Source organism: Diadema antillarum, unplaced genomic scaffold (assembly GCF_040938485.1).
Source record: "Diadema antillarum isolate AM-2024a unplaced genomic scaffold, OU_Dant_1.0 seq00000515_RagTag, whole genome shotgun sequence".
NCBI lineage: Eukaryota > Metazoa > Echinodermata > Echinoidea > Diadematoida > Diadematidae > Diadema > Diadema antillarum.
The window spans coordinates 1,438-73,526 of NW_027271469.1; the positions used below are offsets into that span (position 1 = coordinate 1,438).

At 36.9% G+C, this 72,089-nt stretch overlaps 1 protein-coding gene and 1 long non-coding RNA gene across 2 annotated transcripts; one reads left to right on the forward strand and one right to left on the reverse strand.

Moving 5' to 3' along the window:
* Positions 1-9,560: 9,560 nt before the first annotated feature.
* LOC139734239 (uncharacterized) lies at positions 9,561-11,686 on the forward strand. Its single transcript, XR_011711150.1, has 3 exons — positions 9,561-10,303; positions 10,765-10,909; positions 11,614-11,686. It is a non-coding gene; the product is annotated as an uncharacterized lncRNA (long non-coding RNA).
* Positions 11,687-26,281: 14,595 nt separating this feature from the next.
* LOC139734238 (patched domain-containing protein 3-like) lies at positions 26,282-31,859 on the reverse strand. The gene is made up of 3 exons (XM_071645037.1): positions 30,866-31,859; positions 28,581-30,230; positions 26,282-26,454 (listed from the first exon to the last, which is right to left on the reverse strand). Exons 1-3 carry the CDS (start codon positions 31,857-31,859, stop codon positions 26,282-26,284), a joined length of 2,817 nt encoding a protein of 938 aa, XP_071501138.1.
* Between the last annotated feature and the right edge of the window lie 40,230 nt (positions 31,860-72,089).

A 72,089-nucleotide genomic window follows, 5' to 3' on the forward strand; every position in this document is an offset into this window, starting at 1 on the left:
AAGATGGCACAGTCAAAGGAAACCCTGTTGGTAGTGCCCAAAGTTACCCAAGTCAATCATATTATTATCCCCACGACCATTAATTTACAAAACATGCATCAACCAACACGATTTCCGTTGTTCTAAGCGTACAAGATCTTATTCTAAAGTCATTTCGCCGTCTAGCAAAGATTTTTTTTTTTATTTCCATGAAATACAATTGCAATTGACAGCGAAGACATTTTTCTACAATGTGTATATCTTTAAAAAGTGGTGCACAGTCAAAGCGCTCGCATGCAGGGAGGTATCCGAATTTATCCCCATACCCTCATGGCCCGGTACAAAACATTATATTTATACACACGTGAATACAGCTGTTTGAAGCGGGGGAAAAAAAAAAAAACTCTGTGCATAACGTCCTATTCATTTCATTTCCATTAAAATTCAGTGGAAGTTCTAGAAGAATTGTTGTTCTACAATATCTATAAGGTGAAAATGGTTCACATACGAAGACAACCTCGTGGAGGGTGCCCACAATTACCCCACCCAAAGACAGTCTAAGACATGCAATAATCATGTACCAGCGCAAATACGTGAATATGTTCTATGGGTACATGCATTTAAACAGTCCTTCTGATCCTGTAGCAAAGAAACTTTTATTTAATGAAATTCAATGAAGTCAACAGACGATATATTGCTTTGCAATTTTTACTTACACTGACATAGTTAAAGTTGTTATCATTCGAAGGGAGCCTACTATATGGGAAGTGCACACATTAATTGCCTCTATACGTCATGACCTTTGTAACGCAAATATCAATTATTATCAATTATAGTATATACAGTCGTTCCAAAAGTGCATGTCTCAAAAAAAAAAAAGGTCGTTCCTTGAGTTTTAGAACTATCACTTGAGTTTTGTGATTATGTATAATTATCGTATGGTGCTGTAATCATTGTACATTCTTCTCATTAGACATAATTTTACGCACCTCATTTTCTGTTACAAAGAAAGTGATGTCTATCTGTTCTAGTCGAAAAATGAAATAAAAATTGAATTGAATTCTGTTGAATTGGATTCCTGCCATATCAAGACACTTTTTTTTTCTATAAAAATTGCCGGGGTAGAGATAAAGTAACAACACTGATCCACAATATCTATGCAGTCCAAAGGTTTCACTTGCAGAGACCACCTTGTGATGGGAGGTGCTCAAAATAATCCTAAAGGCAATGAAAAACATGCAGTATACAACCGCGAAAAATGTTCCATGGTTACATGCCTTTGAACAGCTCTTCCGCCTGTGTAGCACATACGCTTTTATTTTCGTAAACTGCAATTAAAGTGATATAGGAGACGTTGCTTTACAATATCTATTTTGTCAAACCCTTGGGAAGTGCCCAGATCACCCCTGCCCTCACCGTCGTGGTCCCAAAACAGATTAACAAAACATACATTATATGCCAAAGCAAACTCACTTGTACATGCATGTAAAGTCGTTTTGCCGAGTGGTAAATAAAGACACTTTACTTTTCATGATTTTTAAATGGTATAGAGACACTGCTTTACAATCACCGTATAGTCAAAGGGGTGCACATTCAAAGGCAACCGAGTGGGATTCGTTCAAAACCATCCAACCCCCAGGGCAATATAGGAAGCATGCACTAGCATATAGCACAAATATGTTTCAATTTACCATGCCTTCACATTGTCATTACGGTTGTACAGCAATTGCCCTTTTGTTTGTACGAAATACAATATAATTACAAAAAGAAAAAAATGCTCTACATTAACTATATTGTCAAAAGGGTCAACATTCAAAAGCAATCCCCTGGGAAGTGTCCAAAATTACACCGCCGCTCAAGCCCCGTAATTACATTACACAGATACTATGGACGCAAATACCGACGTTCTTTTGTGCATGGTTTTAGAAGTAGTTCCAGCAATACAGCTACACACTTTTATATCAATGAATGTCGTGGAAATGATAGGAGAAGCATTGCTTCAAAATATCTATTTAGTGAGAGGATGTACAGTAAATGCCAATCCTGTGGGATGTGCCCCAAATCCCCCCCCCCCCCCCCCCCGATTCGACACCTTCAGTGCAGAGGCATGAAAATAAACCTCATGAAATATTGCAAATTTAGATAAAATTTGGGTGCTTCTGTTTACTTTTAGTTTTCGCCATCAGTTAATTACATAGTACTAGACTCTAACATTACAGATCTATTGTAATGAATACAAAATTATGTAGAGTCTACAGAACTAAGGTCTACACCAAAACTAGTATTATGTTACAGACAGTATCATTCCATCAAACTAATCTTGTAGTCTGTTACTTTCACACTCAGCAAAGTAACTATACAAATAACAATCTATTCATAGATGTTCTCTTTAAATATTAGTAAATTCAACTCAATTCAACACAGCACATCAACAAGTTCTGATTTCTTGTCATACCTAAATCCTAACACTTTTTTAAACATGTGAGACCGAAGTTCACTGAACATAAACTTATAGTGGAAAAGCTTCAATAAATAAAGTTTTTTTTTTTGTACTTTGCTTTCAGGCAAAAATAAATGTATGTTGCAGAATGGTTTTAAAAACAATAATATGACACAAAATGCAATCATATACATACCAGAGGTTTGATTTATGGCAGATTTCTTTGACTGATCCCGGTCTGATCCAAACAATAAATCTTCTCACCAAAACTTTTGTCCTATCACAAGCAAGCTTGCTTATTTCTCCACAATAGAGGGCGCGCATCATCATCCATCTGGAAATTCTTGACCAATTCTTGACAGGTGTCAATGTCAACTTTGGATGGCCGTAACTTTCTTGTTGTTTGAGCAATATCTACGAAATTTTCACATGTTATTATATACATATTTGGTATAATTTTGAAGAATATTCAAACAAATTGAATTTGTTTTGGTATGATTTACAGATAGAAGAGTTTTATGGTAAAAATGCATTTTTGCTAAAAAATTTGAATTCTGGCCTCAAAATTGATATGAAGATTGGTATAACCCCCTACATAATTGGTATCATCATATAGATAATTTAATTTTCTTTAATTTGAGACCAAAGTCATGATAATTGAACAATTTTATCAAAGGTTACATGTATTTTTATGAGATACTGACATTTTCACCATGCATTACCATGGAAACGGATTTTTGACCACTATGGGACACGCTTTGACCTGTCAACATTGCATTTTTTAAATCTACGCACAAAATTGGTCTAGATGAAGTAGATTTAAAAAAAAATGTATGTTTGGGGTGCATGGGAACCCCCCTTTCCGACTCAACTAAACTGAGTTAATCTTTAAATAAAGATACTAATGTTCTAGATATCGCTTGCGAGAAAGATCTATCTAATCAACTGGAAGGACATTCTATGGGTTTGGTTAACACACTTACCTTTGAAATGATGCGATTTGTAAGGCTTACTCAGGAAATCCGCAAGAGGATGTAATCGCTGCTTTGCTCCATCGCTCGTATTTATAGTCGGTGAAATAACCCTTGCTTCCCATGAGGAAAGCCAACCAAACCCGTTTCCTCTCTCTTATCAACAGGAGGAGGTTCATATTTCAGCAATAAACCAGCGCAATCATAAACAAAGTTACGATATTTTGACAGCAACCTGTCAAACTAATTTCGTGCCGTTACGTAATCATCGCTCAAGTGACTCTCAACAAGGCGCTCATCTGGGCATTCTGCGACTCAATATTGAACAGAAGTAATAATCCATATGAGGAATAGTAGCCTATGAGGCAGAGGAATGTTTTCCCTTACTTTCTTCAGTTGATATATGCAAATGAAAACAACAAAATAAGACTGGGGTCCATGTGTGGGCTAGGAAAAGGCGTCAAAATTTACGGGACACCGCAATAATAAAGGCATACTCTTCCGAACCACGATGGGTTTGTCATGGACACCACTGACCTTCTGAAGTTTACATCAAAGTAACTTGGCAAGTGTGAGATTTATAATTACAACATGCGACGTGTTTCAGGCAGCCCGTATAAAGGGGATGTGCCGGTTCAAGTTCGATGTTTAAGGTAGGATGAATAATTTAAATCATTCATCAACCACGATAGTCCAGTCAAAATAGGGTTTCACCCACCACTAATTGCAACAGTAGGAATTCCACTGCAGTGCATCTTGTTATGGGCTCCGAAACACCATACTAAAAGTCCCAAGAAATCCAGTGGGGCAAATCGGCTAAATTTGCATAATATGCAAATTAGCTCCCATAGTTATAAAGATGCAGTGTTTCCATGAAAACTAGACTTTTAGGATTCAGATTGGAACACCGAAAGTGTTGAAACCTATGTTTGTAATGTCAGTTAGTGCGATGCAAACATTTCCATGCACATTGTGTGGACCTCATTTGCATAATATGCAAATTAGCTCCCATAACGATAAAAAATACAATGTTTCCATGGAAATTAGGCTTCTAGGTTTCAGATTGGAACACGGAAAGTGTCGAAACCTATGTTAACAATGTCAGTTAGTGCGATGCAAACATTTCTATGTACATAGTCTGGGCTTCATTTGTATAATATGCAAATTAGCTCCCAAAATGATAAAAATACAGTGTTTCCATGAAAACTATGCTTCTAGATTTCAGATTGAAACACCGAAAGTGTTGAAACCTATGTTTACAATGTCAGTTAGTGCGATGTACACAATCAGACCCTCAATCAGACCCTCATTTGCATAATATGCAAATTAGCTCCCATAACGATTAAAATAGTGTTTCCAAGAAAACTATGCTACTAGGTTTCAGATTGGAACACCAAAAGTGTTGAAACCTCAGTTAGTGCGAATCAAATATTTCCATGTACATAATCTGGACCTCATTTGCATAATATGCAAATTAGCTCCCATAATGATAAAAATACAGTGTTTTCATGAAAACTACGCTTCTAGGTTTCAGATTGGAACACCGAAAGTGTTGAAACCTATGTTTACAATGTCAGTTAGTGCGCTGCAAATATTTCCATGTACATAATCTGGGCCTCGTTTGCATGATATGGAAAGGGTACCGAGCCAACGGAATATTCAAATGCTTCAAAGCGCCCGATATGAGCATATTAAGAGTGTTCAAATGTGATATTTCAGTTTCTCTTCACCAAAAATAAACTCTACAGCATTAGTAACCTAGCATGAATAATATTACGCAAATTACAATTTTGTCATCAGACAGATAATGATAGCTAATCCATCAATTACGTAGAATCAAAGTACGAAATTAAACAAGTGTCAACATCTATATCTGCAATTTTGTAATGAATGAACTCTATTTGGAGGGTGATTTATTCGAATCTTGATGATTCAGCTCTTGCATCCTTGAGGGTTTTGAGATATTGAAGATAGCACAGTCAAAGGAAACCCTGTGGGTAGTGACCAAAGTTACCCCTATCGATCATATTATCGACACGACCAATTACAGAACATGCATCAACCAACGCGATTTCGGTTGTTCTAAGCGTACATTTTTTTTTTTAAGTCGTTCGGCCGTCTAGCAAAGACTCTTTTATTTCCATGAAATAGAATTGGCACTGACAGCGGAGATATTTTTCTACAATGTGTATATCTTTTTGAATAAAAGGTGGTGCACAGTCAAAGCGACTCGCAGGGAGGTACCCAAATTTATCCCTATACCCTCACGGCCCGGTACAAAACATAATCATACGCACGTGAATACAGCTGTTTGAAGCGAAAAAAACTCTATAACGTCCTTTTTGTTTCATTTATCCATTAAAATTCAGTGAAAGTTATAGAAGAATCATTGTTTCACAATATCTATAAGGTAAAAATAGTTCACATACAGGGCAACCACGTGGAGGGTACCCAAAGTTACCCCTTCCAAAGGCAGTCTAAGACATGCAATGATCATGTACCGACGCAAATACATAATTATGTTCTATAAGTACATGCCTTTCAACAGTCCTTCTGGTCCTCTAGCAAAGAAACTTTTATTTAATGAAATTCAATGAGGTTAACAGAAGATATATTGCTCTGCAATTTTGACTTACACTGACATAGTTAAAGTGGTGACCATTCGAAGGGAGCCTCCTATATGGGAAGTGCCCACATTAATTGCCTCTATACATGACCTTATAACGCAAATACCAACGCAATCACAGTCGTTCAAAAAGTGCATGTCTCAAAAAGTTTTATGACTATCACTTGAGTTTTATGACTACGTATAAATATTTATAAGGTGCTATACAATCATTGTACATTCTTTTCATCCTACATAGTTTTACGCACCTCATTTTCTGTTCCAAAAAAGTGATGTCTATTGTCGAAAAATGAAATAAAAATTGAATTGAATAATTTATTGTATTGAATTTAATTCCTGCCATATCAAGACACTTTTATTTCTATAAAAATTGCCGGGGTAAAGATAAAATAACAACATTGATCTACAATATCTATACAGTACAAAGGGTTCACTTGCAGAGACCACCTTGTGAGAGGTGCTCAAAGTAACGGCAGTGAAAAACGTGGTACAATATACAACCGCGAAAAATGTTCCATGGGTACATGCCTCTGAAAAGTTCTTCCGCCTGTATAGCACAAACGCTTTTATTTTCGTTAAAATGCAATTAAGGTAATAGGGGACGTTGCTTTACAATATCTATTTTATCAAAAAGGTGGACATTCAAACGCAAGCCCTTGGGAAGTGCCCAGATACTCCTACCCTGACCGTCGTGGTCCCAAAACAGGTTAACAAAACATGCATTATATGCCAAATCAAACTCAGTTGAACATGCATATACACACACAACCTAAATGGGTCAATTCCTGGCCTGACTAGCATTAAACTAGTCGAGCACGGTTAGTAAAAATTGCTATACGAACATGATGATAGTAAAATGCGGCAATGCAGCTAGTAATGCTCTGCTGGATTAAATCAGGCCATGGTTTACTAACCCAAAGCTAGTCAATCAAGTCTGACTAGCATAAAATTGTATGCTGTACTAGTTTGCAGTGTATACGCCAAGAATTAGTCAAAGTGGAGGAACTAGTGTAAAGCTAGTCGAAGTGGAGAAACTATCATAAACTCGTTGATCTTACGAAAACAGCGCATGTTAGTAAAACTGAAGGAACTACCGTGAACTAGTAAGTCAAGCTGGCAGAACTAGGGTGAATTCCAGTGAATACATATTTGAATTCATTTGGTTAGGCCAATAGAAATTGAGAATTCCCCTGTCATGTGTTTACTTTAAGCCAATCACCAGCCGCAATTTCCCCTGGTTTGGGCGCGGGAAGGTTTACCTGAGCGACGCGTCTGTCGCCTGTGCGTGGACGTACTGTGTGCATGTGTATACGATGTGCTGTGCGTGTATTATATGCATAGGATTTACGTGCTTGTGCAATCGTGAGAATCAGAGCCTGGATGTAATGGACGTGAGAAAATTTCTGTCTTCAAATGGAGTGGGGCGGAGATATTATTCACATTTTTGAAGGTAAGCAAACCATAGATCGATCTAATTATAACTTGTTGAGTTTTTCCAGTATTATGGGCTACTACCTCTCCGTAAACGACCATCTAAGTTACCTTACGAATAACCCCGGGCCAGGGACGCTCCTTGTAACGTTAGTGTACACAGTTAGCTATGGGGCTGGTCGCAGTTACCTTACCATATAAAACACCTAACAGCTAGAATCCGAGGCCGAAACTCAATTGTTAGGTGTTGGAATCTAATACTACAGTAATGCTTTGAGTCTTTGTGCATGTTGGGATGGGGCTCGGCCTATTCGCGGACTATAAAGTCTTTAACTTTTTAACGTTAGAAACGCATTTTTCAAACAAAATAGAGTCTAGACCAGGTTATGATTTCCAAAATTAACAAAAATGAGTGACGAATGTAACCGTCATTGACATTGTACATCTGACATTGTAACTGTGTGAGGGGGCTACTTGTACTTTTGTAGGCACCTATAGAGCGAAGTTGAAAAAATGCCTCTCATGATACATCGATCATCAGGAGCTATCTTCTAATAGAGTTCTAAAAGTTCACGTTAACATTATGCGTTTCAGAAAATATTGGGACACACTAAACTCTGAGTCTAAATTCTCCAGAACGTTAGTCGTAGGCCTAACGTTAACTACTAACAGTGTAATGTTAGATCTTAGAGAAACTAATAGAACTAGACACGGTCTAGTCTACATGTACTTAAGTTGGGGTTCTACCGAGGTAGGGCTTACTCTAAGTCTAACTGTAAAAGTCTAACCGTTGGCGTTAGTCTAAACAAGTCTCACAACCGTTGGCGTTAATTGTAGGCCCTACTCATTTATTCTATTCCAACTAGAACAGCATTAACGCGAAATAGGCCTACTATTACTAACGGGTTAGGCCCAACTAGTATTAGTAGGTAGTCTAGAACTCCGGTTAGGTCCCCACTCACCCTTCACCGCTATAGCTGGGGACTTCTTTCAACCTCCATAGACTTTGCGCATTAGTGGAGACACACACGCAGAATGAGAGGGGACCGATATCACGATTTAGCCCTAGAACGTAGTAGAAGCAGAACCTAGACCACTGTTAAACGTCTAGGGCCTACATTGAACGGTTTTCCGGGATAAGCTATATCCTAGGGCCTAGGTCCGGTTCTCATTGCGGTATTATAGACCTAACGTTAGGCCTACAGTGCAGTGGTATGAACTCTACATGGACTACAAGCATAGCATCATGCACACAGAGATGATCACTGTAAAGTATGTAGAGGGAGACGTCTGGTCGAGTTTAGACCACGGTTAGAGATCGACGTATATAAAGCTGTGCTATAATTAACCCTATTTTAACTGGGGGGGGGGGGGGGGGGTCAAATTGACCCGCTTCTCGACATTTCACACCACGATTCCGCAACGCGCAAAGATTTTTGTTTAATTGATATAAATTAGATTATTTCAACTTTTAACCATTGAAATTAATCAATTCTAATGTAGATAAGCTTGAAAAAGTGCCTGCAACAAATTTTGGAAAAAAAACAAACAAACAATGGAAAACAAAAGATCGAAAAAACAGTAAAATACATGAAAAATTAACAAAACAATAAAAAAACAAAAGAAACTGATTTTGACTGCGCTATTTTTTTAAAAGAAAATTGTTTGATGTGTCTTGAGGAACTCTGACACAAAAATTTAGCAATCCTTCAGCCTTTTTGTTGGAGTTATATGTAAAAATATAATTTCATGCATAAATTTGCATAAGTAATTTATTCAAAAATATAAAATCAACATTTTTTTCTATTGTATGACCGTGTAATCTTGTAGTTGACATCCGGCTCTATTTTCAGGCAAAATTTTGTGGCGATCGCGCGATCGGCGGCCGAGATCTGAAGGGGGGTCAAATTGACCCCCCCCCCCCCCGTAAAAACTTGGTCTCCAATAGCTCAGTTGAAATAGGGTTAATGCAATAGACTAGAAGCGTCTAGAAACTCTACATTGCTATTGAGTCGACAGCCGAATCACTGACACTGTGTTGCCAGAAGGTGATCTCGATTGATACGGTAATTAAAACAAAAAATGGTGAAATTTGGTGATTTATATAATTGTGATGACCTATGTAGTAAAAAGGACTTTTATTTGCCACCACATTCGAGCATCCACACAGCTGGGAGAATACCATAGTGCTATTGCACTCCCACGTCATGTGTGGCAATCATCTACGTAAGAAATACGATGCATGCACTGTTAAGTGTTAGTCCACTGTGACATCACACTTCTAGCTGAAGATCAACGTGCTCACACATCATGGAGATCGATCCCCCTTTTAGCAGACGACAACGGGTACTATATTTGAACATTGTTTTTTATGAAAGTTACAGGTGACCTTAGGCATTGAAATTTGGCAGAGATCATCTTTGGGTCTTTCTAAATATGCTGATCGATGTAGCTAAAAAGTAATTTCTAGCTTTTCTATTGATGCACACTTAGTATTTGTGTGGACAAAACGGAACTGCATATTGTCTTGTGGAGATGAGTTCTAAATCCATTTCTGAACATTGTGTTTTCATGCTTTCCTCCAGATAAAAAGACGTAACATGACAGTTCTTCGGGAGTGATGGTGATTTAAAGGAACTCGGTATAGGGGTCATCATTTGGAGAACGAAGACAGATTGATAGCTGTACAGTCTCTGTCACACCACGAGGGTGCAGATCACCAGATTGAAGAAGTACATGTAACAGATGTGGCCAACGACTAGCCATTGAATGCAGGGTTGACGAATGCTGGAAACACCGGGCCAACATCAGCGAAGGAGCCTCTGAGATATGGACTTCCATTGCACTAACCCTGCTGTAAGTTATTCTGTTGTTTTCCACGATGATTAATGAAGGGAGTCTAGTTTGAAATTGATTCACATTTATTTTACATTCTAGAGTCTCAGTAATTACATAAGAGGCTACATTAAGAGACTGAAAGCTTTGTTGGTTTTGTTTTGTTTGAAGAAATGATTTTCAAGTATTAATTATTCTTCATGGAGCAGTTTTGGAGCTGTCCTTCTCTCTGAAAATGAAAGCCTTGAGAGGTTAGTACTCGTATTTAAGAAAAATGTGTACTTGCTGTATCGACAGAAGTGAAAACCATGTTATGGTCAGTCTTGAGTTGTGTAAGTAGAGCTGAACGTTGCTTATGGCAAATATGTACATATTAAATGATTTTGCACTTCAAGTTTATAATGTAAACTGGAGGGACCTATTATCCTCATGCCATAATTTGTATGATTTGTAAAACCTTTAGATTTTACTTATTTGCCCAGGAATTCAACACACACATCACTCCAAGGGGGAGGAGATACTTCAATAGCTGATGGAAGGAGTTCTGACTGCTCCAAGGAGACACCTGCTTATCCAGATCATCGTAGCATATTTCTTGTTGATAATGGAAGCAGAAAACTGTACAACGTAAGTTCAATTGTTTGAATACTGGTCTGGAAAACCAGTTTCCCATTGTCATGTCTTGTACTATACATTTCCATGCAATATAGCACCATCTAATTTGCCTGTTCACTTTTGTTTTTGTCTTCTCAAATATAGAGAATAACAGTCTAAAATGTGCCCCCCCCCCAAAAAAAAAAAAAAAAAAAAAAAATGAAGGGACCGGTAAGTATAACGTTGTAAATGAAGTGATGGTTATAGATTTAAAAATAAAGACTGATATACTTGTATGAAACATGTAAACAGAGTGTACCTACAAGACTCCGCGCTGACTTATTTTCTTGGTAGCCCCATTGGGCCACATGTAAATGATAATAGTCCTAATACTTATGATATAATTATAATAATGAATAAAAAAAAATGGAAATTGATTTGCCATAAAGTTCGATGGATAATCACATCTTGTATTTTTCTACTAACTGTGCACATCCACACTTAACCCATCTGCATGAAATTTTCATTTGTATTAACTGATATTTGGTGTAAGAAGCACATGAATAAATGTACTTGAAACAGCGGTACTGAATAGCAATAGAAATTAATGCCAAGAAAAAAAAACATGAAAATAGTTCAGCCCCTTAAAAGATTGAAATGAGGGTCAATTTTCTGATGTTATATATTTGCTTCGTAGAATATGATTAACATTCTTCTTGCTTCCTTTTTAAATTCAGATACCCAAGTAGTGAGCAAAAGACGCGTTGAAGCCAAGGCAGTTGCGATGCAGTACCCCACTTTGTGAGACACCACACAAGGTGCACAAGGATATGTAAGTTTATAAGTTTATGTGATCTACAACTTTTTAGCCCTCTTTAGCAGAAAGCTTAAGTGACATACATGGTATCTTATTCATCTAGCTTGCAAAAACTTGAACATTTTCAACTTTTCTCCAGAGATAGTGGACAGAATTCAACCATACTAGGAGTTGATCATCCTTGTTTAGTTAGGGGGCAAGGACCCAAAGTTGTTCAGGATATGGTCATGAGCCCCCCCCCCCCCCCCCCCCAAAAAAAAAAAAAAAAAAGAAAAGAAAAAAAAAGAAAATGGCCTTTACAGGGAAATTAATTGCATCTATGTCTTAATTAAATCATTGGGCAAATATACAAGCAATGTGGGGGCTTTTGATAATCTTTGATGTACATGTTCATAGATGTCTAATAAATTTTGTGTGCAGATTGGTCTGATTCCATGACTTAGGTTGGATGTACGTAAACTCCAACGTAACGTAATGTAACATAAGCTCCAACATGCCAGTTGCGCCGTTCATTTATTATAAACCTATTCTCGTTTTCTTCCATAAGAATGCCACTACATGTATTTCTACTGCTATCAGATCTTCATCAGTTATAGTCAACTCTGTGCCAAAGTGAAATTTGTTGAGACTCGAGAAAAAGCTTTGACCTACAATGCATTCTTATATTTCAGGAGTACCTGTATGACAAGGATCTCGGGATTCATTCAGTATCGTTTGGAGACCTTGAGGAGCTATGACACCACTCATCAACTCAGGCAGAGAGAGAGTAGTTGCAGCTCCCACCAAGCCCCTGACTGAACACAATTCCAACGTTAGATTAGAAGCCCAACGAGAAGAGACAGCTACCATCGGTGTATAGGCCTACGTACATATCCTTGCTTTTTCCTCTTTTGAGATACATTAAATGCTCCTCTGAAGTTGGAACTTACATTCTTGTTGAAGAGTCAGCCTCATCAGGCTCATCTGTAGTTGAACATGAAGCTGTTACCAGGACGTACTGCAGCACTTCAACACTAAAAGTAGAACAGGGCTCGTCGATGAAAAGAGTTTGTTTTGAAACTTCAAGCTGCCCTAAAAAAACAACCTTATTATAGGGAAGATTTTATTTTCCCAAACAACTGGCAGTATTCACCAAATATTGTGATGACACAAAACGATCCAAATTCTGTATGTTCATCCATGCTTCCTTCCATGTGTCCATCTGTTACAGTTTCAGTAACTTTTTTGAACTTCAATCGTAACCAAACTTGGATAATAGGTGCACTATGGTAACTTTCCCCTTATGACACACTTTGAAGTCACATGACAGGGTCAAAGCCTCAAAAGTAAAAAAAACAAGGTCATTTGAGGTATAATTGTTAGTTTATTTTGGTTAACTGTTTCAAATTTTGTCAATTAGTGCTAGTTGATATTTAATTTGAATATTAGATGATCAAATATCAGTAACACAATAAACTGCCTTTAGTCAGAAACTGGCTTTCTGGTGAAAAAAAAAAATTGATCTATTTTTAGGACAGAGACTGGTCGATCCATGTACTGTTTTCAAAATGTGGTCTTAACAATTGCTAGTGAAGTGGGTAATGTTCATTGTGTCTATTTTAAACTCAACTGAGCCAAAGGCTTGAGTGAGCTATTGCGATCGATCGCTTTTTGTTCGTCATGCGTCGTGCATAGACTTTTTCATCTTCTTCTCAAGAACTGGTGGGCGGATATCAACCAAACTTGGTGGGGATCATTCTTAGGGGGTAGGGACCAAAAGTTGTTCATGTGGAGCATGTGGCCCAGGGGGACAGCCCCAAGGGGAAAAAGGGGGTAATCTTTAAAAATCTTCTTCTCCAGACCCCCAAACAATGCAGTTAATATGTTATTTGTAGATCTATACATTTACCTATAAAGAATATAGTTTGTTCATGGAAAGACCCAAGTTTCGGTGGTGGGGGCCAAGGGGAAAAAAACACATGTCCATCTTCTTCAAACCGGAGTCCAGATTTCAGTCAAACTTGGTTGGGATCATCCTTAGTGGGTAGGGTCCCAAGGTTGTTCATGTTGAGCATGTGGTCGAGGGGGGGGGGGGGGGGGGGGGAGGGGCAAGGGAAGATGGGAGAAACTTTTGTGCTCCAGATCCAAAAGCATTATAGGCAAGATATGGTGTATGTGGATATCTTTATAGGTGAAGAATATACGTTCATGACAATGCCTCAATACCTATGATAACCTACTTGGAGCTCGGGGGGGGGGGGGGGGGGGGGGGGGGGGGGCAGAGGATAGGGCCCCCAAGAGAGGAAAAAAAAAATCTTGCTCTCCAGACCCGAAAGCATTACAGTCAAGATACGTTTTAAGTAGATACCTTAAAGATAAAGAATATTCATGAAATGTTGTTCATGACAATACCTCGGAAAACCCCTTTGGACAGACTGTTTTGTGTACTAACATCGGTCTTGTACTAGTCTGATTTCATACCTTGATACCACCTTCAGAAATGCATCCTTTCTGTACAAAATGGCATGATATAAAAAGAAAGTCAAAATCTCAAATTTTTAGAGAATTTGTTCCGTTTGTTGTATTTTTAGATCAGATTAATACATTACATGTACCTACATTTGTATTGGATGTCACATCACTGCAAGCCTCATTACATCTTATTCTTATGGACAGTAATGTGTTTGTGTGTGAAAGTTTATGAAATATACTCTGTAATAACGAAATTGTATAGGAACCACACACATTATCTCAATGAGTTATTACTATATGCCTATGTTATAATCATTTGTAAGAAAGCAACCAGAGTCAGATTTCTCTAATTAAATTCCAAAATACATGTACTGTACATTTAGTACACAATCCTTGGGAATGAATTTCTGCTTTAGTTTCAGACTTTGCCTTGCGGCTACTCCTTGACACAGATTTCGAGTTGTATAGCCACATATAATTTATAGTTCTTAATACACTGTACAATAAAACATGCGTTATGAAGCTGAAATAATGAGAAGGATGAGAAAGACTCAAATCAAGTTTGTAGCCCATATTATACCAAAATTATGAATTATAATAAATTTGCTCTCATAGTGTTAAGTTGACTTGGTCATATGATTAAAGCTTTTGTGACTTGATTTGAGATAATTATCATTGAGAAATTTATAATGCATTTGGAGTTGGATTATTATACCTGTCCTAGCTGTAAGAAAAAACCAAAATCAACTGCCTAGTTCCTAGTATAGCAAAGTTATTCACATAATTAAAAAAATCGCTCCCATAGACTTTATGTGTACCGTTTCTCTCCCCTCTCCCCCTCACCTCCCCCGCACCTTCATCGTTTTTTATGCCTCCGCCACGAAGTGGTGCCGGAGGCATTATGTTTTCGGGTTGTCCGTCCGTCCGTCCTTCCGTCCGTCCGTAATTAATTTTGTGGACAAGGTAACTATCAAAACCTGTTGAGGTATCCTAATGAAACTTGGCATGTATGTGTATTAGGGGGTGAAGTTGTGCCTATCAACTTTTGGGTGCACATGCTCAAGGTCAAAGGTCAAAAGGTCAAGGTCAAATACATAAAATTTCACTATTTCCACCATATCTATTGAATGCCTGAAGATATTTTCTTGAAACTTAGTGTATACATGTATTACCCAATTAAGATTCTCTGGTGAAAGTTTGGGTCATGAGGTCAAAGGTCAAAAGGTCAGGGTCAAATACATAAAATTTCACTATTTCCACCATATCTATTGAATGCCTGAAGATATTTTCTTGAAACTTAGTGTATACATGTATTACCCAATTAAGATTCTCTGGTGAAAGTTTGGGTCATGAGGTCAAAGGTCAAAAGGTCAGGGTCAAATACATAAAATTTCACTATTTCCACCATATCTATTGAATGCCTGAAGATATTTTCTTGAAACTTAGTGTATACATGTATTACCCAATTCAGATTCTCTGGTGAAAGTGTGGGTCGTGAGGTCAAAGGTCAAAAGGTCGAGTAAAAATATTAAAACTTCTTTTTTTCTCCGTACCTTGGAAAATTGTTCAAGGTATCTTCATGGAACATAGTACTATATACATGTACTGACTGGAAGTGATTATCTAGAGAATGTAGGGTTCATGGGGTCAAAGGCCAGGGGTCAAAGGTCAAGTGCAACACTTCAAAAGTTTACTATTTCCCTCATTTTTATGCAATGCCAGCAGGGTTATTTTTTTTAACACTTGGTGTATGCATGTGTAGCCTAATAGAAATTCTCTGGAAAGTTTTTTTTTTTCTTCTTTTTTTGCCTCAAAGGTCAAAAGGTCAAAGATCAAGTGAAAGTGCTGAACTAACTTTTTCCTCCATATCTCGGAAGTGGCTCAAGTTATCTTGAAACTTAGTACATATTATGCATGTTCTACCTGAAAGTGATTATCTTATGAATTTTAGGGTCAAGGGCCTGATGAAAATGGTAACAATTTACTATTCAATTCAGAAATTGCACTTTTTCTCCACACCTGTACCTTGAAAATTACTCAATGCCTAAATGTATGAATGGGTCAAAGTCAAGTTAAAGTCCTTAAATCCCTAGATACATGCTCTCCTATTCATCCAATTAAACCTAGGTCAAGGAAGGTGAACATTCAACACATTTGTGACAAACTTGTCATTTCAATATTTTGCCAATTTTGTGAAAATGTAATCACACATTATCCACATGTACTAACTAGACCTATTGGGAAAATCATGCATTATGGCGGAGGCATACCAGTCGCCAAAGCGACATTTCTAGTTTTATTCTATCACTTGCCGTGTCACAATTTCATGTGCTTAATGAGCTGATATAACAATGAATCACAACATTTTTTTTTTTTGGTCCACCCTTTTGGGTTGCAAGTTCACAACACATGGCCATTTACGGGTTCAATTTTATATAAATGTTGTATATAAGGAGATATGCAGTTGTAGAGCTCGACTCTTGATTTATTTCACGCTTCCCATTGTGCATTGAGTGTTTTTATGTAACCCTGTATATTCATAATATGTTTATTCAATGCTGCAATTCAATTTCTTTTCAATTATGTAAGATTCATTTGTGATATTCATGATGCCTACATTAATTTGCTGCATTCGTCGGATGAATAAAATTTGAGATTTTTAACCTGATATTATTGCTTTTGTTTTAATGTATTTTCGTCACAGTTACATTATCTGCATACATGTAATTTCATTTCAGATTCATCTCCGAGACCTTGACTAGCTTTCGCTTGTCACGCATGCTGCACTAGGTTTGGTGAAAGCTAGTCAAAAGGGCCAGACCAGCAATAAGCTAGTCTAGCTGTTTGTACTAGCTCTATGTTAGTGTAACTTGACACCATCTACACTAGTTTAAAGCTAGTCGTTTTCTAGTCAAGCAGCAATGACTAGCCTTACTCAGCATAGTCCAGCATCCATTACAAGTCTCATGCTAGTCCAGCAGTCATGACTAGCATGGAAATCCAAAGCTAGTAACTTAGTTCAGCAGACATGACTAGCTTTGTGCTAGTCCAGCACTCTTTGACTATCTTTTGCCTAACTAGTCTAGCAATCACTACTAACATGATGAGTAGTTTTATGATCATTACTAGCTTGATTTCCCTAGTCCAGCAGTGTTAACTAACATCATGACTAGCATTATGCAAGTCCAGAAGTCATTACTTGCCTTGGCTTACCAAGTCCAGTAGTCATTACTAACTTCACGGTAGTCCAATAAGCAAGTCAAGCTAGCATTACTAGAATAACACTAGTCCAGGGTGACACCATCTGGACTAGCTTCTTATTAGTCCTGCCTACCAATTTAGGTTGTGTGTGTAGAAAGTCGTTTTGCCGGGTGGTAAATAAGACACTTTACTTTTCATGATTTTTGAATGGTTAAATAGAGACACTACTTTACAATAATCATATAGTCAAAGGGATGCACATTCAAACGCAACAGAGTGGGATGTGTTAAAAGTCATTTAACCCCCAGGGCAATATAGGAAACATGCACTACCACATAGCACGAATATGTTCCAATATACCATGCCTTCATATAGTCGTTACGGTTGTACAGCAATTGCCCTTTTGTTTTCAAGAAATGCAATTTAATTACAAGAAGAAAAATTGCTCTACATTAACTATATTGTCAAAAGGGTGAACAATTATCCAAAGCAATCCCTTAAGAAGTCTTCCAAAATTACACCTCCGCTCAAGCCTCGTAATTACAACGCAAGGATACTATGAACGCAAATACCGACGTTCTTTCGTGCATGAAGTAGTTCCGGCAATACTGTTACAGTTACACACTTTTATGTCAGTGACTGTCGTGGAAATGATAGAAAAAGCATTGCTTCACAATATCTATGCAGTGAGAGGATGCACATTAAATGTCAATCCTGTGGGATGTGCCCCAAAGTACACCACCCTCGTGGCAATATAGAAAACATTGAATATCATTAACGCGAATACTATGTGTACCAAACGTACATGTTTTCAAATTTCGATCGCGCCGTACATTAAGGGCACTTTTGTTTTCAAAAATATGTTTTAGTTAATAGAGGAGACATCGCTCTACAATATCCATATTGTTAAAAGGGTGAACATCAAAAGACAATCCCTTGGGAATGGTCCAAAGTTACATCTACGCTCATGCCCCCTTAAGACAAAACACAGATATTAGCAACGCAAACACCATTGTTCTATAAAGCATGTATGGTTTTAAAAGTAGTCCCGGCAATACAGCAAATGCACTTTTTATCAATGAAAATTCATGGAAATGATAGAAGAGGCTTAACTTTACAAGATCCATACAGTGAAGAGGATGCACATTAGACGACAACCCTGTGGATGTGTCAAATAATATTCCACCATCACGGCAATATAGAAAACTTATTGTCATAACAACGGGAATATATATATGTTCCAAACGTACATGTTTCTAAAATTCCATCATGCCGTATATCGAAGGCACTTTTGTTTCCAAGAAATGCAACTAATTAATAGAGAAGACATTATTCTACAATAACTTTATTGTCAAGAGGATGAACATTCAAAAGTGATCCATTGGGAAGTGTCCAAATTTACACCTACGCTCACGTCCCCTTAGTGCAAAACACAGATATTAGCAACGCGTATACTGTTGTTCTAGCGTGAATGGTTGTAAAAGTAGTCCCGGCAATACAGCAAATACAATTTTCATCGATGACGAGTAATGGAAATGATAGAAGAGACTTAACTTTACAAGATCTATACAGTGAAGAGGGTGCGCATTAAACGGCAACCCTGTGGGATGTGCCAAAAAACAACCCACCCTCACAGCAATATAGAAAACATATAATATCATAATAATGCGAATATATATATGTTCTAAACGTACATGTTTTCGAAATTCGAAATGCCTTATAGCAAAGGCACTTTTGTTTCCAAAAAATGCAACTAATTAATAGAGGAAACATTGCTCTACAATAACTACATTGTCAAAGAGGTGAACAATCAAAGGTAATCTCTGGGGAGGTGTCTAAATGCACGCCTACGCACACCCCTTTATTACGAAATACAGATATTAGCAACCCAAATACATTTGTTCTAGCGTGAGCGGTTTTAAAAGCAGGTCCGGCAATGCAGAAAATACACTCTTATATAAATGAAAAGTCACGAAAATGATAGAAGAAGATTTGCTTTATAAGATGTACGCAATAAAGAGGGTGCTTATTGAAGGTCAATCCTGTGGCGTGTGCCCCCAAAGTGCCCTTTATTCACTTGGCAATATAGAAAACATATAATATCATATAACGCAAATATATATGTTCCAAACGTACATGCTATCAAAATTCGATCGTGCCTTATAGCAAGGGTACTTTTGTTTCCAAGAAATGCAATGTAATCAATGCAGGATACATTGCTTTACAATACTTATATAGTAAAAAGGGGAGCACATTAAAAGCGGCCCCTTGTGAGGCGCCCTAAGTTACCCCCTCAACCCCGCGTCCCCTTATGCAAAACGTGCGTTATGCCAACGTGAGTACTGTTGTTATGAATGTACTCTTACAGCTACCGCTAATTTGCATTTTATGTAAATTATTTTTGCATGACCAATTCGAAAAGGCATCCATCGTGTTCATTGACATACAAAATGTAAGTTTATACATTTAAATCTTTAAAATTGGATAACGGGAAGCTAAGATCTGTCAATTTTCTCTCATTACAGGTGCTAATTTGCATATTATGCAAATTTTACTATTTTGCCCCACTGGATTTTTTGGGACTTTTAGTATGGTGTTCAGGAGGCCTCAACGACTTGCACTGCAGTGAAATTCCTACTGTTGCAATTAGTGGTGGGTTACCCCCCTAAAAAGCGCTAGATTGACTGGACTACGAGGAAGGTTGTGGAGTTATTACAGTGTACGTCCTTGCCCAAGGGAACGCCTATCAATTCAAGACTGCACATGCTCACGTCTGTGGATGCCTGTCCGTCTCTGGCTTAATGGAAAGTGTGTGTGTGTGTGTGTGTGTGTGTGTGTGTGTGTGTGTGTGTGTGTATGTGTATGTGCTTGGACGAGTAAGAGGACAGTGGTACATTGTGGGAGTTCCATTTTGTGTTTCGCTTTATTTAGTCAGGCACTGTGGGGTAAAAATGACATTGAGGGAGTATTACTTGTCCATGGGGAAAAATAACGGGGTACTCCCACAAGAACCTTTTGTTGGAACGTAAGTTTGTTTGTGTGTTCCTGTGTTGAGTTGTGAGGTGTGGGTCGGTGTGGGTGCGCGTATGTCAATTGATATTACGTTCTTTAGAAGTAAGTTTTCACCAGCCATACGTCGCCAGGTAAATCCTTTGGAGAACAAAAAGGAATATGAATATTAATTATGTTGGTACTGTAATTGCTAAAAAAAAATATTTTACATACCAAATAAAATGTGACGGCGAGTTCACTGAGAAAACCAAAGGTTTGAGTTTAACGTAATTCTCTTATTAGAGCTGAATACATACATAAATGAAAACGACAATTCAAAATGTTTTAAGGGGAATTCTTAATCATGTTGCATAGTATGTAAACATTAAGACATAATCAGAGAGGGAGAACTGTTAGAATTAGGGAAATTATTAGAACCAAGTAAAAAATTATCTCAAGTTTAGAGAGCTAAATAAATTGTGAAAATCTAAGTAACATGTTAAGCAGCTCTCCATTTCATTTGTACACACACACACACACACACACACACATACACACAAAATGCAAATCTTAATTTTTCTCAAGCACCTTTACATCTTTCCTTGGTATAATGATGAGAGTAATATTGTGGTTTTTTTTTTTTACATGCTCTCCTCATCGGATAAGTTCTCTTTGTGCCAAAGTCTCTGAGAAAATAAAAATGAGTGAAATGGTGTGTACTAAACAACACCTTCGTCACACATAGTTTCCAATTTGCCTTTAATACTTTTTAACTTAATCAGTTCATACATTTTTCTCTTTTTAGGTAAGTCTTAGCTCTTTTTTTTTCTCTCAAAATTCATGCGGATCAACTTTGGTGATGTTTCTGTTTTATTCATAAAGCAACATATTGTCAGGATGGACTTTCTTTCTGATACGGTATATTTGATTAAAGTAGCAGACCAACTAGATAAATAGATTGAAATAATTAGTATGCTACTACATTAAATAAGCAAGGCAGACAGACAGAACCAAGCTAAATAATATGGACATACTTTATGTATTTATTACAATCTAGAAGCACTAATGAGATGTCTTTTATATCTAGACTTAAAGCACATGCATTCTTAGAAATTTACTCTAAAATATTCCAAAACATAAAGACATTACATAGAATAGAATATACCGTTTCATGCTAAGGCGACAAAATGGCTAAACAATGTTATCTTTACTTCCGAGTTTCAATAGCACAGTAATAAAGTAAGGATCTTAACAGAGAGAGAAACGGTTATTGTACATGTTATAGGAAGAGTTGCATTAGCTTATTTATATGCAATTACAGGTTTTTTATTTTGATTATATATTGTATTTTGAATGGAACGTTTCAGGAATAGAAAAAAAATATGAAGGTAAAAGAGCAGTGGAAAGATAGTCATTTTGCAACATTTGTTTTTAACCTTTCTTGTGAATCTGGATTACTTGGGTCAAAATTGGCTATTGGTGTATCTTGTATCGACATCCGAGTGTGTACCTTTCGTTCGGCGAGTTAGTACTCGGGCCTGCATCGTCAATTCTATCTGGGACAGCAACAGTGCCCGCGATAATCGTCGTGGTTTCGTAGACGACGGACTGACCGGATAAGTTCATCGTCACGGAGTTACACATCAGTATTATTACAAACCATCTAATTGTCCGTCGCAGGTGAGCTTGTAACTCGGCCTGCGGCAGCGGTGCGACCATCTTCCGCAGAGGGCGTGCTAGCGAATTCGATCACACTCATCTGCACCAGCTGGAGTCGACATTTTCCGTCGAGTGGGAAACTCTGTACAGAGACCGCGGTTATAGATTGCTTACTTTTGTCTTCTCTCTTCTCTGAGGTAATTATACGAGTAACAGTTAGTGTTAAGTTTCTTTTTCTGTTTGCATTATTCACATTTTACTGTAATATTTCAACTTTCAAGGTTTCAACATCATAACTACTAATTAATATTACAAACATGACCTGTTCATTGTTGACCTCTACTTACTTGAAGATAACATTGTTAAAATGAACCACCCCCCCGCCACACACACACACACACACACACACACACACACACACACACACACATACACATTTTGATTGGTGTCTTTACATTTCATGAGTTGAGAAATGAATCAAAAAATAAATTTTGTTTTTCTTTTCTTTTCTTTTTTTTTGGCATTAAAGGAAGCACAAAGGCACGTGTGTAGAGAGAGTGATGCTGTCTTAAGTGTTTGCGGTTGGAGGAATTAGTATTTCGATATCAAAATAAATAAAGAATGAAATGAAAGTAAAGTCTTTCTGCTCTATTACACACCTCATGCACACTATTCTTAAAGGTACCCTTCCACAGGGTGTTTTATTTATACACATATTCAGAAAGTGGCATTTAAAATATTTTTTTAGATACAAAACAGAATAATAATTCGGTTATCGACAAACAGTGGCCTTCTGCACTTGTACATATAATAACAAAATTTCTGTAACTTTTTTACAGCATATGATTCATATCATTCTTTTATTTTATTGGCAGAAACAACCCTGAAAACATATTGAATATAATGTATTTTTTTTTAAATATGCAAAAACACTTAATAAATAAAGCCATTTTTTTCGCAAAGTTCTTTTCTCTACTATTCATTTGACTTATACATTTTTCCATCTCAAAATTACATTTTATCTCAGATATAGGTGTTCGAATGACGGCACGACTTTTTTTTTTTATTTCGCTGAAAAAATGTTCTTCTTATAACATTCATCATATAGTTTAATGCACTGTTGTTGAGACCATAGAATCCGAATAACTTATGTTGGTTTGTAAATAAATACAATCTGTTTATCTATCTTTAAGAGTAACCATCGCTCAAACTTATTCCATATATTATTTGAATAAGGACATGAACAGAATATATGCATTATGGTTTCCTCACTGTCATTACAAAACGTACATTTTTTATCTGTTACAAAACCAAATTCTAAAAGAGCGTGAAGAATCTCAAATTTGAGAATCTCAAATTGAAACCACCTCATATCAATATCAATATTTGATTGAAAAGGGATTAAACAATATATAGACCATGTTTCATCATCAAGATCCAACATACTACTCCACTTGACAAAACTGTTACAATGTTTTGACGTGTGTCTTAACAGCGTTTGATAAATATCAGAACAACCTGTCTTATGTTTCAATATGACATTTAAACCATGAGGAATAAAAGGTTCTGTCATCTTCGACATGCATTTTTTTGTGTGCAAATGATTGGATAGAAGTACACAATTCACCGTGCTGACGAAGGTTGGTTTGTATACCAAACTTCGTCTGAAATTCAAAACATGAAAGAAATTTTCCATCATTATCTAACAAATCATTTATAAAACGTACACCTTTTTCAAGACTTAAGATATACAATGTTGTTATTCATTTTAATCACAGGATTATTCCAAAGAGGCTGGCTTGCCAAATTGTCATCTGTATTGATTTGTAAAGATTCTGAAAAAGCCTGAAGTACCTCTTTCCAAAAATCATTAAGCATTACATTGGCAAGTCTTTTGTAGTATAATGACCCCATAAATAAATGAAACGATACTGGTTGGGGCAAGAAAGAACAGAACATGTGGAACATGTAATTTTCAGTCTGCGGATCAAAAATAAACCTTCTGATCCAGGATAATTTAAGAGATTTGATTTCTATTTATTTTATCGGGTTTATTTTCCCATATAAACGAATAAAAACAACGATTTATATTAAAGGTTGGTTCAGGAAGTGACAACTGCAAATAATTTAATTTTGATCAATAATGATTTAATCAACTCTTCCTAAACAATAAGTGATCGTTTAGACCACGAGTTCATTATATTTGTAATATCTTTCATTTTTTCACAATAATTTTGTTCAACCATTTCATGTAATTTAACTGAAAATTCTATTCCCAATACATACGTCGCAATACATACGTTGGTACTAATTTTGAATAGAATGAAACTTGTGTAGCCGTGTAGAGCACGTGGTTCAAATAGGAGATTGCTACATAATCATCCGGAGTTACAGGAAATGATATTAAAGATTAAAGGGTGTGTACAGTTCTGGTCGAGGTGAGGATTTAGCTTTTAAGGTTTTGCGAGATATTCAGAAACCACTCTATGTGATGTCAACGAGCATGCAATTCTGAGGGGTAACAGAAGTTTATTTGATAATAATCGGCATTGAAATGGCTGAGATATCCAAAAACAAGGTGAAACAAAGAGATCCTAATAAAAGGCGTGACCTGTAGTCTTTTATTATTACTTTTTGGATATCTCAGCCATTTGACAACCAATTTTCATCAAATAAACGTTGAATCCGTCTTAAAATTACATGCTCTTTCATATTTCATAAGAGGTTTCTCATTATCTCACTTATTAATGTAAAAAACAAAAAACAAAACATGAATCCCCACCTCATCGAGTACTGTACAGCCCCTTTAAGTTTGATCTATTTGGTTTATTCACAAAATACAAAGACGTACATTACACACAAATATTTACAGAATAGTCTATACACATACCTTACACACAACCTATGAATAGTCTGTACATGGAATATGTCATTTCTGTGTATCGTCACTAGTTATTCAAAGCTTCTGCTGGGACGGCCAGTAGAAAATATTATAACTTATGCATCTACACTATATACATACATACTGTATACAACAAGAAAAAAATATTATGCTAGGGTTCAGTATATTTAAGAGATCAGGATGTTATAGAATTAGAGAAACATGCTCTTTGGTATATGTAACCACTCTACATATGATAATGGTTTTTTATTTTTTAATGTAAAAACATAGTACTATTCATGGTTATTGCTTGATTACACAGAGATAAATATCATATTGGTGGGATGCATTTTCAAGCTTAAGTCCATTATTAAGTCTAGCAAAATCCTGAGGTTTTCCAACCTACAGGACCAGGGCCCTGTTTTATGAAGAGGTATAACATGGCAGCCTGTGTGGTAAGGACATTATAATCGATTATATCTTTTGATAAAAACGGGGCCCAATACTATGTAGATTGTATAAAATCTGTGTAATGAAATGTAATTATGATAACGTTGACTTGTAACAACCTCGAATGTGGTCTGTGTAGACCTACATCAGCATAAGGATAAGTACATGCGCGTAAAAATACTGTGAATGATCCAGATAGGGCATATACATTGTATTCAACAAAAGCTTTTCAACAGATGGTAATAGCGCTGTATGTATACACAAGTGCAGCAGCAGCTGCACCAAAGCTACATACAGTGGAATTAATACCCTACATAATCATACAGTGATGACAGCGATCTTATAATTGTCCCATTCTACAGATACCTTAATTTCTGTAGAAATGCAAGTAATGCAGTTGAGAATTATACAGCGACATTTTGGATCCGCAAAAATTAGTTTTGTTCTAGTCGCCGCACGATCTCATTCTATTCCATATGTGACCTGCTCCACACACATACAAAAAGAAAAGTCGCTAGCCATAGATTTTAGTTACTGACAGATTCTGAAAGAACAGACTTTCAGCCGAAAAATGAAGTATTAGTCAATTCAAATGGACTGTCATTGAAAGGAAAACACATAATCGTGAAAACTGAAAATTGTTTACTAAGACAAGAGGCTCTAAAGTAGGTTTAATAAGTATTCATCGTGATTCATGGGTTAAATCTTACAAAGCCGTGCTATCTGCGCAATAGATGAGACAAAAAAAAAACCAACATAAACAGTGAAGGAATTACTAGATTAAACTGAAATCAATCATGCTCTATTAACACGTTCTATCCATGACAAACCGCAACTTTCAAAGATGTAGAGTCAGCCTTTCAAAAGATATTTGAGTTAAAAATGAAGAACGTGTAAAGGGTTCTTTAGAAAGATCATACAAACCACCCGACATACTGATCACTGCATTCGTGATCTAATCCAAAGTGTTGTCCACATGGCCCAAAGATGCTCTAAATGAATGACTTAATTGCTTGGGAGGGGAGTTTGCTGGAACGAGATGATCTGGATCCGCTTGAGTCCTTTCTTGATGCGAGTCAAAGGCGGGGTTGTCGTGCACTTGCGGGGAACGGTAGTTGATGCATATATCTTCAGATATCAAAAAGGAATAAGACAGTCACAAAAGATGATTAATGCACTTACCATTTTATGGTTGTAAATGCATTTGTAGTAAATATCTATACGAGCATAATTATCATATTGGGAAAAACGTAAGTATCAACTGAAAAGCATAGGAATCAAATCTTTTGTCCTTCCACAGGGCCGTCAATCATAATTGCACTTTAATAAACCAAAAATAAGATGAGAAAACAAACAGAAGACAAAGAGCAAAAGCAAAACAAAACGGAGAACAATAAAGGAGATTAATATATACAGTACGTGAATACACACAGGCACACACAGACACACACACACAGACACACACACACAGACACTTAACCCTATTCCCACGGGGGGGGGGGGGCATTTTGCCACCCCCCGACATTTCGCGTGATTATTCCGCAACGCGTGATGCTCTCGCCGCGACATTTTATGACTTTGTTCTTTCAAGTATCGCGTAACTCTTTAGACCACTTTGTTGCTCCCGGGCATACCGTATTGAAGCCACGTCCCTTTGGAAAAAAAAAAAAAAATCGTCGACCCAGAAATTGCTAAAAAACATGATTTTGTGTACAAATGTGACCCGCTATAACAAAAGGATCCGAAAGTCGGGGTAGGACAAGTTTCTGAAAATGGCAGGACATTATTCCCTACTCTTCTACTTTAATTTCATATATAGCACAACTCATAAAAGTACTCGTTTGCGGAGATATCGATGATTTTATTAGCGCATGTCAAGTTGTTGTGGAAATCAAAGTTTCGAGAAAGACGCCTTTAACATTTTCCTTTAGATGCTATCATGATCAAGGGGAGGCGAGACAGTTTTCACCGCCTTACAATAGAAGGCATACTCCTAGTGACCTCCACGATGTTCATTCGAGCTTAGCGCCAGCGGTCTACGCACAACCAATCAGTAATCATGATGCCACGTACTGACCAATAAGATCACTCCCTCGTTGCTAGTGGCGGAGTCTAGCTGCGGCGCTAAATCCAAATCTTCGGACACGTACGTTTCTGTCACGTTGAAAGTCGGGAAATCATGGCCCAGCAAAACGCTGATTTTTTGCCTTCCCTTTTATAATCATTTAGCTTCAAAATTTCGGCAGATGATAGACAAAACATTAAACTACAAAATTACGTCAAAACCAGAAATCCGATTGTTTTGACCAATTTTGATGATCTGACTTCAAACTCGATTTTCTCGGCTCAGCCGTCAGCGACTTTAGGATCCTTTTGTTGCAGTGGGTCACAAATCCAGTGTAAATTGTGTTTTTGCAATGAATTCATATGAAAATAAATATTTCTACTTTCAATGGCTGATAATATGACTTATTTCGGCCTGATTACGTTTTAAACAGTTTCTGAAACAAATTTTGTTGAAAAAAAACCCGAAAAAGTAAAAAAACAAACAAACAAAGAAATCAACAAGCAATAAAATACATATGAAATAATTATGAAGCCGAATTTTTGCTTCAATATTATTGTTGAGGATATTGAAAAGAAAATGTTCACCCAAAATTAGAAGTCTTGAAGCTTTATTTTTTTATTTATAGACAAAAAGAATATTTATGCATGAATTAACATAAATTAATTCATATAAAATACATGAATTAAAATGTGAAAAATCTAACTATACAGTGTTGTTGATTACATTACCCTCTATCCTAAAGCAAATTTTCGCGAGGATTGCGCGATCCATGACCGAGATCTGAACGTGGTTTCAAGTCCCTCAAAAAACCCGTTGGGATTATTGTTTAACAAACACACGTAGTTGTTTACTCTAATGTACACATTATATGGACAGCCTATAACATTGAAATTAGGGGTAATATAATTTCTTTGTTTATTTGATGGAAGTTAAAATAAATTTGATTCTTGAATCTTGAATCTTGAAACTATTTCAAAGTAGACTGTAAATAGCGTAGTAGGTCTATTTCATTTTTATAATGATTACGCTTCATCTAAGTAAGGGGAGATTTACTGCTATGCAAAAATGATGCGTATTTCGTGTGTATGGTTGATATATTATCATACGTAACATAGAAGAAATGTAGGAATTTTGTTATTTTACTTAGTTATATCCTTAAGAATTTGTTCTCTTTATGACAACTAACCGTGCAGAGCTATTTCCCCTTTGTTGTTATCTTGTTGACCGTCGTCTTCATTGGACCAACAGAAGCAGCAGCCAAATGACGACAGGAGGACTGGCAGAAAGACAAGGCTGTGGAGAATCCCAAAGAGCATCACCAGAAGCATCACCTTGAAGAAGGCTACAAATATGTAGCTGGTTGACCAGTTTAGGGCAATTATGGCGATGATTGTAGAAATGGCTCCTTGCAGGATGGGCATACCGAGAGAGTAGAGCGCCATCACGGCGTGCTGAGAGGCAATGGAGAGCCTTTCTTTGTGTTTGCCGTCGTACTCTTCTGGAGCAGACAGAAAGGAGTACGTGATGTGAGCGGAGAAATCGACGCTGAATCCTATGCAGAGGATGAGGTTGATCATGGAGATACTATCCAGACGTACGTCCCATAGGGACATGTAGCCAACGATGCCCACCTCAATGGACGCGATGCACAGGGCTACCACCACGGAGCAGATTAAATTGGGGATGAGGAAGAAAGCGACGACAAACATGGCGGCGACTGCGATAGAGAGATTTTGGATTGTGACAGGTCGGATCCTGGCATACTGCTCGTAGACGATGAAGAAGGGTGAGAATGTGGTCAAAGTTAAGTTGGCTTCGCTCGCCTTGCCTCGAACTTCACTCATCATCTGCACTTGCTGGTTTGTGGTGACCAAGCTATCTCCCGTGAGTATGAATCGGGATGACTCTATCACAGTGTCGGAACCTTCCTCGAAAATAATGTCTTGCCTGTATCTTGAGAAAGAGGGGTTGACGAGGAATTGGTTAACAAGTAGGCGATAGAACTCATCTGGGTCTGATCTTAAACTTGACGAAACATTTATGACATCAAGGAATTTAAGGAAGTCCCGAAGCCAAAATTCTGTAAACTCACATGAATGAATGTATTCGCTGCTTTCGAAATCTTTGACGAGAGTTTCTAAATCATCTTGAACTGTGACGTCACTGTAATTGAGGCTTTCTTGAACGACAACAGAAACAAAGGGCCCATACGTCGAAAAATCATCGGACTGACGTTCGAAGAAATCGTAAGCTGGTGACCCGGAACGGGCCAGTAGCTTCAACTCTAGGCCCTCGGAGACGTTAAAGCATCCATAGATTGCGCCGCCCAGATAGGTGCAGAAAGCAAGCAAGGTGAGGATCTTTACTGCGGGCTTCATCAGGAAAGGTCCGTAGTATTCTTTGAAGAACGTCATGAGACCGGTTTCACAAGTTTTCACCTCGTTTCTACTGCGGTCTTCCGCCGACAGTCCGCCTGCGCAAAAGAGCTTATATGCCGCTGAGGACTCTTCATCGCGCGGTTTCACTTTCATCAAAGTCCAAACGTGACGATTCGCCGCCTCCCTGCGACCGGTGACGGCCATCCAGGCTCCGAAGAAAGTGATCTGGAAAATGTAGTCGAAGATGACGGCGACGCCGGTATAGAGACAGAAGACGCGGACGGCTGGTAGAGGGTTGATCGACCCTATACCGAAGGCGAGAGCGTCGGTGATGCTGGTGATGGTGATGGAGACTGCCGCCTCGGAGAAGGCCTTCCCCATTCGCTCTTCTACACTTTCACATGGACTGGTCTTCCGCCAAGCAGCAATCATGATGAACATGTCATCAATCCCAATTCCTAGATAAATAAAAAAGTAGCATCATCTCGTAATTGTGTTCAATCAATCCTGCTCCTTACTATCCCACGTTATTGGTATTGCAAGAGGATGTCATCAATGATACTCTTGAATTGTGTATATCATTGCTTTCATGCTGAATGTCTTTTACACAAGGTAGTTCTTCCTTTTTTTTCCGACCACATGACTCTGACTGTCTTCATATTGGTGGCAAGGTTTCTTCGATGTACGTTTATTTCCCTTACCCTTTGACTAAAACAGTGGTTAAATGTAGGTGCTACTAATGTGCATGGGGAAGTACTGGACAGGACGCTGGTGTATTTGAAAAAGACATTCTGACCATAAACTAACTGTTGAAGCATTTTAAGGAACATTTCAAAGCTTATAGCATGAACCCAGCCCTAAGGCGTCTGAGGTGTATTCGGCAAAAATAACTCTGAACATGCAACCTAAGCACTCATTGATCTATCATTAGTTCGTAGAAATCTGCCTTAAACTAATACACATATCTAAGATTACTACATCTGGTACATTTCGGATATATTCTTCCCATATATAATTAAAAAGAGAGAAAACATAAAATCTTGATGTGGAAAATGGTATGGACTCATCGGTCACTGGATACTTCTACACTCACCAAGAATAAGAAATGGCATGGAGGACGTAACTATGTTGAAGTTGACCCCAGCGTAGGAAAGTAGTCCCAGAGAGGACGCCACGGCAAGAGACGCGGAGATTGTTCCCATGAAGCCAAGAAAAGGTTTGCTGAACACCCAATCAAACATCACACAAGACGTGATGGCGAAAGTGAAGAGTAACGTGTATGAGATGGAGAAGAGAGGAATGATGGACTTTGAGGAAAGGCTCACTTCACTGTCCAGGCTATGAGAGTGAATGAATGAGACAGATATTGCGTCGGACTCAAAGTTGTCTACAAAGCGCTCGAATTCAGTCTCCCACTCCATACCCTCCTCCTCAAGAAGAGGTGTGGTCTGCAGAATGTAATTCAGGGCGAAAAGTCCGGCTCTCAAGATTGTCGCGTTGTCTCTCAGCTCTACATCTCCAAAGGTAGTTCCAAGGAAGTAGCTCTCACCGTTCGACGCTTCGAAGAATGGGTAGGTCAAGTTCACGTGTTTCAGGTAACTCACGTTGCGGTCGAGGATCTCTAGTACTGGGTTATCCAGGCAGACACCCCGACTCATGGCGCAGAGAGACTCGTACGTGAGCGGTATACCATTGTTAGTGGAAACTGACACTGTCCGCAATTCGCTGTCGAAACGTAGTATCTCGGATAGCACGCCCTCCACCAGAACATCGCCTCCTGCTTTCGGCGCTATGATGATGTTTGCCGCGAGATCCTCCGTGCCGTTTCCCCGCGACGCCGTGTACTCATCGTAGTCGGTGGGAAAGTCATCGTATATGACTTCGGAGTCGTCATGGGCTTTGCTGCTGTCCGGTGTGAAGAGGAAGATGACATCGGCATCGACCTTCAGGAATATGATGCCGACAGACAAGGCTGCGGCAACGATGAGGGAGATGAGGATAATTGCATAAGGCCATCGAGAGACAAACTTTCCGTATCTTTCGAACAGCGAAGACAAGCCCCGATCGATACAGTCACATTTCACCATTGCTAGAACCTCCTTTGATCTGTATGGTGTATCGAAGCTTTTAATTTCTGTTAAATGAGTTTTCTTCGGTCAGATCAGTTTTCCATTAACCTTTTGTTTAAAAATGAATGTTTCTCCTTGTCACTTTCCTGTTTCAAGCTGAACCGGAGATCTGCACAATAAAGTTTTGAAACAAAATTTATGAGCAAATATACACACTAATTAGCACACACATACACTCACAGCATACCAACAGCAGTCACATATTTCAGTTATATCTACATGTATTATACATATATCAATCATGAATTTACTCTTTGATAGATGAATATACAGAGGTATGTATATTTACTACTGTAGGCGTTTTTTTTTTGCGTTAAAAAGTGCAAGTTAAGAGTATTTGACAGAACAAAAAAAAAATGCATATAACCTAAATGTTCCTTGAAATAATCAAAGGCCTGAAATTTTAAGTACATTCATACATTCATTCATGAATGCATAACGCTGCCTGTACCTTTCTTGTTGGTAGTTCTCATTATTGTATTGTTTTCTTTTCTTTCTATTTCTGGCTTCTTCATTACAAAAAGAAAAAAAGTCGTTGTTGTTGCTATTACCTGGCATAGTATTCAACCAGATGTATTATTTGCAATTAGAAAAATTACATCTCGAATAATCATCATATATTTTTTTTTTTCACGGATTTAAGCAGTCAGCAGTGAGCTTATGGTGTCCAGGCTTTTTGAATTTAAGTAGCCGAGAGAGATTTCACAGCTCTCTAGGGGAAAAACATGGATATCTAAGTTTCATAACTCTCTGGAAATGGGCAAATGTGAGGACACTTAACGTTGACGCTACATTCTTCATCAAAGTATATCAATGAATAATAGTGTCCTACTTCTCCAAGATATTTGACACCATTGACTACAACCTACATCTGCCTAAACTCTCCCACTATGGTATTAGAGGGACGGCCTTGGAGTGACTCAGGAATTACTTTACTAATCAATTATCTGTAATAATGACCACACATCTATTTTGCAAGATGCCAATAAATGTAGTGTATCTTGGAGATAAGCTTGCTTGGTCTTTTCTTTGTTCTCTTTTATCGATGAACACGCAGCATTCATCAAGTATACTTTTATGTTTGTTATCTGTCGGCGATTCGAATGTGTGCCTCTCTACGTCTGATCCCAATATACTAATTGATAACTTTAATATCAAATTAATGAAATCATTCCGCGGGCATTGACGGGTTCTACAGGAAAATAGCCCATGAGTTGTCAATTAACAACAACAACAACAACAACAATGCACCTTCTAAAAAAATATAGCGGTTAAGAATATCAAGCAGTCTTTATTTCTAGTATTATTCAAGACCATACAATGAACGGTAAAATTGAGTGTACGTGTATGTGTGTGGATCTTGAAGATTGAACATACATGTATTATTATTCATGTTAAATCTCAAAGCATCGGTTTCATAATTAAACATAACGTTAACCAAAGATTTTAAACGGAGAGTTAGGCAATGAGATCTAGGAAATAAGACGATTTGGATTAAAAAGACATAGGACGTGTCATACAATTCAGTAAAAAAAAAAAAAAATGTCTCTTCATACTTCTTGCCCATACTTGGAAGGAGAATAATGTTTTGAAATAGGACCTATCAATGATGTGGGGCGTCTGTTCATTTGAATGATAGGGCTTACGTGTTTGCTCACACTAAACGCTTGAGCGCATATTTTTTCTCGCTCAAAATAGTGTGATATCGTCATTGAAGCCATCAAATAGCATTTCATATCACAGAGTAGGGCTACTTAGAAAGAGACGAGCTATTCAAAGCGTTGTGGCTTTCACAGGTTCCCAATTGAAATGCTTCACAATGGGTGTGTTGCGATATACACCGCACAACTGCGTGCACGCCAACAGCAAGGCAACACCAGCATTACCAGGTCACTTCAGTGCAAATCATCATTTTAATTCCTACGCCAGAACGTGTTTATAAAACCAGTATCTTATAGTACATCATACAACTACACACCGAAACAAACACACATACAAAACCATTTAATTCATTATTTTTCATCATTATTATTCATTTTGGACACTGAACTAATTGGGATAGAGTTCCTGCTGAAACAAAGAGCGATGATGTAGTACACAATTTTCCAATTTGACAAACAGGTAGAGAGCTATTACTGTGATGCTATAACACAAAAGTGCACATTATTAATCATTGCGTATGTGTTTCTTTTTTTAAAATCTGGTAGCCTGCATGATAGCTGGTCATTTGTATCAACTCATCTGCTTCCAATTACCAATGATTACTTATTTCAGAATATGCTGTAGGATTATTGCATATGAAAATGCAACATGCTGGCAAAATCGCGTCATGCTGGCAGTAGAAGAGAGAACATTGGAGAACAATGAACAGAAAAAATATTATGCGTGCAGTCTTACCTTTTTAGTAGGTGTACACAGCAGATCTGCCAGCGACAATCTGTTACTTCGTCCGCTCAGGCTAGCGATGCACGTTTGCTTTACATCCGCCATCACAAAAAGCTCCACATCCCGTTGATACCTGAGCGCAGCATGATTTTCTCTTCCACGAACGCACGTCAACAACCGAGACTCACGGTGCCGCGTGACTAGATCGTCATTGATTAGTTGGCCAATCAGAATTCTGCGCCTCGACCCCTGACCCCTCCCTGTTCAGGCGAATGTTACATGTGTACTGCGCACTGCGTCGACCTCTAGTCAAATTTGACGAAAGTTGCTCTTTGATGATCGTCCTGACGACTAGCTTTCCAATGCTTTACAAAAGTTATACCAAGTTAAAAGAACAACTTTTGATTTGGTATTCAGTATTTAGTACGAAAGTAAACAGGAAATCAAACTGAACTTGTGAGAGTAATATCGTTTTAAATGTCTTATTTTATCAACAATGTGTTGCAGATTTTCCTCATGAATTAAACATATCTTTTCACAGATTCATTCCGTGCAAAGGCGTGATTTGATGAAGATTGGCTTATCAATCGGCGTTTTACTGTCATTGTGAATTCGTGGTTGTTTTAAGTGAAAATAAAATAAATGAGAACTTATAATATGACAGCAAGCATTGTTACTCTTACTTTTAACATTTCTGTCATCCAACATGACTTTACGTGATAATAAGTAATTTGTTTGATGTCATGCAACCAACAAGTATTTTGTTTACAATGTCTCTTCTGAGCTACAACATATAAAAATAACGGCAGAAACAACGGCAATAACAACATCAAATACTATTCCTGATATAAACTATCACTCCCGTGCGTGATATCACGCATTCACATACTTCATTGCCGATTGTCTAAATTGATGTGCAGACAAACAAACAAACAAACAAACAAGCAATAAAAGACAAACAAACAGAAGACCATGAGATCCCTAACCAACACTCATTTGAAATCGCTGTTTACTTTGGGCCGAATGCATATAAACGCTAGCAATTGCTTGTGCTAGCCTTTTACTCGAATCCGTATGCATAAAAACAAGCAATTGCATGCAAGCAGAAGCTTTTGCTAGCAAGCACAAGCAATTGCTTGCTGCCCGCAAGCAATTGCTTAGAGACCAAGCATTTACTTAAAAACGTATGCATAAAACATACCTTTTGCTTGTTCTTGCTAGCAATTGCTTACGATTTGCCAAGCTCTGTAAAATGAGCTTGAGCTTTTGCTTAACCGGAACGTTCCCTTTCAAGTATCATTTTCATATTTATGAAAGAAAGACCACACTTGTGAAGGAGTGGTATAAATCTACAAGAAATTACTCATAAGTAGTGTAAGAAACTTGTTCATTTCAACAACGGGAATGTCCAGTGGCTAGCATGCAAAATGTGATGAAAAACAGGTAGGATGTCTGACTTCGGTGGAGAACGAGGAGACCTCTCTCCACGTGCGATCTGGCAGATCCGGGCTGCTGTAAGCTGCAGTGATGGGAATCAGCCAGTAATACGTGTGTGTGTATAGATGTGTGTGTATGTGTCTGTGTGTCCATTTCATAGCTCTTTTGCTATGTCAGGAAATGTTTCCACACACACATGCCCTTTCAAATACTTGCTGCCACACTCGCCTTTGTTCTTGTGTTCGCACAGGCGTGACGTCCCTTTTGTTGAAAACGCAAGCAATTGCTTGTGCACGACAAGCAAAAGGTATTGGCATAAGCAAAAGATTATGCATATGGATTTAAGCAATTGCTTGAGCTAGACCTTTTGCTAGACGAGCTTGTGCTTTTGCTTGAAGCAATTGCTTACAAGCAATTGCTTGTTTTATGCATTCGGCCCATCGTTGTGAAAATTCATAATAGTGTATGTGTGAGAAAAAACAAACGGACAAAAGCACTGACAAGGACACACATTCAAAAAGATACATGCATATACACACCGTACACACACACATAAACAAACACTCACCCTCACACACACACACTCACGCACATACACACAAACACAAATAACAAACGATACCACAAAAATGATAATGGCCGCATGGAAGATCGATGCCTTGTCATCGATGTTGTTGTTCGTAGTTCGCAGTAGGGGGGCTTGACATTGTTTACTTTCAATTTTTCAGTTCCCCATCCAAGTTTCTGATAGTCTTTTTATATCCTAAACATAAAAAGATAAATGATCGGTCTGTGCTGTGTTTGCCACTGATATCTTTTTTCCCCTTATGTAAATATGGTTCCCCTCTAATGGTTTATTTTTTTTGAGACATAGTCGTATGTGAAACACCGCACCACATTTTGTACATGGCATAGTAATGTCTCTGCTGAACTTGATAGCGTGTATTATAAGACAAACACTCAGTCTGTTGATAGTTACTGTAGTGGTTGTCATATATAATCTATTATATAATGTTCCGAATAATTTGTCCTTTGACTTATTCTGTAAACCATGAGCTGACAAAAGGCGTGTTGTATAGAATTTAGTGCAGGAATATGAAAATAGACTAGCGCTAAACAAACACAAAAACAAAAACAAAAATGTTAACGATATATCGAGCCTGTATCTCAGGCTAATAGAAATAAGCATAAAAACACAAAATAACCATCTGCAATAAATTCTCCTTTTAGATGTAGATTCTTTCTTTCGATATACTTCTTCCTTCTACTTAATATCTTTTCTCGCTCTCTCTTCCTTCTTCTTTGTAGTCGATTAAGTTCTTCAAAGGGATGTTCTTGCATGAAAATTGTTGAATGTACGCGTTCCGGTTTACGACTTTCAAACTATTGCTCCTGTGAGTTAATGGTCCGTTGGCTTCGCGTAAAACAACCAAAGAAAACGTTAACAAATATAGGCATCATAGGATAATGGAATATGTTTGGAGTTAATTGTAAGTCCGTATGTAGATTCACGATCCACCGATAAAAGAATGTTTAAATGAATAGTCTTGCTTTAAAAAAAGAATCAAATTGTTTTTCATTTCATGTTGTTTTTCACAAGCGTATTAATAATGTCAGACCGACAAGAATGCTAATATGCAATACAACATTTATTAAAGAGATAGATAGATAGAGTTAGCAGAGAGAGAGAGATAGAACGAGAGGGAGAGATAGAGAAGAAATTGAGAGGAACTTTAGATATAGGTTCACCATAAATACATTGATCACATTTAATCCTTCAATCTGATTTGTGTTTCGCTAAAGCTTGACTTCTTTATTGTAGTCGGAAGATATTCTTCCTTCATAATGTTCATTTGACAGAATTATCCGTGCATAACGTGGAATCCATCTATCAAGTTATTCGTATTTTGAAGACATAATTTTGAACAAAACAGACACTTAAAATCTCAAACGAATTCCAGTGCTTTGATCAACTTTTGATTGTTAATTCAAGCATTACAAATGCCAGGATGGCCCTGAAGAGAGCAGGGTTAGGGGAAAACTGTTTTATTCATTCTATTGGTATAAAGTCACATACACACACACACACACACACACACACACACACACAAAACACCTTACCTGACCAGAAAACGACGACCCTTGCATAAACACACTATTTACATTGTATTTTCTTATTCGTCTTCTTTTTATTCCTTTGCGCTTTTGGGAAATAGAGTGGTATTTTTTTTTCAAAATATATACATGATGTCAAGTGGATAACGTCATCATTATCGTCACGCATCAAAATTGGTATTTACTCACTGTTCCTTTAAAAAAAGGATAAGAACTACTCAGGATTCTCTGAAATGAATAAAAACGCATGCTAATGCTGACGTATAAGTATTGATGAACAATGAAGCAGATAAAAAAGATGAATGTAAAACAAACAAACAAAATAATTATGGGATTTTCCTTCGAATATGAAACATAAATCTGCGCTATTTTGACTCCTTTTTTATTCCTTTGACTGGTGACCACATTCCGTATCAATTTCTGGGGGAGGGGATTTTTAGTTGTACTTTTTCTCGGATTTTAGTTGATCGCAATCTGTCGTTAAACGACAGTCGTTAAACGATATGGAGCAGAAAGATATAACAAGGTATACAATAGTAGTGATACAAAGAGCAAGTTCATACCTATTCAATGTCATACCTCAAAGAAACATCCTGCGCGGTTTACTTCTTTTTGTCCATTAACCGCACTGTACGGTTTATGTTCTTTCATTTATTTCAGTATTTTCCCCCGATTCAATGCGTGGGGCCCACAGAACTCTTACACATAGAAGAATCACACCCATTCACAACCCGCTGAGCTCGGTGTCGCCACCGCGCGCCCCGGATGTGACGCCTCAGTGCACACGCCGCCATGTTGCTTAGCGGAACCTTCGCAGCTCCTCGCGAGTACGGTAAATCAACTCACTATCGGACAGTATGACAGCCGCTATAGCCCTTGATATTTACTTGAACTTGTAAATTGTAAATTGTCCAGCGTTGACCACAGATTCATGTACTCATTTATGTTATTTATTTCACACTCTTCCCTGAAAGTTGTCTGTATTGAAACAGGTGTTTTTTCCCCTTTCGGATAGATCTATTTGACTTCGGAGACGTGATCTGCTTTGGTATAAAATAATCTAAGACGCGCGCCTGTCCTGGTCTGTGTCCTGCCATTTTTCTGATATCCCTCTCAACCGTATGTCTTGCATTTTTTCCCCTCCAATGATATTGTAAGAAGATGTGTGTTCGTGCTTTTGATTTTTCTCCCATTAAACAGGTCAAATTAAATTTCCAGTCAGTCCAGTTGTAAAAATCAATGATTTGTGGATATGATCATGTAATACATCTTCCCCATCTGACATATACTCGTTCAACATATTAGAAATTTTGAAGACAACATCACCTTAATTATATATATTCCTGCTGTTATCATTATCATTAGTAGTGTGTAGTACAATGTAGTTATCACTATTGCACATATTGGTATAGGAAGCAATAGGCCTAAAGGCATATATACACTGTATATCTGTATACATGAAATAAAACAGAAATCGAGTTCATGCTAATCACCGACAATTTATTTCACCACACCAATTTTTGAGCGATTTACAACAACACTTGAGAAAGAGTGAATCGCTCAAATATTTGTGTGCTGTAAATAAATTGTTGGTGATCAACATGAACTTGGTTCCTGTTTTACTTTCGATTTCATGATATTGCTGCACCAACATGTAGACTACCCGGTACTCAATATATATATATATATATATATATATATATATATATATATATATATATATTCACACACTCACACACACACACACATTACAAACATGAACTCCTTTCAAGATTGTCTTCCCACAAAAAAACAAGAAGTTAAGTTGGACAGAGTTAATTTTCCTGATTTTTTACAATTTATTTGACATTTATCAAGGTCAAAGTTGATTGCTGAGAATCAACCATAGTACAGTGATATACCATTTGCTTGAAGTACACGTACCATTATCATACCTAATACGGCGGCTATAATCACAGGCAGTACATGCGTCAGGAACATATTATGCAAATGATAGGCAAGACCACCAGTGTCGCAAATTTGTGACAACTATTGTAATCACAAAAGCAAATGCATATATACATCTATAATGGACATGCAATAGGGCAACAACATAAAATTCTGAATAATGAACACTGTCTGGCAAGATTATCCAAGGCAATACATCAATATAGTGCACAATTTCACTTGCCCTTGACAGCTTCAAGCGTGATTCAAAAAGAAAATCCTAATGAGTGTAAAAACGCACTATGGTATAGTATGAAAACATATTGTGTTGATCCGCATGCACTATGGCAATATAAATCTACGAATTATGGACACTGAAAAGAACACCAAAGGCATTCCTGGTAACAGTATTAAAGGCAATACATTTGTAAATGTAAGATTTCACTTGTACTTGTTAGCTCAGCATGATTCAAAATTAAATCCTTTAATAGTAATGAGTTTAACAAAAACTACCCCATACACTGTGTAGTATATGAAAACATAATTTGGTAGCAACATGTAAGCAAAACAAGTATCACAGATATATACAACAAATGTTGTATATCACGAAAGCAAATGCCTGTATAATCAACTATCATGCAATATAGCAACAACATAAAATCCATAAATAATGAACACTGTCGGGCAAGAATATCAAATGCATTCTTGGCATAACAATATCAACTAAAGGCAATACATGAACATCTGTATAATGCAAGATTTCACACGCACCCGTTTGCTTCAAACGAAATTCAAAGTGAAATCTAAAGAGTGTGAAAACATACTACACTGTATCTCAAAGTATGTACATGTAGGCAAAACAAGTGTCACAAATATGACAACTACATGTCTTGTATATCATAAAAGCAAATGCATGTACAATCACTTAGCATACAATATGGCAGCAAAATAAAACATTGGAACTTCAGTCTACCCTAAACTGCTCGTACTACTATACTACTACTACTACTCTACTTTAATACTAGAGTACACAGTCAGTCTAGACAATCTAGTATCTAAACGACTGTAGAGTGTTGTCACTGACACTGCCCCACCCTGGTACTGTGACTCTAGCTTGACACGAATAAATCTACGTGTAAAGTTTACACCCAAGCTCAAATGTACACAAATAGATAGTACTTGTTTTCATGTACAAAGCTGCTTGCCCCAACACACAACGTACAGAGTGTATAGCCCCAGGGCCTAAATTAGGCCTACTTGATCTTTTTTATTTTGCATATTTTGGTAGTTGGTGTAAACAGATATGTCGACGGCAAACACAAAATCCAGTGTCTGGGACTACCTTTGCTACTGCGCTCACAAGAAAGCCAACATACAACCGATCCGCCTAATTGTAACGTTACTTGGGGAATTAATTACTTGTTATTCTCATCATGGCTTGGTGTCAAACTTACCTGTTTCCAAATCATTTTGTCAAGTGATTTGTGCAGTTTACAACCGCACAATACGGCATTTTAATGCCTCGCTCAGGGTCTCGGAACGTCAGAAAAACACGGTACAACATGCAGTCACTGTATGTGGATGGCGTCTGCTGGGATTTGCACGCAAAAAAGTTCCGCTAAGCAAAATGGCGGATGTCACGTGACAATGAGTCGAGCGACGGCGACAAAATGGGTGGCGAGTGATTCTTCTATGTGTAAGAGTTCTGTGGTGGGGCCCCCTGGGGCGCCCCATGCAGAATGATGAAATACCGGTAAGCAGCGTATTTGCACATGGTAATTTGCTCCCATTTCCCCTTCCCCATACAACAATAGAATCTGCGCACTTCTAACCCATACAACAGATTGTACAATGTCAAACGTTTGATAATGCGCTCCTTATATATTTCGTTTTGGATATTTCGCCATCAAATTCTGTTTGTTCCCCATCACTCTCTTTCTCATACTCTCCCCCATTTAGAATACAAATAGCAAAGCAAATATCACACAAATAAACAAGGCCTCAGAGGTTCTGGCTAAAACCCATCGTGAAAGGGTTGACTTTAATAGTGCTATTGAAGTCACCGAAGGCACGTAATTCAGCTGGTGCCTTGTAAAACGGTCTGTTTTCATTTTTTATATCCCCAATTAATTTTTGATATCCCTCAGTATGAATTTCGAGAGTAAGAACACAGTTGTTGGTTCACTTATCCCCAACATGTTTTCTTTTTATGACACTCAAAGTTAAAAGAGTTTGCATCTACTGCGCGATACCTTTTCATAATGTACATGATAACCAGTCCTTTAGCCTGTCTTCTCGAAAAACGCAGACGCCATAGCATGACGTCGGGCGGTGACAGAAGTCAAAGACTTTTTGAAAATTGCTCTTTAGTTCAGATTGGTGAAGAATGATATTACTTGTGTCAATATCCACTTTTTCATAATTCTTGTAAACAAGAGCTTAATAAATATTTCTGGAAACACCTAGACTTAAAATGGATTCATTTGTAATGACACTACTGAACAGACATTAGTAAAGATGGAGACATTTTGGAAAGAAAGTGTACATACTTTTGATTACTGGTTAATTATAAAAAAAGACAGTATCATTGATAAAGTCTAATGACTTTTATTTTTTTGTTAATATGACCATTTAATTAATGATTCAGGAATACTGTATGTATGTGTTCATGTTTTAGTGCTCGCAGGCGAAGCGTGTAGCCCGTGTGCATTTTTTTTTGTGTATATGTTTTCATACTTTGTCAATTAATTTTGAACTGCCATACCGCAAATGGGTCGATTGAGTCAATAAATTTTCAAGTTTCAACTAAAATGTGCGCTTGTGACATAAGTGTATATCCCACAAAAATCATTACTTAAGTTATATTCGTCATTGATATTGCCATATCTTAATTATGGTGTTTTAGTTTGGGGCAACACTCACCAGAACCTACTGGATAGAGTGTTCCTTCTACAAAACAAAGCTCTCCGTGTCATAAGTTCTCCTTTCATACCCTCCCACTCAAATATGTTATTTGCCGCAGATAAGCTGCTAAAAATTAAAGATTTGTATTTATTTAATTTGGGGCAATTTATGTAAACGTACAGCAACAACTCACTCCCCTCCGTTTTCGATTCTATGTTTCAAAGAAATCAATCATTCCATGACTATCCCATTCGACGTTCCAATGAATTTCACTTACCTCTCTTACGAACGATTCTTGCTAAGAACACACTTATTTATACTGGCCCAACATATTGGAATTTTCTGAATAATGACATAAGAAATTCACCTTCTATATTTTCATTTTAAAGGAGATTAAAGTTGTTTTTATTGCAATGTTATGTTCCTACAGAAGTGAATCAGCCTGTTGGCTCATTTTAATTTTTTTCCGAAGAATTTTAGATTACCAATAACATACTCTCACATATTTTCTCGTCCCTGTTGTCCTGAGACTCTTACTGAGTAGATTCAATTCTACTTGTATTACCTCCGCATCTATTTCTCTCTATTTTTCCATATTTATGTATCCCTTCCTCGCATCCCATTATTTTTTCAATATAGTTCTGTCGAGGATCGCTGGATCTGGTTTTCCCTTCTGTCCGCTGTATTGTCTTCCTATTATGTCAACCTTGTCTCGTTCTGTCTTGTATTTAAGTCCCCTTTCATAAGTTTTGTCGTCTCAGTCTCGTTTAATGTTCATTCGCCTGTGTATGTGTGTCTGTCCGTTATTCTGTCTTCTTATTGGGCTTCCAGACCTTTCTTTCTTATCTGACTTTATTCCCAATCTTTTTTCCCCTTTTTGCATCAGTTCATTTTCTGTTGACATTCTGTACCTGAGGGACCCACATTCTACAAGCATTGCCTTTTTAGTGGGTCTCTCCATTTTTCGATATTTTGTGTAATGTTATATCGTCTATATCACTTCAGTCGATTTTCCATTACAACATTATTTGTTACCCCAAGGTTCCACAATTATGTTCTCTTTTCAATTTTACTTTGTTTTGATTATATGAAACCTTATTCTCTGTTACCAATGAAAGTGAAATGTTTATGTTCTTTTCGAAAAATGAAATAAAGTTTGAATTGAATTGAATTGAATTAAGTGTTGCGCGTTGTGCTAAGCAAATAACATCATGGCATCTTAATATATAACATGTGACCGTGCACCACAAACTAAACAAAAAGTCGCACCTCTTGATTTTACATGAGGACTCAAAACAGGTGAGATGTGTCAACTCACTCAATCTTGAGTCTTTCATATTGTCTGTAAACGCTATCTTTCGTCTACACGAATGGCAAAGTGTGTTTGCAGCAGTTTTTCTACAACCCCCTTTTGGGGGAGAGTAGAATGATCAGGTATGTATTAGAGGCCCCTTTTCATTTCTTCAAATCCTTTGTACACTCTTCACTTTCAAGCCTAATATCTTTTGAAAGGATCATGGTACTACTTTGTAAGTTGACATTAATCATGGATAGAATGTGTTAATAGATCATGCTTAATTTCAGCTAAATGTGTGATTCCTTCATTGTCAATGCCAGCGTGGTTGACATCATGTGTTTTGTCCTTTTCACGCTTTTCATCGCAACAGCTAGCGCAGCCAGGTGCAAGATTAAGCGCTTTAAAAGACCCTGTATTTTAGAGCCTCTTTTCTCAGTTCACACATTTCCAGAGTGTGTGCTTTCTTTTCAATATTTACATAGGTTGGCAGAGTCTGCTCTTTCAGAATCTGCCCTTAACTAAAAATCCATGTTTGGCGAATTTTTGTTTGTTTTGTGACGCAGGGTCCTATTATATATATATATATATATATATATATATATATATATATATATATGAAGAGTTTGTTCGCAAAAACCGATAAGTCCATATTTTCCAAATGGAGATATTTGTGATTAAAGGTCAAGAAAAACAAAGAGAATAATAAGAAATTGACCATAACTTCAAAAATGTACTTTTATATGTAGTGACCAATGTATCATTTAAAAGGTATTATTCTGTACTTTATGGCAGAGACCGTACTTCAAAATCTTTAAAAAATGAACTTATCGTTTTTTTTGCGAACAAACTCTTCATATATATATATACATATATATATATCTATAATTTTAAGCTATTTTCCTAGGAAAAATAGTCAGAAACTGATTTTCATAATGAAATTATGCTTTATCACTTTCAGTGCTCTCGACCAATTAATGAACTAAATTTACATAAGACGCTTGTGTATAAATCATAGGAGTCAATAATTTTTCCGAGAAGCCTTCCGATAATGATAATAATAATAATAATAATAATAATAATAATAATAATGATAATAATAATAATAATGATAATGATGAAAACAATAATAATAACTATAACTATGATGATAAAATATCCTTTGATTTATCTTCCATCACCACGTGATCACACTTCATCCCTTCCTGCGTACCTACACTCACAAAAAAAAACCAAAGTGAATAAAGAAAGAAAGCTGCCATTGCTCGACAGTTAAAAAGGATGCACTAAAGCAATGAAAACAGACGAGGTACCAGGAGGAAAAACAAACAAACAAACAAACAAACAAAAAACAACAATAGCCACTTAAAAAAACACACCTAAAAAAAAAAAACAACAGCACAAAAACATGTGGGGGTAATCGGAGGGAATAAAAGATTCCGTGAGTATAAGTGTCCAAGGATAAAACTAAAGTAAAAGAGTTGCAGGTAAAAACTGCAAAGGACAAAATCATCACACATTTAAAAAAAAAAAAATCGAAATGATAACCTAAACACGGGAAGTAAAAGATTTGTAGGTAAAAATGCAAGGGAGAAATAAATCACAGATTGCAAGAAAACAAAATTCGAAATGATAACCTACACAAGGGAAATGGCCAAGGTAGATGACTGAAAAATAGAGATGAAATCAATCGGAGGAAAACAGGTCAAATATTTTACCTTGAATCCGTGCTGAGCATTAGGCAAGAACTGGAAGGTTTAAATTTGACAGATTTTGTTTCTTCTTTCTACTAGTCAAATCTCAATGCACTACACTTCGGAGATGCATATCTGTATACATTTAAGGAGCACATATCAATCAAAATGTATTTCCTAGTTCATTTGTTTGTAGATATTAATTCAGTAAGGAGAATACCATTTTTTAACGTCTTTCTATCCGCATAACCTGGGGCACAGCTTTCATTGAAGAACTGGGCCACAGCGTTGATGTCGTCACCGCAGTCCACGGGGTCCATGTATCCCCTGTCGAGCAGGAACCCTACAGGGATGTTCCAGCCGGCTGTCCTGCGGATGCCAGTGTGGCATGACTTCCTACCCTTCAGGTTGGTGATGTTGATGTCTGTGTCACACTAGCACGAACCATGGCGCGGCGATGCCATGGTACGTGTCTATATGGAGAAAGAATATAGATCCTGAAGAATTCCACATTTTTTCTTTGAAGTAAATAATTGTTTTCCCTACTTCATACTGATGTACACATGTACAGCGTATGTCAAGAGTAATATCATTCCTCCTGCTTTCTGGAAGAGGCAAGTCAAGTTCTCTTTTATTAATCAACAAAAGTGAAAATATGCTGAATTTTTTTTAATATTTCTTTATGTCGTTCTACACATGTGAGGTCAAAAATTGTAGGGGATTTCTCATTCAGCGATGGCAGCACTGAAACTTTAAAAGTTAATGGAAACTTTCGAACAGATTGTCTGATTTTCCTCTAACCTAATTGGTATATATGTTATATATATATATATATATATATATATATATATATATATGTTCTGCATTCACTAAGTCCACACGAACATTATAGTGAACTTGTCAATAAGAAGACTGCACTGTCTCATGAGAAGATTTTTCTCTGCTATGCGCAGTACGGCTCTAAAGGTTGTCATTTGGGCAGTTTCAAACACAGCTCAATGGCATTATCTTCTAAGGTTAGACTGAAAAAAAAAAACAAACCCGCGATCAAACATTCCAAGGGGTGAATTCATCTTCACATCCTATCCACTTCCTGTGAGAGCTGTTGCATGACGTCCTCTTATACTGGACAGCAAAAAAAAAAAAAAAAAAAAAACATTAAAGAGTCAATAAACAGTCTTTTAAAACATTAAAAAGTCCACTACCTTCAGCATTCTATATGAATTTGATTTGCAATGTATTCCGACGTTGGTAATGATTTAAAGGGGATAGGCCTATGTTGTCGCCAGCCAGGAAAAAGGTTTTTAGCATAAAATGTCTACCCCAAATTCAATTTGGCTTGTGACATAATTTAACAAAGTTTTGAAAGTGAAAAAACGACCAAAAACAAGAAACCAGGGGGTCTAGCGCTCACCCGAGTATCGCAAATTCACCTTCCATGAATTCTTGCCGACTCTTACCTGAGAACATTGGAAGCTTGGGGCGGGGGCAGCTTTGAGAGCGGGGGCATGGTAACAAGTTACATATTCCATCACTCTGGTAAAAAAAAAAAAAAAAAAAAAAAAAATACCTGCCAAGTATATTGTACTTCATAGAAGGTTGGAATGTGCCGTTTGGAAAAAAAATACGTATAGCTCTATCACTTCTGATTCTAGAGAAGAATAGTATTGAATATTCCTTAATTTAGGAAGTTTAAGCCCCCTACCCCCCCCCCCCCCCCCCAAGGAGAACACGCTGCCTATCCAAACACTTTGAGACCCTACCCCTATAGGAATGTACTTGCCAAGTTTGGTGAAAACTCCATTGTGTTGTTCTCAGCAAGAAGATGAAAATTGTACAATTTAGGTCCGCATTTGGATCACCGCTTATTCTGCTATGAACAAACTTGAAACAACAGTTATCAATATACTAATTGTATTAACTTAGCTCTATCACTTCTGGTTGTAGAGAAAATATTTAAAGATTCTTGCTGGGGGTGGGTCCCCCCCCCCCCCCCCCCCCCCCCGATGTGGCATGGTGCCCATTTGATGGGATTGAGATTTTATCCAACTACACGGATGCTAGGATCCTACTTGCGAAGTTTGGTTCAAATTTATCATGAGGTTTTCAAGAAAAAAGAGGAAAATGTACAATTTAGGCCCCATCAGGACCCCTCTCCACCCCTTCCCCTGGGTCCCAAGGGGGGCACCTCTGATTCCAACATGAAAAAAACTTGAAACTACAGTCACCAATGTACTAACCCACAGTATCAATTTTAATAGCTCTATCACTTCTGGTTCTAGAGAAGAAGATTTTTTGAGGTTCCTTAATTTTGGGGGTTTGGGGCCCCCAGGTGGGGCATGGTGCCCATTTAAACAAATTCCCCCTAGAGATGCTGCCTGCCAAGTTTGGTGAAAATCGGTAACGGGGTTCTCAAGAAGAAGATGAAAATGTACAATTTAGGCCCCATTGGGACCCCTCCCCATCCCCCCTCTCCTGGGTCCCAAGGGGGGGGGGGGCACCCTTGATTCTGCCATGAACAAACTTGAAACTGCAGCCATCAATGTACTGACTCATAGTATTAACTTAGCTATATCACTTCTGGTTATAGAGAAGAAGACTTTAAGAATCCTTAATTTTGGGGGGGTTCGGCCTTAGCTATATCACTTCTGGTTATAGACAAGAAGACTTTTTAAGAATCCTTAATTTTGGGGGGTTTGGGCCTCCTTGGGGGTCCCCCATATTCTAGAATCGACATTGAAGAGATGATTATTTACTGTCATACGAACAAAAAGATGAAACTTGTTTCCGGACATATCATATCAAGTGCAAAGTGCATGAGTGGACAGGTACAAACAGTATAACAATCTCATTCAATATACAAGACGGCATCACAAGCATACAGGATTGGCATTCATTACACAATGTGTACACAACAACTGCAACAACAACAACAACAACAACAACAACAACAATAAAGATCAAATTTCATGTTAAAATTGCACAAGACATTTCAAACGAAGATGATTAAAAAAAAAGACTGGCAGAGGGAGAAGTAAAACAATGCATTATTCAGCTTCTTGTAAAAAAAAAAAAAAAAAACTGTTGTGAAAGCTCCGTCCGGGCCATTTCATAATTATGATATATGAATACAGAGTGAACATAATACAAAATAAGTATTATGCCATCTCATCTGTGGCATAATTGGTATTTCCATCCTCTAAATCCACTTTATACTCCTGCCAACGGACGAACAACTCCCGATCTCGTAACCAGTAAGCAACACCTTGTGACATTCAAAACAAAAGTTTTACATGATCGTGATAACTTTCAATCGCGCTCACGAGCAAATATGCACCATTTATTTCGAAAAGGAAAAAAAAAATGAACTGAAGTGAAATATATCACGACAAGACACGGATGAGTAAGGAACAAAATGCTTTTAAAGGAGAGTAATATCCAGATTGCACGCAGATTTTTTTTTTCATTTTTTCTTCAATTGTTTCTATGATCTCTTTTTGGTTTGCTTGATTGCTTGGTGGCTTTGGGTGAATGTTGAAATTAAAGTTGACACGACGCAAAGCGATGCTGTCAGCCATTTTTTGTTTTGTTTTTTTGTTAGATTTACCTTTCGGTTGTAGTGTGAAAAGCATTTTTTTTTTCGAGAAGAATTATGCTTATTAGTTACGGTTTTTGACAACAACGCTGTATCGAAATTTAGCAATTCGGTGTCGAAATACTATCTCATTGGAGCTTGCCTAATTCCTGGCAGCGAATGATGCTATTACGAAGGCTAATGCATGAACCAATCTGGTAGGAAGTTGTACCCGCTTTGTGTTGTTCCAGCACGTATCAAATAATAAAGTTACAATGTTTGATGTTGAATATTTCTTTTCGATACTTTGTTTTACATGATATTTGCCATTCTATGTTCTATGGTGTTTGCACACAGGAGAATACTACGAGACAGAAAGTGAAGAAGGGAGCCAACTGAAGACACGTGATTGTTGCTTGGGAATGGAGAAAAACATTTTGTTCCATAATTTATGATATTTATATTGCTTATCTTTATAGAGACTCAGTGGGCAAGGGGGAGGACAAGCCCGAGTGAATAAAGCAAATATGGCATTCAGAACAACCACGATATTCACCCGCGAGAATGTTATTTAATGAGCTACGCGTGAGTCATGTTCAGTCTAGCCTTTTGTCAAGACCCTCTCGGTGTATCGTGAAGAGAGCCCAGCTGATTGGAGTTGGCGCTCGGCTGGTCTCGCTTCGCTCGCCCCGTTACTGCGTGAGGGCCTTGACAAAAGACTATGTTTAGTTACATTATACAGCTCGACATAAAGTGGATAAGGAGAGTGCTGCTGACCATTGTCATTTATGGAGAGAGAAGGCTATTAAATGTTTTGTAATATGCTACTTTCAATATGAAACGTTCATTGTCATCAGCACCGGCATCTATCCAACATGGACCAAAGTTTCGCCCATGGTCACTATCCCACCGCAAGTCATGACAATCGCTGGCGAAATGTTACTATCCCATTTCGAGAAGCTTCGGGACAAATGCTCTCCGTTTAACTTGAAATTGAATTAAAGACAAAAAAACCAACAAACTTATTATCTTCTGTTGCTGATATTATGAAATATTCATTGATTCGTCAGCCATTTATATTCCCATACCCTACCAGAAGTCTATACTTAGGACTCTGACCTTTCTAGATTTTGTCGATTTTGTAAGAAATCAGCAGTGATATGTGTAAGCTGTAATAACCTGACAGTGACATGTACATGTAACACGTACAGCGAACATTCATTGGTCAGAATCATTAAGTCCACAGTGAAACGACAGCATATCAAAATCTCCCTCCTTTAAAGGGACTGTACAGTACTGGTTGAGGTAGAGATTCATGCTTTGAACATTCCTAAGTGAGATAATGAAAAGCCTCTTATGAAATATGAAAGAGCATGTAATTTTAAGAAGGATTCAACGTTTATTTGATGAAAATTGATTTTCAAATGGTTGAGATATCCAAAAAAGTGCTAATAGTAAAAGGCGACATGCCCCAACTTTATTAGTATCTCTTTGTTTCACCTTGTTTTTGGATATCTGAGCCATTTTAAAAACCGATTTTCATCGAATAAACTTTTGATACCCCTTAGAACTGCATGCTATTTGACATCTCATAGAGTGGTTTCTGAATATCTCACAAAATGTTAAAAGCTAAATCTTCACCTCGACCAGAACTGTACACACCCTTTAACATGAAAGAGCGATAAGCTGGGTGTTAAGAATAAACATGAATAACATAGCAACAATAAAACGACATCATGAGATCACGACGCGGAGAGAGGGGACGTTCCCTAGTCGTTGGTTAGATTCATTAATTTCTTTATCCATTGTACTCTACCAACAACGTGTTAAGAGAATAAAGTAGCACTCTTGAAGAGTGATTGTATTTGCTTTAAACGATTGCTTTACTTCCCCCTCGCAAAAAAATAAAGAAACTTTTAATGAAAAAGGAAGTCCGCAAGGGAATTCTCGTCCTTTAATGTACCTCCCAAATAGGGTGTGGACTCGTGCTTATGCATACTTCATTGTTTGTTCCTTGTTTTTAATGAATTGGTATACATTTTGAATATAAGAAAAGATTAAAATGAAGAGCAATTACAACACGTAACTGATATTTACCCTACGTGATACCAAGATCCCCCGTTTTTGTAAGATGGGGTTGATTTCAATATCTGTGACCTGCCCGATATAAGAAATCAAAACTTAGAGAAAATTCAGTGTTTAAGAGTGGACATTTCTTATCTATATTTCTTTAAAGCAAATCGAATGTATATTAAACGTAGAGATGAGTTATCATTTGGCGCGATGCCAAGAGTATGATAGAAATCAAACTGGCGTCCAGTTTGTCCGAACAAGATTAGTCACTCTGCGGGAAATGGAGAATGCGAGGCATGTGCAATCATTTTTTTTTCTATTGAGAAAATAATAAGTAAGGGCAATTGTGAGAGCACAGCACACACACCTATAGGATGGCATGTACAATAAACATATTGAGATACTACAATAGCAAATTCAAGTAGAGCTATACATCAGGACTATAATACTAAAGAAGAGGATGAAATAAAGAGATACACATTTGAGCGGCCTTGCGATGATGAATACCTGCCTACTGTAGGATCTTTCATATTCCTTTGTTTTTCGAGCAAATAATGACTTTTGCTTCGTGTGCTGTGACTGGACTTGCAGGAATGATGTAGGCATCTGCATGCGTGTATTTGTGTGTTTTGCGAGGATCTTAGCTTAGGATCGATAGATACCGGGTGACTTTATTATAAAAATACAATGTTAAGGCCTGACAGGATATATAACTTCTCTTTGTAAAATTGAAGATCAGTATAGAAAAGTTCAAAATAATCATTATTTCAAACAAAATTGTCAATTCATTCATAGAAGCTAGTTAGCTGTGATAATCGCTCACACGCACACACAAATACATACACAAAAAGGAAATATAGTCACGTCATTGTGTTCTCTTTTTTTGACATTGGAATCAAATGCACAAAAAACTAGCATGTACATTATTATTGTAATATTTAGGCATCAAAATCACAGTTATGACTTTTGTTTGTACTTGTGTGTGTGGGTGTGACACAAATTGTTGGTTGTGTTTAAAGAACAAAATAGGAAGGGAGAGGCCCGAAACTTATACATTTTTTCCATGTCCGTTTTTTTTCTCTGTACCGAAAATACATTTTGCAAATAAAGCTCCAAATTCCCCCTCCCTTTTATTATCGTTACTCTTTCTGATATCGAACAAGCACACCTACAATGAATGAAATGACGTGCATCGATGATTGTCTTGTACATCGAAACTGAAATGGAGATTTTTTTTTTTGGCAACTGTTCAAAGAAAAAACATACTCACATGCAATGAAATGGTGATTCCATGAAAGGCGATCTCGAAGCCGCAAATCCAATGAATATAGACTTATGTTAAATCACGCGCTTCCCATGCATGCCTGTCTTTAATAGTTCATCATTGTTCTTAGCCAGTTATTGTCGTTTTGTATTGACAACAGGATGTAAAATGAAAAAAAAAAGTGACGTGCACGAAGGTGACTTTGACTTCAACTATCCGTCACTGACTGAGTCATAAAACATCTTCTATTCCATTATATTATTTAATCGTTTGCGCCTGTTTTCCAGGGGCATTGGGTGAGAGTCATCCCCCCCCCCAAAAAAAAGCGTGATAATAGGCCCTACCCCCGCCGTTGACGCAAGAAGCAGACAATATAGATAATAAAGTGTTTGTACGCTAGAATGTGTATCTATGACTCCTCTTCATTGTAAATATGAGACTTCGCGCTGTTTCTATTTTGTATCTATTGATTTTCCTGGAACATACTTTTATCGAAATAAGCATGCATAAAGCCTATAAAGGGAAAAATAGACGAAAGAAATGCAAGACTTTTTATGTTCATCAAGTTCCTTGTTAGCTGAAAAGCTGCAAATGTTAAAACGTGACCTTTTACAGAAATGGTGAATATCATCATCACCTCCAAGCTTATACCGTCGTGTTAGAATTCATAAACTATCAGGAAAACGTTTATCTATGATAATAAGGAATGATAGCAGGGATTAATGTAATCGAAGTGCCTCAGGGACGAAACAGAGAGGGGTCGGGACAGGTACATGGCCTTGGTCATCAGTCATCATTGGATGGGCCATATAAATTTCATATAATTCATTATAGGGTTTTATATAACTATATGTATGTATATTATAGAGTTTGGATTAAAAAAAAGTTATGTCAGCTTACATTTTCATAAGGACAGAAGACTACATCCCAGTTTAATATATATATCACAGATTTTACATTAAATATAGTCCCAGACATATAATATACTGATTATAATTACAAAAAGAAAGAAAAGAAAAAAAAACTCATAACGACAGATCCCTCTAAAAAAAAAAAGAATAGTTACTGCCTCTATTGTCCTTTACTGCTAGTATGTCTCGAGCGGCAGCTTTAAGATCATCAGCTTTTTGAAGACCTCCACGGAAGTTTTGGCCATTCTTCCTGACAGATCGGCTACTTAACAGTTAAGTCACATTAGAGAGGATAAATCTCAGTGAGCGGTGAATGTTTACCCGAACTTGCTTCTTGAGTTTCGTCCACAAAGTTCTGGCATAAAATAGACGGTTTGCTCTGGTAAAAAGGTAAAAACTTAATTCAACTTTTTGCTCTCTACTTATATCATACACATGCTGACAGCTTTCAAGATTCAAGGATCAAGATTCAAAACAATCTATTCTCATGTGAAAATGAACATATTTTTACCGAACATTTAACAAGTGCAGACTGCATAGCCAAGTGGTACAACAATTTCATTACATAATGCATACAACAACAAGCAGCAACAAAGGTCACATTTCATTAAAAATCACTTAAGACATTTCAAAACAAAATAGGGAAAACATAACAAAGAAATGACAGGAAAGATATAGAGGCAGAGGGAGTAGTAAAACAATGCATTATTTAGCTTCTTGTAAAAATTTTGTTTTAAAGCTCGGTGCCGGCCATCTTATGATTATGATATATGTGACCCACCACGACAAAACGACCAATAAGTTAGAAATGTTTTTTTTTTTTTTAAATTCTAACACAATCAAAAAGCTGAGATTCTAAGCTTTAAAATGATATATAACACTCCTTGTATGGACAAAGCAAAACCTGTTGAAAATACAATGAGAAAGTGGGGATGTCAGGCAGGGTAATTACCTAGAATAGTGGAGAAAACGGGCTCGAAACAACTGTAACCATTCCGAAGCGCAGAACCATGTCCTGTTGTCCGGGGGAACAAAAGGTTGCGGATCAAATCTCCCTAGCAACCACTAGAGAAGGACTTATGGGATAAGAATGAAACTTGGTACAGCTTTTAAACAAGACATACTCCTTAAATACCTGAAATCTCAAGACCTGATATTGTATATTTTTTGAGTTATGTTTAGGTTGAAATTCAAAGCTTCAATGTGATCAAATCAAGCCTTTTTCGAATGTTCATTTTGAAGTATGAGCTGGATTTTATGAATGACAAGAACTATTTGAATGATTGGTCCATTGTCCTTACGTCAGGGCATCGTATAGTTCAACTTTATGTGATCAAAATCAGTTATTTTAAGGAAAGAAGAAGTTAAAAGAACAATAAAATAATAACATGTACTATCTGTGTATTTTTCTAGTTTATTATTCCTGTTTCTCTATAGTTTATCCCTTTTCTCTCTCCCCCTTCTTGATCCAATTTTATTCTTTGTTTCTATTTCACTTCAATCTTCTATTTCCCTATCTTTTCTCTCTTTTCTCTCACTTCAGTCCTTTTCTGTTCTCTCATCTTTCACTCTTTTTAATTGTTCCTCTTATATTCTATGCTCTCTTATTCGCTTCGCTATAACACTTTCTTCTTTCTCTTTCCTCGTATTCTTGAGTCCAAAACTTTCAAGTCGATGAGGTGCAATAAACCATTTGAGGGTGTTGTATTCATTCCTTTTAGTTTTGGTATTTCTAGAGTAAAACATTAGAGCCCTAAAATTTTGTCAGGTGGTAGATTGAAAAAATGGACTTTCAGAAAATACCTAAAAACAAACAAATGACTTTTCCACCCAACCCAGCTATTTCAGCTGTTTACGTGAAAATTCCCATTGCGACTTATTGGTCGTTTTGTGGTGGTGGTGAGGTCACATATGAATACAGAGTGAACATAATACAAAACACGTATTAGTGCCATCTAGATCTGTAGCGCAGTTGGTATTTCCACTCTCAAAATCCACTTTACAAATATATTCCTTCCTATCAAAGAGAGACAAGCTCCTGGTCCACAATATTGGAGGGGTAGACAATACAAATAACATACTGTACGTGGGGCGTAATGCAAAGAAGATTATTTTATTTTACTTTTTCTATCAGCAATATCTTTGTTTTCTGTCATATGTTTTCATACTGTCGATGCAGCTTATCAGAATTCTTCATTATTATAGCCTTCATGAAAGAATACATCTTTTTCTTTTTCCTTTGAAGAAGATTATCTTTATAAAACTTCATGACTGTTTTCCTTAGTGACTCGCGACTATAAAACATGCTTAGTGTTTGAGTTAAAAAGCAATGTTTTGTGGAGATATCTTATCAATGGTGATTGTAAAGTGATAAACTGAAAATAATCTAAGCAGTAAAATGAAATCTTTTGTCATTAATGTACTGAAAGATTGTGTACAGTTCTGGTTGAGGTGATTATTTAGCTTTTTACGTTTTTGCAAGATATTCAGAAACCACTTCTATGAGATATCAAAAGAGCATGCAATTCTAAGGGGTATCAACAGTTTATTTGATGAAAATCGATTTTGAATGGCTGAGATATCCAAAAAACACGGTTGAAACAAAGAGATCCTAATAAAAGGGGTGGCCTGTCGCCTGTTTATTATTATCACTTTTTTGTCGTGGATATCTGAGACATTTGAAAACCAGTTCTGCATCAAATAAACGTTGAATCCTTTCTGAAATTATATGCTCTTTCATATTTCATAAGAGGTTTCTCATTATCTCTATTAGGAATTGTTCAAACATGAATCCCCACCTCAGCCAGTACTGTACAGTCCTTTTAAGCTGTATCAAAATTTATATCGATTGCATTGTGTAACGTGACAAATTGCACAACAAAGAGGAATTTAACCCCAACATGATTATTCTTTTCGAGTATATTATGATGCATGAGTATGAAAAATTGTAACAACCGAAGACTTAAAGGCATTATTTACCATTTGCAGATGAAACAGAAACCCAGCTTTAGTGTTTCAAAATAGTTCTAAAATGTGATCTAGGGATAGAAACAACCAATGTACAAATTTGAATCAGTATGATTAATGTTAAGTATTGTTAAATATACAAAATGTGAAGAATAGTTATGATAAAGATGTTTCTAGACTAAACCGTCTACAGTTATGGTTTTAAAGGGTGTGTACAGTTCTGGTCAAAGATACAACTCTAGTGAGATGTCAAAGAGCATGCAATTCTAAGGGATAGATCAAAAGTTTATTTGATGAAAATCGGTTTTGAATATTGCTGAGATATCCAAAAGCAAGGTGAAACAAAGAGATCCTAATAAAAGCGTGGCCTGTGGGTCTTTTATTATTATCACTTTATTTTGGATAACTCAGTCATTTGAAAACCAATTTTCATCAATAAACGTTGAATCCTTCTTAAAATTACATGCTCTTTCACTATTTCGTAAGAGGTTTCCCATTAATCTCACTTAGGAAGTACAAAAAACATGAATCCCCACCTCAACCAACGGAATTTCAGTTTTTCTTTAAAAAAAAAACACACATAATAACTGAAATAATTACTCCCTTACTTACATTTTTTGATCAATCTTTGTTGACTGGAAAAGTCCCTGAAAAGATGAAAAATTGCCTAGTGTCGTTCCCATATTCAAAAAGGGTGCTAAAGAATCGGTTAGCAATTACCGTTCAATATCTCTTTTAACTTCAATTTCAAAGAAGCTTGTTCACAAACGAACTCTTAGATTCCTTATCAACTGCAATATTCTTCATCAAATTTTCAGTTTGGACTCAGAAAACAGCACTGCACAACCCACGCTTTGTTAGCTTTCATTGATAAAGTAGCACATGCTTTTATAGACGACGCTTCCCATACCATCGGTGTTTTTCTCGACTTCTCGAAAGCGTTTGATACGATAGACCATGATATTTTGCTTTATAAGTTAAGCCATTACGGCATTCGTGGGACAGCTTTAGCTTGGTTTTAAGACTACCTTACAAATAGAAAGCAATATGTTTATTTAAACAGTCATGAGTCTCTCTTGAAAACGACTTCTTGTGTTGTCCCCCAGGGTTCCTTACTTGGCCCGCTATTATTCATTTTGTACATAAACGACCTCCACAATTCGTCTCAGATTCTTTCTTTCATAATATTGATAAGACGCATTATATGCTGTTCAGCAATTCTCTGCACTCTGTTTGTGATTGTGTCAAGATCAATGGTATCAATTTAAACCAAGTAGATAGTATTAAGTTTCTAGGACTTTACATTGATAGTGATCTATCCTGGAAAACTCATATTAACTATTTAAGTAAAATTTTGTCCAGGAATATTGGAATTTTAAACAAGCTGAAATATTATTTCCCCATACATATATCACAAATTATATACTCAACAATGATTTCCCCTTACCACAACTATGGAATTTTAGCATGGGGTAATTCGGCCAGATTTTTGCTTGATTCGCTTTTCCTTCTTCAAGAACGCGCCATCAAAATTATCAATAACGCCGGATATTTATCTCATACAAATGAATTTTTTTCACAAGAATAAAATTTTGAGATTGATTGACTTGTCTTATTACAACCTATGTATTTTCATGTATAAATACTCCACGAATGATCTTCCTGATGTTTTTCTTCACATGTTCAAGAAAAACTACTCAGTTCACCCCACCCGCCAACGGGACGCTTATCACCTTCCACGTATACTCGCACAATTTTCGAGATGAAAACAATTATGTATGCGGGACCGAAATACTGGAACGATCTCCCCCCTGAACTCACAAGTTGGTTATCACTGTCATCCTTCAAATGCAAATTAAGACAGTATTTATTGAATAATTACATTAATTCAGCTCATTCAAATTCTGTTATGTGCTGTCCATGACTCTCCCGCTATACTAGCCATGTTCAGACGTATTTCTAGTCGGAGTGAAAATTTATGGCACGGAAATTAAAATTCAAATTAATGCATATCTTAGCACGACCCTTGTGTCCACACGACGGTCGTGGGAAGAAACTCCGACCAATTTATGTGCGAGGGTCGGTGTATCTTCCCGAAGTGGTAGCGCCGCGCTCGTCGACCATGCGATTGTTTTTTTACCATCAGTGGCATTTGTCTTCTCAATTCTTGTTGACGGAAATTTCTGCATGAGTGAGGCTTCTTCGTCGCGATCGACTAGGTTAGAATTGCACTACACGCGCACGTGTAGTCGCAAAATGTCAACATTGCGATTTGACCCAGGAAGTTTTACCTAGGTCGTAAGGCATGTAAGTTCATAAATACTCCGAGGGCTTGTCACACGGGCAATTTATTCCGACCGGATAGTCGTGGTAGCGAGATACTCCTGAGAAAACTCAGGAGTATCTCGTTCGGAGGAAGAGGTCGTGGTAAGTTCCTCCGATCGGAGGAAGTTACCACGACCTTGTTCAGACGGGCACTACTCCGACCTATCCTCCGAAGTTACTCCGACCAAAACTGCCTCCGTCTGAACACAACTACTGTACTCCAGGGTTGTTGTCATGTTAAACCAGGCTTTAAGAGCCCAGCTGTTTGCGCCCTTAAATTCTGTCACTGTGTTCATGTATATTCTTCCTTCTTTGAAGATAGATGGGGCGAGGTAACAGCTGGTACTTTAATTCTCACTGCACTGTAACTGGTTGTTGAATGTCTTTTTTTTTGGGGGGGGGGGGATTTGCAGGTGCATGTGTTCCCTTCTTAATACACGCAATGTATACATTTCTAATACCGTCTAAACGGTATCATTGTTATTATATATTGAGTCATATTGTTATTATTGCTAGAACAGCATGTGGCTTTTTCCGACCCCTAGTCTGCATTAGAGAAGAATTTGCTATATAACTGTGTAATTGTATCTTTTTATTTTGTTTTTCTCTTATGTTTCGGTCATTGTTGTACCCGTGCTCCCCATCTCAATCTTAAACTCTATTTTAACCGGGACCTACGCTCAACAAGCTCGCTTTTAAGTAGGATCCTTCATATTTCTTTAGCATTCATTCACAGATTCTAAACTTAAAGGACAAGTTCACCTTCATAAACATAAGGATTGAGAGAATGTAGCAACATTAGTAGAACACATCAGTGAAAGTTTGAGGAAAATCAGACAATCCGTTCAAAAGTTATGAATTTTTGAAGTTTTTGTGCAGTAACCGCTGGATGAGAAGACTACTGCAGCATATGTATAACTTAGATGTAACATGCGTACAACAATATAAGGAAAATATAAAGAGAATTTCACAAAATTCCATCTTTTGAAAAAAAGTACACATTCCCCTGACTCGTTACCGACAAATGTTATGAGTAATATTATTCCCCCCGCCTTTAGAAAGAGGCAATTCAAGTGCTCTTTTATTATGCCAAAAAAGTGAAAATATGTTAAATTTTCTTTTACATTTTCTTTATACTGTTGTACGCATATGACTCACAAGCTGTAGTAGTCTCCTCATCCAGCAGTTCCAACACAAAAATTTCAAAAATTCATAACTTTTGCATCGATTGTCCAATTTTCCTCAAACTTTCACTGGTGTGTTCTACTATTATTGTTGCATTCCCTCAATCCTTATGTTTATGAAGGTAAACTTGTCCTTTTACAGATCGACCACTATTATGTTTGATATACTTTCAATATTCTATGTATGTCTCCAGCTGGATATCATGTATTTCATTTAATTTTGTTATGTTTGATGTATTTTTTCATCGAGAAATATGAAAATGAATTGATATTGAAAATGAAATTGAACCAGTACTGTACAGCCCCTTTATTAATATTGAGAAAAATAGTGATATCCCCTTATATCTTGGTAGGATGTTTGGTGATACAACTGACCTACACATATGCATCAAATGTCATATCTCGAACATTCTTTAAATCACTGCTCCAAAAGGAAAATTGTACCTTTAAATAAAACTTTCTGGTAGAGGTTCTATAAGAGACGGACTTGAAATATAAGAGTTTATGAAGTAATTTGAAAGCAATGTCTGTTGTACTCGATTGCACAATATATCAACCAAAAATATGCTTATTTGAGAGTGCCTTCTTTGAAGGAGCCAATAAGAAGTTACAAGTTGATGAGCTCCCTACCATGCAATCTTACATCGTGTGGCTGCCCACCCCCTCCAAAAAAAAAAGGAGAAAAGAAAAAGTGACGAAGGACTAATTGTGAATTTATGGACAATTTACCAAAGTTTTGGCATAAAGTAAATGCCTTGCAATGGTAAGATACTGAAAAATACATTGTGCCTACTTTGTCTACCTTATTTGGGGCTTCATTGGTTCCAAGTTTGCGATAATAGTAGACGAGATCTTGTGTCGTTCTTTTCAATAATCAAGTCTCCTAATGCTGTACTAAGGGCGACGTAGAATCCGTAAGTGCAGCCAAGCTATCATGATTTTATCCATCAAGATTAAAAGCGGTCTAAAAGCGGTCTTTTCAATTATCTGTCTCCCTTATTATTATATCTGGTTTTTTTTTTTTTTTGGGGGGGGGGGGGGTAGACAGCAGTTTTTTTTTTCTATAGCAATTTTGAGCTGCACAAGTAAACATACTTGATGCTTAAACACATATCAACCTCAGTGGAAATATAATTTAACCGATGTTTCAAAAGTACCAAAATGAGTTACATCTACACAGCGAAATGAGATCTTCGACATTGCCGTAGACATTGCTACACATTGTATGTCAAAGCTATCGAAAAAAGAAAAGAAGAGGCAGAATCATACATGTACTAAGGCACGAAACAAAATATATGAGTTAACGCGTAACCCTTTATCCTTTCGTTCAGCACCTTCAGGTATACGAATGAAATACATTTGATATTTGATTTAACAACACACTTTGTGGACATCCTTGTCTGTTATGGCTGCAGATTTTATGTTGAACTTGGCATCATTATGCGACGTGCTCACAAACATGTATTATGAAATATTCATTGATTCGTCGGCCATTTATATTCCCATACCCTACCAGAAGTCTATACTTAGGACTCTGACCTTTCTAGATTTTGTCGATTTTGTAAGAAATCAGCAGTGATATGTGTAAGCTATAATAACCTGACAGGTACATGTACATGTAACACCTACAGCGAACATTCATTGGTCAGAATCATTAAGTCCACAGTGAAACGACAGCATATCAAAATCTCCCTCCTTTAACATGAAAGAGCGATAAGCTGGGTGTTAAGAATAAACATGAATAAACATAGCAACAATAAAACGACATCATGAGATCACGACGCGGAGAGAGGGGACGTTCCCTAGTCGTTGGTTAGATTCATTAATTTCTTTATCCATTGTAACTCTACCAACAACGTGTTAAGAGAATAAAGTAGCACTCTTTGAAGAGTGATTGTATTTGCTTTAACGATTGCTTTACTTCCCCCTCGCAAAAAAATAAAGAAACTTTTAATCAAAAAGGAAGTCCGCAAGGGAATTCTCGTCCTTTAATGTACCTCCCAAATAGGGTGTGAACTCGTGCTTATGCATACGTCATTGTTTGTTCCTTGTTTTAATGAATTGGTATACATTTTGAATATAAGAAAAGATTAAAATGAAGAGCAATTACAACACGTAACTGATATTTACCCTACGTGATACCAAGATCCCCCATTTTTGTAAGATGGGGTTGATTTCAATATCTGTGACCTGCCCGATATAAGAAATCAAAACTTAGAGAAAATTCAGTGTTTAAAAGTGGACATTTCTTATTATATTTCTTTAAAGCAAATCGAATGTATATTAAACGTAGAGATGAGTTATCATTTGGCGCGATGCCAAAAAGTATGATAAAAATCACACTGGCGTCCAGTTTGTCCGGACAAGATTAGTCACTCTGCGGGAAATGGAGAATGCTACGCATGTGCAATTATTGTTGTTTTTTTTTTCTATTGAGAAAAATAATAAGTAAGGACAATTGTGAGAGCACAGCACACACACACCTATAGGATGGCATGTACAATAAACATATTGAGGTATTACAGTAGCAAATTTAAGTAGAGCTATACACCAGGACTATATAAAACTAGAGAAGAGGATGCAATAAAGAGATACACATTTGAGCGGCCTTGCAATGATGAATACCTGCCTACTGTAGGATCTTTCATATTCCTTTGTTTTTCGACCAAATAATGACTTTTGCTTCGTGTGCTGTGGCAAGAATGATAGGCATTTGTATGCGTGTATTTGTGCGTTTTGCGAGGAATCTTAATTTAGGATCGATAGATACCGGGTGACTTCATTATAAAAATACAATGTTGAGGCCTGACAGGATATATAACTTCTTTTTGTAAAATTGAAAATTAGTATAGAAAAGTTCAAAATAATCATTATTTCAAACAAAATTGTCAATTCATTCATAGAAGCTAGTTAGCCGTGATAATCACTCACACGCACATACACACACACACACACACACACACACAAACAAACAAACAAACACACACACATACACATACGCACACAAATACATACACAAAAGGAAATATATCACGTCAATGTGTTCTCTTTTTTGACATTGGAATCAAATGCACAAAAAATGAACATGTATATTATTATTGTAATATTTAGGGATCAAAATTCACAATTATCACTTTTTTGTACTTGTGTGTTTGGGTGTGACACAAATTGTTGGTTGTGTTTAAAGAACAAAATAGGAAGGGAGAGGCCCGAAACTTATACATTTTTTTCCATGTCCGTTTTTTTCTCTGTACCGAAAATACATTTTGCAAATAAAGCTCCAAATTCCCCCTCCGTTTTATTATCGTTACTCTTTCTGATATCGAACAAGCACACCTACAATGAATGAAATGACGTGCATCGATGATTGTCTTGTACATCGAAACTGAAATGGAGATTTTTTTTTTTGTCAACTGTTCAAAGAAAAAACATACTCACATGCAATGAAATGGTGATTCCATGAAAGGCGATCTCGAAGCCGCAAATCCAATAAATATAGACTTATGTTAAATCACGCGCTTCCCATGCATGCCTGTCTTTAATAGTTCATCATTGTTGTTAGCCAGTTATTTGTCGTTTTGTATTGACAACAGGATGTAAATTGAAAAAAAAAATGACGTGCACGAAGGTGACTTTGACTTCAACCATCCGTCACTGACTGAGTCATAAAACATCTTCTATTTCATTATATTATTTAACGTTTACGTCTGTTTTCCAGGGGCATTGGGTGAGATTCATCCCCCCAAAACAAAAGCGTGATAATAGGCCCTACGCCCCCCGTTGACGCAAGAAGCAGACAATATTGATAATAAAGTCTTTGTACGCTAGGAATGTGTATCTATAACTCCTCTTCATCGTATCGATGAGACTTCGTGCTGTTTCTATTGTGTATCTATTGATTTTCCTGGAACATATCTTTATCGAAATAAACATGCATAAAGCCTATAGAGGGAAAAATAGACGAAAGAAATGCAAGACTTTTTATGTCCATCAATTTCCTTGTTAGCAATGATGTCGATTTTGAGTTCTTAAAATTTTCTGATATAGAGGAAATACCGTAGTCATTCGTATCCACCTGCAAATATTAAAACGTGACCTTTTACAGAAATGATAAGTATCATCATCACCTCCAAGCTTACCGTCGTTTTAGAATTCATAAACTATCAGTAAAACTTTATCTATGATAATAAGGAATGATAGCAGGGATTAATGTAATCGAAGTGCCTCAGGGACGAAACAGAGAGGGGTCGGGTCAGGTACATGGCCTTGATCATCAATCATCATTGGATGGGCCATATAGATTTCATATAATTCATTATAGGGTTATATATAAAAATATATAGGCCTATATAGAGTTTTATAGAAACAAAAAATGAAAATATAACTATATGTATGTATATTATAGAGTTTGGATTAAAAGAGTTATGTCAGCTTACATTTTCATGACGACAGAAGAATACATTCCAGTTTAATGTATATATCACAGATTTTAATCAAAGATAGTCCCAGACATATACTTATTATAATTACAAAAAGAAAAGAAAAAAAAAACTCATAAGGACAGATCCCTCAAAAAAAAAAGAAGAAGAAAGAATAGTTACTGCCTCTATTGTCCTTTACTGCTAGTAGTCTCGAGCGGCAGCTTTAAGATCATCAGCTTTTTGAAGACCTCCACGGAAGTTTTGGCCATTCTTCCTGACATATCGGCTACTTAACAGTTAAGTCACATTTGAGAGGGTAAATCTCAGTGAGCGGTGAATGACATTGTTTACCCGAACTTGCTTCTTGAGTTTCGTCCACAAAGTTCTGGCATAAAATAGACGGTTTGCTCTGGTAAAAAGGTAAAGACTTAATTCAAATTTTTCCTCTCTACTTATAGCACCCACATGCTAACAGCTTTCAAGATTCAAGGATCAAGATTCAAAACAATCTATTCTCATGTGAAAATGAACATATTTTTGCCAGACATTTAACATGTGCAGACTGTATAACCAAGTTGTACAACAATTTCATTGCATAATGCATACAACAACAACAACAGCAACAACAAAAAGGTCACATTTCAAAACAAAATAAGAAAACAAAACACTGAAATGACAGGAAAGATATAGACGCCGAGGGAGTAGTAGAACAATGCATTATTTAGCTTCTTGTAAACATTTGTGTTAAAAGCTTGGTCCCGGCCATTTTATGATTATGATATATGTGACCCACCACGACAAAACGACCAAATTGGAAATGTTTGTTTTTTAGATTCCAACACAATCAAAAAGCTGAGATTATAAGCTTTAAAATGATATATAACACACCTTGTATGGACAAAGCAATCCCTTTGAAAATACAATGAGAAAGTGGGGATGTCAGACAAGGTAATACCAGAATAGTGGAGAAAACGGGCTGTAAAGAACTGTGACCATTCCGAAGCGCAGAACCGTGTCCTGTTGTCCGGGGGAACAAAAGGTTGGATCAAATCTCCCTAGCAACCACTGGGAAGGACTAATGGGATAAAGATGAAACTTGGTACAGCTTTTAAAAAGACATACTCCTTAAATAACCTAAGATCTCAAGACCTAATATTGTATATTTTTTGAGTCATGCTTAGTTGAAATTCAAAGCTTCAATGTGATCAAATCAAGCCTTTTTCGAATGGTTCATTTTGAAGTATGAGCTGGATTGTATCAATGACAAGAACTATTTTGAATGATTGGTCCATTGTCCATAATAGCAGGGCTTCTTATGTTCAACTTTATGTGTCAAAATCAGTTATTTTAAAGAAAGAAGAAGTAAAAACAATAAAATAACAGCATGTACTATTTGTGTGTTTTTCTGTTTATTATTCCTGTTTCTCTAGTTTGTCCCTTTCTTTCTCTCCCCCTCTTGATCCAATTTTATTCTTTGTTTCTATTTCACTTCAATCTTCTCTTTCCCTATCTTTTCTCTCTTTTCTCTCACTTCAGTCCTTTTCTGTTCTCTCATCTTTCACTCTTTTTAACTGTTCCTCTTATATTCTATGCTCTCTTATTCGCTTCGCTATAACACTTTCTTCTTTCTCTTCCTCGTATTCTTTAGTCCAAAACTTTCAAATGAAGTTAAGTCGATGAGTGCAATAAACTATTTGAGTGTGTTTTATTAATTCCTTTCAGTTTGGTATTTCTAGTAAACATTAGACCCTAAAATTTTGTCGGGTGGTAGATTGAAAAATGGACTTTCAGAAAATACCTAAAACAAAAAAAAAATTGCCTTTCCCACTCAACCCAGCTATTTCAGCTGTTTACGTGAAAATTCCCATTGCGACTTATTGGTCGTTTTGTGGTGGTGGTGGGTCACATATGAATACAGAGTGAACATAATACAAAACACGTATTATGCCATCTCCTCTGTAGCGTAATTGGTATTTCCACTCTCAAAATCCTCTTACAAATATAATCCTACCTATCAAAGAGAGACAAGCTTCTGGTCCACTATATTGGAGAGGTAGACAATACAAATAACATACTGTACGTGGGGCGTAATGCAAAGAAGATTATTTTACTTTACTTTTCTATCAGCAATATCTTTTTTTCTTTCATATGTTTTCATACTGACGATGCAGCTTATCAGAATTCTTCATTATTATATAGCCTTCATAAAAGAATATATCTTTTTCTTTTTCCTTTGAAAGGTTATCTTTATAAACTTCATGACTGTTTTCTTAATGACTCGCGACTATAAAACATGCTTAGTGTTTGAGTTAAAAGCAATGTTTTGTGGAGATATCTTATCAATGGTGATTGTAAAGTGATAAACTGAAAATAAGCTAAGCAGTAAAATGAAATCTTTTGTCATTAATGTACTGAAAGATTGTGTACAGTTCTGGTTGAGGTGATTATTTAGCTTTTTACGTTTTGCAAGATATTCAGAAACCACTCTATGAGATGTCAAAGAGCATGCAATTCTAAGGGGTATCAAAAGTTCATTTGATGAAAATCGGTTTTGAAATGGCTGAGATATCCAAAAACAAGGTGAAACAAAGAGATCCTAATAAAAGGGGTAGCCTGTCGCCTTTTATTATTATCACTTTTTTTTTGGATATCTCAGACATTTGAAAAACAGTTCTCATCAAATAAACGTTGAATCCTTTCTGAAATTATATGCTCTGTCATATTTCATAAGAGGTTTCTCATTATCTCACTTAGGAATGTTCAAAACATGAATCCCCACCTCAGCCAGTACTGTACAGTCCCTTTAAGCTGTATCAAAATTTATATCGATTGCATTGTGTAACGTGACAAATTGCACAACAAAGAGGAATTTAACACCAACATGATTATACTCTTCGAGTATATTATGATGCATGAGTATGAAAAATTGTAACAACCGAAGACTTCAAGGCATTATTTACCATTTGCAGATGAAACAAAAACCCAGCTTTAGTGTTTCAAAATAGTTCTAAAATGTGATCTAGGGATAGAAACAACCAATGTACAAATTTGAATCAGTATGATTAATGTTAAGTATTGTTAAATATACAAAATGTGAAGAATAGTTATGATAAAGATGTTTCTAGACTAAACCGTCTACATTTATGGTTTTAAAGGGTGTGTACAGTTCTGGTCAAGGTGAGGATTTAGCTTTTTACGTTTTGCGAGATATTCAGATACCACTCTATGAGATGTCAAAGAGCATGCAATTCTAAGGGATATCAAAAGTTTATTTGATGAAAATCGGTTTTGAAATGGCTGAGATATCTAAAATCAAGGTGAAACAAAGAGATCCTAATAAAAGCGTGGCCTGTGGTCTTTTATTGTTATCACATTTTTTTTTTTGATAACTCAGTCATTTGAAAACCAATTTTCATCAAATAAACGTTGAACACTTCTTAAAATTACATGCTCTTCCATATTTCATCAGAGGTTTCCCATTATCTCACTGAGGAATACAAAAAAAAAAAACATGAATCCACACCTCAACCAACGGAATTTCAGTTTTCCTTTAAAAAAAACCCATAATAACTGAAATAATTACTCCCCTTACTTACATTTTTGATCAATCTTTGTTGACTGGGAAAGTCCCTGAAAAGATGAAAATTGCTAGTGTCGTTCCCATATTCAAAAAGGTTGCTAAAGAATCGGTTAGCAATTACCGTTCAATATCTCTTTTAACTTCAATTTCAAAGAAGCTTGTTCACAAACGAACTCTTAGATTCCTTATCAACTGCAATATTCTTCATCAAATTTTCAGTTTGGACTCAGAAAACAGCACTGCACAACCCACGCTTTGTTAGCTTTCATTGATAAAGTAGCACATGCTTTTATAGACGACGCTTCCCATACCATCGGTGTTTTTCTCGATTTCTCGAAAGCGTTTGATACGATAGACCATGAAATTTTGCTTTATAAGTTAAGCCATTACGGCATTCGTGGGACAGCTTTAGCTTGGTTTTAAGACTACCTTACAAATAGAAAGCAATATGTTTATTTAAACGGTCATGAGTCTCTCTTGAAAACGACTTCTTGTGTTGTCCCCCAGGGTTCCTTACTTGGCCCGCTATTATTCATTTTGTACATAAACGACCTCCACAATTCGTCTCAGATTCTTTCTTTCATATGCTTTGCTGATGACACAAATGCATTTCTTTCACATCATAACTCTAACACGCTTATACATATGTTAAACAATGAACTGAAACTTGTTTAGTCCTAGATCCACGCAAAAAAGTTGTCACTAAATATTGATAAGACGCATTATATGCTGTTCAGCAATTCTCTGCACTCTGTTTGTGATTGTGTCAAGATCAATGGTATCAATTTAAACCAAGTAGATAGTATTAAGTTTCTAGGACTTTACATTGATAGTGATCTATCCTGGAAAACTCATATTAACTATTTAAGTAAAATTTTGTCCAGGAATATTGGAATTTTAAACAAGCTGAAATATTATTTCCCCATACATATATCACAAATTATATACTCAACAATGATTTCCCCTTACCACAACTATGGAATTTTAGCATGGGGTAATTCGGCCAGATTTTTGCTTGATTCGCTTTTCCTTCTTCAAGAACGCGCCATCAGAATTATCAATAACGCCGGATATTTATCTCATACAAATGAATTTTTTCACAAGAATAAAATTTTGAGATTGATTGACTTGTCTGATTACAACCTATGTATTTTCATGTATAAATACTCCACGAATGATCTTCCTGATGTTTTTCTTCACATGTTCAAGAGAAACTACTCAGTTCACAATTATCCCACCCGCCAACGGGACGCTTATCACCTTCCACGTATACTCGCACAATTTTCGAGATGAAAACAATTATGTATGCGGGACCGAAATACTGGAACGATCTCCCCCCTGAACTCACAAGTTGGTTATCACTGTCATCCTTCAAATGCAAATTAAGACAGTATTTATTGAATAATTACATTAATTCAGCTCATTCAAATTCTGTTATGTGCTGTCCATGACTCTCCCGCTATACTAGCCATGTTCAGACGTATTTCTAGTCGGAGTGAAAATTTATGGCACGGAAATTAAAATTCAAATTAATGCATATCTTAGCACGACCCTTGTGTCCACACGACGGTCGTGGGAAGAAACTCCGACCAATTTATGTGCGAGGGTCGGTGTATCTTCCCGAAGTGGTAGCGCCGCGCTCGTCGACCATGCGATTGTTTTTTTACCGTCAGTGGCATTTGTCTTCTCAATTCTTGTTGACGGAAATTTCTGCATGAGTGTTAGCTTCTTCGTCGCGATCGACTAGGTTAGAATTGCACTACACGCGCACGTGTAGTCGCAAAATGTCAACATTGCGATTTGACCCAGGAAGTTTTACCTAGGTCGTAAGGCATGTAAGTTCATAGATACTCCCAGGGCTTGTCACACGGGCAATTTATTCCGACCGGATAGTCGTGGTAGCGAGATACTCCTGAGAAAACTCAGGAGTATCTCGTTCGGAGGAAGAGGTCGTGGTAAGTTCCTCCGATCGGAGGAAGTTACCACGACCTTGTTCAGACGGGCACTACTCCGACCTATCCTCCGAAGTTACTCCGACCAAAACTGCCTCCGTCTGAACACAACTACTGTACTCCAGGGTTGTTGTCATGTTAAACCAGGCTTTAAGAGCCCAGCTGTTTGCGCCCTTAAATTCTGTCACTGTGTTCATGTATATTCTTCCTTCTTTGAAGATAGATGGGGCGAGGTAACAACTGGTATTTTAATTCTCACTGCACTGTAACTGGTTGTTGAATGTCTTTTTTTTTGGGGGGGGGATTTGCAGGTGCATGTGTTCCCTTCTTAATACACGCAATGTATTCATTTCTAATACCGTCTAAACGGTATCATTGTTATTATATATTGAGTCATATTGTTATTATTGCTAGAACAGCATGTGGCTTTTTCCGACCCCTAGTCTGCATTAGAGAAGAATTTGCTATATAACTGTGTAATTGTATCTTTTTATTTTGTTTTTCTCTTATGTTTCGGTCATTGTTGTACCCGTGCTCCCCATCTCAATCTTAAACTCTATTTTAACCGGGACCTACGCTCAACAAGCTCGCTTTTAAGTAGGATCCTTCATATTTCTTTAGCATTCATTCACAGATTCTAAACTTAAAGGACAAGTTCACCTTCATAAACATAAGGATTGAGAGAATGTAGCAACATTAGTAGAACACATCAGTGAAAGTTTGAGGAAAATCAGACAATCCGTTCAAAAGTTATGAATTTTTGAAGTTTTTGTGCAGTAACCGCTGGATGAGAAGACTACTGCAGTATATGTATAACTTAGATGTAACATGCGTACAACAATATAAGGAAAATATAAAGAGAATTTCACAAAATCTTTTGAAAAAAAGTACACATTCCCCTGACTCGTTACCGACAAATGTTATGGGTAATATTATTCCCCCCGCCTTTAGAAAGAGGCAATTCAAGTGCTCTTTTATTATGCCAAAAAAGTGAAAATATGTTAAATTTTCTTTTACATTTTCTTTATACTGTTGTACGCATATGACTCACAAGCTGTAGTAGTCTCCTCATCCAGCGGTTCCAACACAAAAATTTCAAAAATTCATAACTTTTGCATCGATTGTCCAATTTTCCTCAAACTTTCACTGATGTGTTCTACTATTATTGTTGCATTCTCTCAATCCTTATGTTTATGAAGGTGAACTTGTCCTTTTACAGATCGACCACTATTATGTTTGATATACTTTCAATATTCTATGTATGTCTCCAGCTGGATATCATGTATTTCATTTAATTTTGTTATGTTTGATGTATTTTTTCATCGAGAAATATGAAAATGAATTGAAATTGAAAATGAAATTGAACCAGTACTGTACAGCCCCTTTATTAATATTGAGAAAAATAGTGATATCCCCTTATATCTTGGTAGGATGTTTGGTGATACAACTGACCTACACATATGCATCAAATGTCATATCTCGAACATTCTTTAAATCACTGCTCCAAAAGGAAAATTGTACCTTTAAATAAAACTTTCTGGTAGAGGTTCTATAAGAGACGGACTTGAAATATAAGAGTTTATGAAGTAATTTGAAAGCAATGTCTGTTGTACTCGATTGCACAATATATCAACCAAAAATATGCTTATTTGAGAGTGCCTTCTTTGAAGGAGCCAATAAGAAGTTACAAGTTGATGAGCTCCCTACCATGCAATCTTACATCGTGTGGCTGCCCACCCCCTCCAAAAAAAAAAAAGGAGAAAAGAAAAAGTGACGAAGGACTAATTGTGAATTTATGGACAATTTACCAAAGTTTTGGCATAAAGTAAATGCCTTGCAATGGTAAGATACTGAAAAATACATTGTGCCTACTTTGTCTACCTTATTTGGGGCTTCATTGGTTCCAAGTTTGCGATAATAGTAGACGAGATCTTGTGTCGTTCTTTTCAATAATCAAGTCTCCTAATGCTGTACTAAGGGCGACGTAGAATCCGTAAGTGCAGCCAAGCTATCATGATTTTATCCATCAAGATTAAAAGCGGTCTAAAAGCGGTCTTTTCAATTATCTGTCTCCCTTATTTTATATATGTTTTGTGTTTTTTTTTTTGGGGGGGGGGGGGTAGACTGCAGGTTTTTTTTTTCTATAGCAATTTTGAGCTGCACAAGTAAACATACTTGATGC

Coding starts and splice junctions, on each gene's coding strand:
- LOC139734238 (XM_071645037.1), bottom strand. CDS start 31,859: ATGGTGAAATGTGACTGTATCGATCGGGGCTTGTCTTCGCTGTTCGAA. Junction 30,231..30,865: donor CATGCCATTTCTTATTCTTG/GTGAGTGTAGAA, acceptor TTATTTATCTAG/GAATTGGGATTGATGACATG. Junction 26,455..28,580: donor AGGGGAAATAGCTCTGCACG/GTTAGTTGTCAT, acceptor TGATATCTGAAG/ATATATGCATCAACTACCGT.